This window comes from Ooceraea biroi, chromosome 13, assembly GCF_003672135.1.
Source record: "Ooceraea biroi isolate clonal line C1 chromosome 13, Obir_v5.4, whole genome shotgun sequence".
NCBI classification, from domain to species: Eukaryota; Metazoa; Arthropoda; class Insecta; order Hymenoptera; family Formicidae; genus Ooceraea; species Ooceraea biroi.
The window spans coordinates 1,018,355-1,082,932 of NC_039518.1; the positions used below are offsets into that span (position 1 = coordinate 1,018,355).

A 64,578-nucleotide genomic window follows, 5' to 3' on the forward strand; every position below is an offset into this window, starting at 1 on the left:
ACAGCCTAAGACCTAGGCGTGTGAACCAGGGATCCCGGAGAGTTCGAGCTCAAATCTAAGGCAGTCTTCTAGTTATTTTTCGCCTCTTACAATTCAGAAGTGGGATAAAATCCGCTACCCCTCGGAGAGGAGGGAGTTGAGAAGTAGCTGGCCGGTAGTGAAGCCTGAACATGGAGGTCGGGACGGACTCAGAGAAGTGAACCAACATGGAGATTGGGAAGGACTCAGAGGAGTGAACCAACATGGAGGTTGGGAGGGACTCAGAAGAGTGAACCAAAAATGGATGTTGGGAGGGACTCAGAAGAGTGAACCAAAAATGGAGGTTGGGAGGGACTCAAGTGGAGTGAACTGACGATTTGGAGACATTTGGGGACGAATGTAATATCAGGCTGGCCGAGCTGTAAGATCTGGAAAGATAGTCGAGACTGACAGGTCGTATAGAGGATCGGAATGAAAACAAGTTGATCACAACAGTAGGAGTATTGGCCGTACAGCCTAAGACCTAGGTGTGTGAACCAGGGATCCCGGAGAGTTCGAGTTCAAATCTAAGGCAGTCTTCTAGTTATTTTTCGCCTCTTACAATTCAGAAGTGGGATAAAATCCGCTACCCCTCGGAGAGGAGGGAGTTGAGAAGTAGCTGGCCGGTAGTGAAGCCTGAACATGGAGGTCGGGACGGACTCAGAGAAGTGAACCAACATGGAAATTGGGAAGGACTCAGAGGAGTGAACCAACATGGAGGTTGGGAGGGACTCAGAAGAGTGAACCAAAAATGGATGTTGGGAGGGACTCCGAAGAGTGAACCAAAAATGGAGGTTGGGAGGGACTCAAGTGGAGTGAACCGACGATTTGTAGACGTTCGGGGACGAATGTAATGTCAGGCTGGCCGAGCTGTAAGATCTGGAAAGATAGTCGAGACTGACAAGTCATATAAAGGATCAGAATGAAAACAAGTTGATCACAACAGTAAGAGTATTGGCCGTACAGCCTAAGACCTAGGTGTGTGAACCAGGGATCCCGGAGAGTTCGAGTTCAAATCTAAGGCAGTCTCCTAGTTATTTTTCGCCTCTTACAATTCAGAAGTGGGATAAAATCCGCTACCCCTCGAAGACAGTTGATATTCATCCGCTACCCCTCGGAGAGGAGGGAGTTGAGAAGCAGCTGGCCGGTAGTGAAGCCTGAACATGGAGATTGGGAAGGACTCAGAGGAGTGAACCAACATGGAGGTTGGGAGGGACTCAGAAGAGTGAACCAAAAATGGATGTTGGGAGGGACTCAGAAGAGTGAACCAAAAATGGAGATTGGGAGGGACTCAAGTGGAGTGAACCGACGATTTGGAGACATTCGGGGACGAATGTAATGTCAGGCTGGCCGAGCTGTAAGATCTAGAAAGATAGTCGAGACTGACAGGTCGTATAAAGGATCGGAATGAAAACAAGTTGATCACAACAGTAGGAGTATTGGCCGTACAGCCTAAGACCTAGGCGTGTGAACCAGGGATCCCGGAGAGTTCGAGTTCAAATCTAAGGCAGTCTTCTAGTTATTTTTCGCCTCTTACACAGTCGTCGTCGTCAAGAGGACTTCTTTCTTTTCACGCCTAACACACGCTGCTAACACACAATACAACTACCAAATGCGGCGCGCCGATTTACATGAAGTTCGAAAGTTACCCAAGCCGGCGCGGGGCTTTCACTTTCTCTTTCTCGTTCCTTCTTCCGTTCCGTGCGGCGACGATGGCGACCCTTTTCGCTTTCGTTTGACCCTTTTCCGCCCGTTTCGCAGCCGTGACAATTCTCATTCCACTTGCGTCGCTGCCGAGACTCTTACTCGTGTGAGTGCCCTGTCCGAAATAACACGTGCGTGCGTGCGTGTACGCGGTCGTTCGGACGCAGGTACTCACTTCCGATCCGCCCGAACAAAAGGCGCACCGCTGTTTAGAAGCGCGATGCACAATGAGGAACGGAAGTCGAATCGATCGTGCATATATCTTTTTTCAGCGGAACTCGAACAGTTCCGGGCCACGGTTTGCATTACGCTTTATTCGAATCAATTATTTAATTTGTTCTGATAATCGCAGACTATTTGCGGTACTTGCGTCCGCAATACCGTGAACGTTAACATTACGTTCACCCGAATCAAAATCATCACGAAGACCAAGATGACTATTAATGCTACGCGATAACTCGCGAGCGATGCAGTTGTCCGACAAAAATAAATCTCCGTTTGATCTATGTTCGCATCATGCACCATATTATTCAGATATTTCAGGTATTTCAATTAAATCTCCCATTGACGAATCAGTATTATTACGCTCACGGCGTAATTTCGCAGCGTATTCTGATGAGCGTGAGGGAAGCGGCGGAAGGGAGCAGAGCGGATGTGTATCTCGCAACGCAGCTCCGTTTCTGGAATCGAGGCGTTTTATGTTTCAATTACGCTACATGCACATCGTTTACCATGTATCCTCCCTGTCTCTCTCGCGCGCTGTTCAATTTTCCAAGCATCGTCTGTCACTAATCCACGCATGCAGCAACCATTATCCCTCGCTTTATTTTAGCTTTGCTGCGGCTGCGGCTTCGCTGTTGTGACTTTACTATGTCGGGAAACATGCATGGAACCGAAATAGATAATTTTTTTTCAAGCGCCTGCTAGTTTGCATAAAAATGGCTGTATTGTGGCATCGAGACGTTCGTTCTCTCGATGCAGCAGGGTTACGTTTATTGTGTATTCTCGGATGCAGCTGAAAGCAACGACCTCGCGTAGATGTGTTCGTTCTTTTGGCGGACACGCCGGACACGCAGAGAATTCTAGCTCGCGTATTGTAGCATAGTTGCACACCGGTTAATCTCGAAACCTGGTGCATCCGATGCGATGACAACGACGACGACAACAACGCTACATGCGACACTTTGGCGCGGCGTGCATTCATCGATGCGTGCACGCTTCGAGCGCGCGTAAATGTGTGTACGCGCTGTATTACAACAGGAACGCTCGTTCGGTCGCTTGTATGCACGGGAAAGAGTGCGAGAGTCGATGAGTGTGAATAAATGAGTCGGAGGAGGGCAGTGTAGTAGTGTAGTAGTAGTAGAAGGAGGAGGAGCGTGCGAGGAAGAGAGAAAGTGAGAGTGAGCGAGCGAGGGCGAGAGGAATGGCGGCGGGAGGACGGATCGGTGAGAAAGAGAGAAAGAGCCATCGGCGCTTTTCGCGAGGTATGTATGGGAGGGACCGGGGCGATGGAGGTTGCGGGAGGGTAAAAGAAGGAAACGAGACGGGGAGAGAGAGAAAGACGCACGCACCACCGCGAGAAAGACGGACGGAACGCTCGGAACGGAGGTAAGGACAGGGTCTGCGAAAGAGAGAGTGCGCGCGCGACGAGGATGGACGCACGGGAGGGACGAGAGAGACCAAAAGAGGTGTACGTAACGAGAGGGAGTGAGTCGCGCGGGGCTGCGTCATGTTCTCAACGAACTGGGTCAGTAGGTCTCCCCACCACGCGCCGCGTCGCACATCTACTACTCGTGTACACACAGGCGCGGGCGCTGGTGCCTGTCGGGGAGTGCCAACAGCGTTGCTGTTGACCCAGCCGCGGCCTGTTGTACGTGGCCCGCGCGACGCTTACCGCTGCCGCCGTCGCTATCTACCTGACGATATGTCTGTTTGACTGTCCCGTGGCGTCAAAGGCCAACAAGAGGAGTCGCCTCCTTGCGAGCGCGCGACGTCCACCCCTCCGAGAACGTGGACGGTCCTTCTCGCGAAAGACGAGCAAGACAAAGAAGCGCGCGCGAAGAATCGAAAAAGAATTCGGTCCTGCCGGTACGTTCGCGAATGCGTCTTACGTCATTCCTCGGGACCGGTCGCTTCCTCGTTGTTGTTGTGAGCCGTACCTATGACGGTGTTCCGCCCACCGCGGGAATTCTCCCTCGCTCGTTATCACGATACACGTTCCGTGCATTATTTACTACACCGGCCGTCAAATCGAATGATTATACTGTGCTTTAAGGCTTGAAGAGAAGTCCACTTGCGAACTTATCGAATCATATTGAACTATTCCATTATCGCTGCATTTTTACGACTTTCTTGATGAAAGATAAATAGCGTGTCTTTTTAATGTTTCGAGCGATTATGGATATCGCGATCTTTTTCACGAGACCTATATTATTATATATCATCGGGCGTGGGTCTTTCGTGGTCTTTTCGGGCTAACTCGTAATTTTATTTCGTCGCTATACCGATAACTAGGTCAAGATCGCTCCGGCAAGTCGGAGCGTGCGTGCTGGCCAATTCGAACTTTCGTTATTAGCTCGCGAGATGTGCGTGGTGTGTCTGATGAATTCGCGAGGAATGTCGCATCGCCGTAATGATAATGATCTTTGCTGATGATCGACATCGCGATCGATTCGCTCGGCAACGTCCAAGTTCGCGTACGGGGCGCTTAAAGGATCGCCGCTATGCTAATTGACCCCAGAAATAGTTTGTAATGCCGATAATGGCTGCATAATTTCAGCCTATACGGGTAAAGGACTCGCACGCGCACACTGCAGCCTTGCACCGGGACTGTTGTCGTATCGTCATGCTCGCGAGCGTTTTCCACCGTCGTGGAAACGAGTTTACGCGGAACGCAAGCGGAGCGCAAACACGAAAAAGGCGAAAAAACGCGTCGGCGGGGCGCCGTTCGGCGACGACACTCTCGCGCGATTAACGCCCTCTCTCTCTCTCTCTCTTCTCTCTCTCTCTCTCGTATTAACCCGTCTAAATTACTCTCCCTGCGCGCTATTAAATCTAGTCGTGATAACGTGTTGACGAGTTCGAAACTCGCGTTGACGTGCGATTCACGTCGGTGACGGTGACGACGGTCCAGCTTCCACGTGCGAGGCTGGCTCTCTCGTCGCCGGCGCGCTAAACGATATTATCATTAATTGGAGCGTGCAATTGGACCGCGTTACGCAACGCGTAACGTACAGGCGCGACATTTTTTTTGCGAACCGGCGAAACTTAAACTTCTCAACTTGAGTAACGAGCGCAATAAACGTTTCTTTTTTCTCTGCTCCTTCTTTTATTTCTCTTTTACTCTATCAGCATGCAATCCCGACGAACCGCGCACTTTCGGTGCCGTAACGTGTGCGCAGTATTGCGTAACGCGGTGCAATCGCACAAACCGCCGAAAACCAGGCGACACTTGCAGACGGGACGGTTTCGTCAAATCTCCGCTGCAACGTGTTTAATCATCCAAAGCGCTTCGGCATGAATGAATGCGTGCGCGATCGATTCAATGCAAATAATCGACTACCAGTCTGTAAGATCTGGAAAGATAGTCGACAGGTCGTATAGAGGATCGGAATGAAAACAAGTTGATCACAACAGTAGGAGTATTGGCCGTACAGCCTAAGACCTAGGCGTGTGAACCAGGGATCCCGGAGAGTTCGAGTTCAAATCTAAGGCAGTCTCTTAGTTATTTTTCGCCTCTTACAATTCAGAAGTGGGATAAAATCCGCTACCCTCGGAGAGGAGGGAGTTGAGAAGTAGCTGGCCGGTAGTGAAGCCTGAACATGGAGGTCGGGACGGACTCAGAGGAGTGAACCAATATGGAGATTGGGAAGGACTCGGAGGAGTGAACCAAAAATGGATGTTGGGAAGGGACTCAGAAGAGTGAACAAAAATGGAGGTTGGGAGGGACTCAAGTGAAGTGAACCGACGATTTGGAGACGTTCGGGGACGAATGTAATGTCAGGCTGGCCGAGCTGTAAGATCTGGAAGATAGTCGAGACTGACAGGTCGTATAAAGGATCGCGAATGAAAACAAGTTGATCACAACAGTAGGAGTATTGGCCGCTACAGCCTAAGACCTAGGCGTGTGAACCAGGGATCCCGGAGAGTTCGAGCTCAAATCTAAGGCAGTCTTCTAGTTATTTTTCGCCTCTTACAATTCAGAAGTGGGATAAAAATCCGCTACCCTCGGAGAGGAGGGAGTTGAGAAGGTAGCTGGCCGGTAGTGAAGCTGAACATGGAGGTCGGGGACGGACTCAGAGAAGTGAACCAACATGGAGATTGGGAAGGACTCAGAGGAGTGAACCAACATGGAGGTTGGGAGGGACTCAGAAGAGTGAACCAAAAATGATGTTGGGAGGGACTCAGAAGAGTGAACCAAAAATGGAGGTTGGGAGGGACTCAAGTGAGTGAACTGACGATTTGGAGACATTTGGGGACGAATGTAATATCAGGCTGGCCGAGCTGTAAGATCTGGAAAGATAGTCGAGACTGACAGGTCATATAAGGATCGGAATGAAAAAGTTGATAACAACAGTAGGAGTATTGGCCGTACAGCCTAAGACCTAGGTGTGTGAACCAGGGATCCGGAGAGTTCGAGTTCAATCTAAGGCAGTCTTCTAGTTTTTTTCGCCTCTTACAATTCAGAAGTGGATAAAATCCGCTACCCCTCGGAGAGGAGGGAGTTGAGAAGTAGCTGCCGGTAGTGAAGCCTGAACATGGAGGTCGGGACGGACTCAGAGAAGTGAACCAACATGAAATTGGGAAGGACTCAGAGGAGTGAACCAACATGGAGGTTGGGAGGGACTCAGAAGAGTGAACCAAAATGGATGTTGGGAGGGACTCCGAAGAGTGAACCAAAAATGGAGGTTGGGAGGGACTCAAGTGGAGTGAACCGACGATGTAGACGTTCGGGGACGAATGTAATGTCAGGCTGGCCGAGCTGTAAGATCTGGAAAGATAGTCGAGACTGACAAGTCATATAAAGGATCAGAATGAAAACAAGTTGATCACAACAGTAAGAGTATTGGCCGTACAGCCTAAGACCTAGGCGTGTGAACCAGGGATCCCGGAGAGTTCGAGTTCAAATCTAAGGCAGTCTCCTAGTTATTTTTCGCCTCTTACAATTCAGAAGTGGATAAAATCCGCACCCCTCGAAGACAGTTGATATTCATCCGCTACCCCTCGGAGAGGAGGGAGTTGAGAAGCAGCTGGCCGGTAGTGAAGCCTGAACATGGAGATTGGGAAGGACTCAGAGGAGTGAACCAACATGGAGGTTGGAGGGACTCAGAAGAGTGAACCAAAAATGGATGTTGGGAGGGACTCAGAAGAGTGAACCAAAATGGAGATTGGGAGGGACTCAAGTGGAGTGAACCGACGATTTGGAGACATTCGGGGACGAATGTAATGTCAGGCTGGCCGAGCTGTAAGATCTAGAAAGATAGTCGAGACTGACAGGTCGTATAAAGGATCGGAATGAAAAACAAGTTGATCACAAACAGTGGAGTATTGGCCGTACAGCTAAGACCTAGGCGTGTGAACCAGGGATCCCGGAGAGTTCGAGTTCAAATCTAAGGCAGTCTCTTAGTTATTTTTCGCTCTTTACAATTCAGAAGTGGGATAAAATCCGCTACCCCTCGAAGACAGTTGAGATTTCATCCGCTACCCTCGGAGAGGAGGGAGTTGAGAAGCAGCTGGCCGGTAGTGAAGCCTGAACATGGAGATTGGGAAGGACTCAGAGGAGTGAACCAACATGAGGTTGGGAGGGACTCAGAAGTGAACAAAATGGATGTTGGGAGGGACACGAAGATGAACCAAAAATGAGGGAGGACTCAAGTGGATGGAACCGACGCATTTGGAGACGTTCGGGGACGAATTAATGTCAGGCTGGCCGAGCTGTAAATTGGAAAGATAGTCGAGACTGACAGGTCGTATAAAGGATCGGAATGAAAACAAGTTGATCACAACAGTAGGAGTATTGGCCGTACAGCCTAAGACCTAGGTGTGTGAACCAAACAACGATTCGTTTCGTGGATAAAACGCTCCCGCCATATATATATATATTTCTCTCTCTTTCTCTGTCGCTCCTTGCTTCTGTTACCATCTCGCTCCCGCTATCTTTTTCGCCGCCAGCGAAACAAGGAGAGCGGCGATTTTTTGCGAAATCTTCATTGGCGAGAGACACGGACACGGCGATACTACCTGGGAAATGGGTCAGCGCGCGCCGGGCGAGCAAGCTTTTTTTCGGAAACGCGCGCGGAGACCGGTCGTCGATGCGGCGGAAGTCGATTTTACTCGTCGAACGTTCGAAGTGCGATCCCGGGACTGGGATCTGTGCCCGAATCGCCGTTTCCTCGGCGCTTCATTATTATCGCTCGAATCGGGGAGGGAAAGATCGTCCGTCTCTCGAATATCGAGGAACGCGAGAAATGTGGGTCAGGCGAATACGGGACTCCGGGCCAGTCGCTGGTCGCGAGGAAAACACGCGCGAAGCGCCACGCTAAACGACTGACCGATCGAGACAATGAAGGAAGAGCACAAAGGGACTGTGTGCGTCGTCGTTTATCACTTTTATCGTCTTCGTAATATCGGATCGGAGTGCTCTCTGAACGGTATCGTCCGCTAATCCGGATTTGCGTAAACGGTACACGACCAGAGTTTCTCCCCACTCCTCCTCTTTCCTCCCCGCCATAGCGACAGAAATATGCATTACGGTAACACCGCGTAACACAATCGGTTAGATTTTACTTTTAGTTTCGAAAATGGGATTGCGGAGTGGGGCCGGGCCTTGGCACACTTCACACACCGAGACACGCTGTTGGTGATGAGAGAGAGTGCGAGAAGGAGAGAGGGACGGAGAGAGAGAGACACACGCCGTTACGCACTCGCGTGTTCCTCGGATGAATATTACGGGCTATGATTCCGAATTTGCATGGCATTCAACAATAATCGTCTGTCAGCGTACGCATTCGGTGTCAATCCGAGAAACGAGCGAAGCTCTTACCGGGATCGCTCTTCCTGGCCTCTCGCATTGAAATCCTACGTATTATCTATGCATCTCGCGTCCGCACCGCCGCACAGTGGGCTAGAATCGAAAAAAGCTGGCCAAAAGTCGAATTTTTTCAACTCTTGCAAATCTGTGCATTTCGACCTTTCTTGATTCATCGATATCAGTATTTTCAAAAATGTGAAAGGAGTTTCGTAGGAAAACTTTCCTTCCCATTAATCAACAATTAATAGGGGGCAACGCGTTAACGTTCCGAAAAACGTATTATGAACGAGTATAGGCTATAGCTTACATTCTTGTATGCGGATGCAAGTAATTTTGCTTTTTACTCTATAAATAGAATCGAAACTCTTTTCCCAAACAGTTATAACCATTAAAAATGTTTGTTCATCAATTTGTGTTAATCTAAGTTTTTGGTTTCTTAAAATATAAGAAAGAAGTAAAGTTCAATATCATTTGTTTTAAATAGCTGTTAAAGGCTGTTTGGGATTCTTGTTTTATCATCTTGTGTAGGATTCAAACTAAGTATTTCCGTTTGAATTGTGCACACCAACGCACACCTTTGCGTTTTATATAGGATGTTTCATTTTTAATTTTCATATCGTAATAACTCGAAAATTTGGCGTTTTGGTAAAAAATGTTTGAAATGAAAGTTGTAGGTTTTTAAGTGAAGCATTACATAGCAATACCAGTATGACCTTGATAGTGTTGTCAAGATCATGTACAGATCACCGTGAAATTTTTAAATGCCGCGAAACATACGACGCGGCGCGGTAGCGACTGTAACTTTCAAGCTTCATAACTTCGAAGTATTTAACGGATAAATACTTTGTTATAGTGTTCTGAAAAGCTCTTGAGGTAAGCTACGAAAATATCTAATGAAAACTGGAGGTTCCCATTTAAAAATTCCAGGTGACCTTTGCGTGACCTTGGCAACGCTATTCAAGGTCATACTAGTATTATTATCTAATACCTGATTTAAAACCCTACAACTTTTATTTGAAACATTTTTTTCTAAAACGTCATGTTTTCGAGGTATTACTTTTGGCCAGCTTTTTTCGAGTTTAGCCCACTGTGCGTCGCGACGTGCAGCGTCGTCGCCGGGGACGGAGTGAATTACATATTTCCACGTCCCAATTCGGGCGAATAAATTCCATTGAAAAACCGAGAGAGAAGGGCGCACGTACATCTGTCAAATTGAATTACTGAGTCGCCAATATTTTCCTGCTCGCGACATTGCTGCAGAGATTGGCGGCGCGTTTTTTCCCCGCGTTTCGATAGGTACCTATCTGCGGACACATCGGAAATATATATATATTTTTTTTCCGTGACCTAAATTATTTCGATCCAGAACAAATCGAAAGTGCCTCCCGAGATTCCGAAAAAAAAAATCTGAATTGATTTCTTTCTTTTTAATCCTCTACCGCGCAGCTCACGTGGTCGGTTCAGCTGCGATTTGCATTGTCTCGTTGCAGTAAATTATTTCAGTGGCCTACTTCGAGCTGTAACTCGATACTGTGCTTAGCTGAAGAGAAGTCCACTTGCGAACTTATCGAATCATATTGAACTATTCCATTATCGCTGCATTATTTACGACCTTTTCTTGATGAAAGATAAATAGCGTGTCTTTTTAATGTTCGAGCGATTATTGGATATCGCGATCTTTTTCACGAGACCTATATTATTATATATCATCGGGCGTGGGTCTTTCGTGGTCTTTTCGGGCTAACTCGTAATTTTATTTCGTCGCTTATACCGATAACTAGGTCAAGATCGCTCCGGCAAGTCGGAGCGTGCGTGCTGGCCAATTCCGAACTTTCGTTATTAGCTCGCGAGATGTGCGTGGTGTGTCTGATGAATTCGCGAGGAATGTCGCATCGCCGTAATGATAATGATCTTTGCTGATGATCGACATCGCGATCGATTCGCTCGGCAACGTCCAAGTTCGCGTACGGGGCGCTTAAAGGATCGCCGCTATGCTAATTGACCCAGAAATAGTGTAATGCCGATAATGGCTGCATAATTTCAGCCTATACGGGTAAAGGACTCGCACGCGCACACTGCAGCCTTGCACCGGGACTGTTGTCGTTATCGTCATGCTCGCGAGCGTTTTCCACCGTCGTGGAAACGAGTTTACGCGGAACGCAAGCGGAGCGCAAACACGAAAAAAGGCGAAAAAACGCGTCGGCGGGGCGCCGTTCGGCGACGACACTCTCGCGCGATTAACGCCTCTCTCTCTCTCTCTCTCTCTCTCTCTCTCTCTCGTATTAACCCGTCTATAATTACTCTCCCTGCGCGCTATTAAATCTAGTCGTGATAACGTGTTGACGAGTTCGAAACTCGCGTTGACGTGCGATTCACGTCGGTGACGGTGACGACGGTCCAGCTTCCACGTGCGAGGCTGGCTCTCTCGTCGCCGGCGCGCTAAACGATATTATCATTAATTGGAGCGTGCAATTGGACCGCGTTACGCAACGCGGTAACGTACAGGCGCGACATTTTTTTGCGAACCGGCGAAACTTAAACTTCTCAAACTTGAGTAACGAGCGCAATAAAACGTTTCTTTTTTCTCTGCTCCTTCTTTTATTTCTCTTTTACTCTATCAGCATGCAATCCCGACGAAACCGCGCACTTTCGGTGCCGTAACGTGTGCGCAGTATTGCGTAACGCGGTGCAATCGCACAAACCGCCGAAAACCAGGCGACACTTGCAGACGGGACGGTTTCGTCAAATCTCCGCTGCAACGTGTTTAATCATCCAAAGCGCTTCGGCATGAATGAATGCGTGCGCGATCGATTCGATGCAAATAATCGACTACCAGTCTGTAAGATCTGGAAAGATAGTCGACAGGTCGTATAGAGGATCGGAATGAAAACAAGTTGATCACAACAGTAGGAGTATTGGCCGTACAGCCTAAGACCTAGGCGTGTGAACCAGGGATCCCGGAGAGTTCGAGTTCAAATCTAAGGCAGTCTCTTAGTTATTTTTCGCCTCTTACAATTCAGAAGTGGGATAAAATCCGCTACCCCTCGGAGAGGAGGGAGTTGAGAAGTAGCTGGCCGGTAGTGAAGCCTGAACATGGAGGTCGGGACGGACTCAGAGGAGTGAACCAATATGGAGATTGGGAAGGACTCGGAGGAGTGAACCAAAAATGGATGTTGGGAGGGACTCAGAAGAGTGAACCAAAAATGGAGGTTGGGAGGGACTCAAGTGAAGTGAACCGACGATTTGGAGACGTTCGGGGACGAATGTAATGTCAGGCTGGCCGAGCTGTAAGATCTGGAAAGATAGTCGAGACTGACAGGTCGTATAAAGGATCGGAATGAAAACAAGTTGATCACAACAGTAGGAGTATTGGCCGTACAGCCTAAGACCTAGGCGTGTGAACCAGGGATCCCGGAGAGTTCGAGCTCAAATCTAAGGCAGTCTTCTAGTTATTTTTCGCCTCTTACAATTCAGAAGTGGGATAAAATCCGCTACCCCTCGGAGAGGAGGGAGTTGAGAAGTAGCTGGCCGGTAGTGAAGCCTGAACATGGAGGTCGGGACGGACTCAGAGAAGTGAACCAACATGGAGATTGGGAAGGACTCAGAGGAGTGAACCAACATGGAGGTTGGGAGGGACTCAGAAGAGTGAACCAAAAATAGATGTTGGGAGGGACTCAGAAGAGTGAACCAAAAATGGAGGTTGGGAGGGACTCAAGTGAAGTGAACTGACGATTTGGAGACATTTGGGGACGAATGTAATATCAGGCTGGCCGAGCTGTAAGATCTGGAAAGATAGTCGAGACTGACAGGTCATATAAAGGATCGGAATGAAAACAAGTTGATAACAACAGTAGGAGTATTGGCCGTACAGCCTAAGACCTAGGTGTGTGAACCAGGGATCCCGGAGAGTTCGAGTTCAAATCTAAGGCAGTCTTCTAGTTATTTTTCGCCTCTTACAATTCAGAAGTGGGATAAAATCCGCTACCCCTCGGAGAGGAGGGAGTTGAGAAGTAGCTGGCCGGTAGTGAAGCCTGAACATGGAGGTCGGGACGGACTCAGAGAAGTGAACCAACATGGAAATTGGGAAGGACTCAGAGGAGTGAACCAACATGGAGGTTGGGAGGGACTCAGAAGAGTGAACCAAAAATGGATGTTGGGAGGGACTCCGAAGAGTGAACCAAAATGGAGGTTGGGAGGGACTCAAGTGGAGTGAACCGACGATGTGGAGACGTTCGGGGACGAATGTAATGTCAGGCTGGCCGAGCTGTAAGATCTGGAAAGATAGTCGAGACTGACAAGTCATATAAAGGATCAGAATGAAAACAAGTTGATCACAACAGTAAGAGTATTGGCCGTACAGCCTAAGACCTAGGTGTGTGAACCAGGGATCCCGGAGAGTTCGAGTTCAAATCTAAGGCAGTCTCCTAGTTATTTTTCGCCTCTTACAATTCAGAAGTGGGATAAAATCCGCTACCCCTCGAAGACAGTTGATATTCATCCGCTACCCCTCGGAGAGGAGGGAGTTGAGAAGCAGCTGGCCGGTAGTGAAGCCTGAACATGGAGATTGGGAAGGACTCAGAGGAGTGAACCAACATGGAGGTTGGGAGGGACTCAGAAGAGTGAACCAAAAATGGATGTTGGGAGGGACTCAGAAGAGTGAACCAAAAATGGAGATTGGGAGGGACTCAAGTGGAGTGAACCGACGATTTGGAGACATTCGGGGACGAATGTAATGTCAGGCTGGCCGAGCTGTAAGATCTAGAAAGATAGTCGAGACTGACAGGTCGTATAAAGGATCGGAATGAAAACAAGTTGATCACAACAGTAGGAGTATTGGCCGTACAGCCTAAGACCTAGGCGTGTGAACCAGGGATCCCGGAGAGTTCGAGTTCAAATCTAAGGCAGTCTCTTAGTTATTTTTCGCCTCTTACAATTCAGAAGTGGGATAAAATCCGCTACCCCTCGAAGACAGTTGAGATTCATCCGCTACCCCTCGGAGAGGAGGGAGTTGAGAAGCAGCTGGCCGGTAGTGAAGCCTGAACATGGAGATTGGGAAGGACTCAGAGGAGTGAACCAACATGGAGGTTGGGAGGGACTCAGAAGAGTGAACCAAAAATGGATGTTGGGAGGGACTCCGAAGAGTGAACCAAAAATGGAGGTTGGGAGGGACTCAAGTGGAGTGAACCGACGATTTGGAGACGTTCGGGGACGAATGTAATGTCAGGCTGGCCGAGCTGTAAGATTTGGAAAGATAGTCGAGACTGACAGGTCGTATAAAGGATCGGAATGAAAACAAGTTGATCACAACAGTAGGAGTATTGGCCGTACAGCCTAAGACCTAGGTGTGTGAACCAGGGATCCCGGAGAGTTCGAGTTCAAATCTAAGGCAGTCTTCTAGTTATTTTTCGCCTCTTACACAGTCGTCGTCGTCAAGAGGACTTCTTTCTTTTCACGCCTAACACACGCTGCTAACACACAATACAACTACCAAATGCGGCGCGCCGATTTACATGAAGTTCGAAAGTTACCCAAGCCGGCGCGGGGCTTTCACTTTCTCTTTCTCGTTCCTTCTTCCGTTCCGTGCGGCGACGATGGCGGCCCTTTTCGCTTTCGTTTGACCCTTTTCCGCCCGTTTCGCAGCCGTGACAATTCTCATTCCACTTGCGTCGCTGCCGAGACTCTTACTCGTGTGAGTGCCCTGTCCGAAATAACACGTGCGTGTGTGCGTGTACGCGGTCGTTCGGACGCAGGTACTCACTTCCGATCCGCCCGAACAAAAGGCGCACCGCTGTTTAGAAGCGCGATGCACAATGAGGAACGGAAGTCGAATCGATCGTGCATATATCTTTTTTCAGCGGAACTCGAACAGTTCCGGGCCACGGTTTGCATTACGCTTTATTCGAATCAATTATTTAATTTGTTCTGATAATCGCAGACTATTTGCGGTACTTGCGTCCGCAATACCGTGAACGTTAACATTACGTTCACCCGAATCAAAATCATCACGAAGACCAAGATGACTATTAATGCTACGCGATAACTCGCGAGCGATGCAGTTGTCCGACAAAAATAAATCTCCGTTTGATCTATGTTCGCATCATGCACCATATTATTCAGATATTTCAGGTATTTCAATTAAATCTCCCATTGACGAATCAGTATTATTACGCTCACGGCGTAATTTCGCAGCGTATTCTGATGAGCGTGAGGGAAGCGGCGGAAGGGAGCAGAGCGGATGTGTATCTCGCAACGCAGCTCCGTTTCTGGAATCGAGGCGTTTTATGTTTCAATTACGCTACATGCACATCGTTTACCATGTATCCTCCCTGTCTCTCTCGCGCGCTGTTCAATTTTCCAAGCATCGTCTGTCACTAATCCACGCATGCAGCAACCATTATCCCTCGCTTTATTTTAGCTTTGCTGCGGCTGCGGCTTCGCTGTTGTGACTTTACTATGTCGGGAAACATGCATGGAACCGAAATAGATAATTTTTTTTCAAGCGCCTGCTAGTTTGCATAAAAATGGCTGTATTGTGGCATCGAGACGTTCGTTCTCTCGATGCAGCAGGGTTACGTTTATTGTGTATTCTCGGATGCAGCTGAAAGCAACGACCTCGCGTAGATGTGTTCGTTCTTTTGGCGGACACGCCGGACACGCAGAGAATTCTAGCTCGCGTATTGTAGCATAGTTGCACACCGGTTAATCTCGAAACCTGGTGCATCCGATGCGATGACAACGACGACGACAACAACGCTACATGCGACACTTTGGCGCGGCGTGCATTCATCGATGCGTGCACGCTTCGAGCGCGCGTAAATGTGTGTACGCGCTGTATTACAACAGGAACGCTCGTTCGGTCGCTTGTATGCACGGGAAAGAGTGCGAGAGTCGATGAGTGTGAATAAATGAGTCGGAGGAGGGCAGTGTAGTAGTGTAGTAGTAGTAGAAGGAGGAGGAGCGTGCGAGGAAGAGAGAAAGTGAGAGTGAGCGAGCGAGGGCGAGAGGAATGGCGGCGGGAGGACGGATCGGTGAGAAAGAGAGAAAGAGCCATCGGCGGCTTTTCGCGAGGTATGTATGGGAGGGACCGGGGCGATGGAGGTTGCGGGAGGGTAAAAGAAGGAAACGAGACGGGGAGAGAGAGAAAGACGCACGCACCACCGCGAGAAAGACGGACGGAACGCTCGGAACGGAGGTAAGGACAGGGTCTGCGAAAGAGAGAGTGCGCGCGCGACGAGGATGGACGCACGGGAGGGACGAGAGAGACCAAAAGAGGTGTACGTAACGAGAGGGAGTGAGTCGCGCGGGGCTGCGTCATGTTCTCAACGAACTGGGTCAGTAGGTCTCCCCACCACGCGCCGCGTCGCACATCTACTACTCGTGTACACACAGGCGCGGGCGCTGGTGCCTGTCGGGGAGTGCCAACAGCGTTGCTGTTGACCCAGCCGCGGCCTGTTGTACGTGGCCCGCGCGACGCTTACCGCTGCCGCCGTCGCTATCTACCTGACGATTATGTCTGTTTGACTGTCCCGTGCGCGTCAAAGGCAACAACAAGAGGAGTCGCCTCCTTGCGAGCGCGCGACGTCCACCCCTCCGAGAACGTGGACGGTCCTTCCTCGCGAAAGACGAGCAAGACAAAGAAGCGCGCGCGAAGAATCGAAAAAAGAATTCGGTCCTGCCCGGTACGTTCGCGGAATGCGTCTTACGTCATTCCTCGGGACCGGTCGCTTCCTCGGTTGTTGTTGTGAGCCGTACCTATGACGGTGTTCCGCCCACCGCGGGAATTCTCCCTCGCTCGTTATCACGATACACGTTCCGTGCATTATTTACTACACGGCCGTCAAATCGAATGATTATCCGCGCTGGCCAATCGACCGAAATTCGTCGATCCACGAAAATCCTCCCACGAATGGAACGGAAAGGGATCGTGGACGGTGACGCGACGCGCGCGCGGAGGGAGTGACGTTGGACGGACGGACGTTCGCGCGGACAATATTTCTCCGGCCGACATAGACCTGGTTCCGTAAGTAGGTCATCCCCCCGCCACACCGGTCGCGCAACCTCCTTCTCGCCGGCCCCTCCACCGGTACCTTCGACCGCGGTAATACCGCCCGCCCGCCCGCCCCCTCGCCGCCGCGACCGCGTGTTACTCGCCCCGCCCCCCCCCTCGGCGGACCACTCAGGCGGGCACCTCCACTCCGCGTCGGGTACCTGGCCGCGCGCGGTGGCATGCGCTGCTGAATCACTTTCACTTATGCCGTGCGCTGTGTTGGTTACAATCCGCGCGCGCGTCTCTCTCTCTCTCCTCCTCTGTTTTTGTGTGTCTCTCTCTCTCGCCACTCGGCTCTCGTTGCCCGTCGGTAAAGGGACACGCGCGCCTTCTCTCTATACCCACCGAAACCGCCGAAGGAGCCTGACAGTAGTGCGCGCCTCGGCACCGTCCTCCGCGCACGGTTTCGCCCAATTTTCGTCGTGCACGCAACTTAACGTACCCACGTACGTCGTCCCTCGTCGGTCGGAAACGCGCGCGCGCGCGCGTGTGTGCCCGCACTTTGGCAAGCAACGTGTCGTCGTTCGGCGCGGCGAAACCGGGAGTGCGCGAGGCGGCGTGAACACCACAGAGCGGAGCGGAGTCGCCTCCCGTGGTCGTGGTCGGCGCAACGACAATTCGACTGTACACCCGGACGCCGTGGGCCACCATAGTCATCGTCGTCGTCGCGGCCGATACGTCACGCATGCCGTGTCTTGCAAAGGCGGTCTCCGTCCACCTACTCCATGTGCCGACAGCGGTAGGACGGCAGAGGAGAGGGGGCGGGCCCTTCGGGAAGGCAACGAGCCGAGAAGACAGCTAGTCGCACGGAGATACTCGGCCCGTTGAGTCGCGCTACGGGCCCCGGTCCCTCTGTCGGCACGCCGATCGTCCGGATTGCCTCGCGGTGTAGTACTACCAGCACTCTCGCGCGCCACACTCTCCTTCGCCGCTCATGCGATTACGTCAAGAGTTAACGCGCCGCGTTGTTGACAGTCGGCGTCCGCGTCCCATACGCACTTCTTCCTGCCGACGCCGTTTCACCGTTCGGTCGTTGCGTCTTCCGTTGTGCCCGCTCTACGCCGTTTCCTACCCGGGTATCGCGATACCGCTGCTGATACACCGCGCATATGTCGTCCATTCACTGGTGCGGACGAACGTAGCTGTCCAGTTCACGTTAACGTGTCGTCGTCGTCGTGCAACGGCGGTGAACTTCTCCTCGTCCGCGACGCATTGTGCGACAGTTGGATTGCAGTGGTTTGATTGAAGCGCAGGAGGAAAAGGGAAGAGATACTTTTGGTGTGTTGCTTCTGATTGTGGTCGGTAGTTTGACAGTGGCGTAGAGATGTCTCGGACGTAGGCCCCGTGGATGAGGCGCGTGGCAGTGGCTTGCCCACGGTAAACGGTGTGCGATCCTCGAGAGAGTGAACGAGATAGTAAGAGAGAGAGAACGAGCGTGACTGGTGATCGATATCCTACGTGTCACGAGGGGGTCGAAAGCGTGCCTTCCCTCATTCGCGGGGGAATTTTTCCCTCATTACGGTGATCGGTGCGACGTCACCGTCATCGTCACCCTCGTCGTTGTCGTCGCCGGCGACCGGGATCGCTAAAGCGAGCGATCTGGACTTTTATCCAGAGATCAGATTTGACTTGGGTGTAGCGGGAAATTAGGGACAGGAAAGGAAAGAAGGAGACTGACAAAGACGACCGAACGAACGAACAAACGGGTCGTCGTCGTCGTCGTCGTCGTCGTGTCGTAGTGGTCGATCATATATGCGTTGCTACGCGAGAACGTCCGTCCGTCGTGCGGTGCATCTCGCGGAAGGGTGATGTTATTGGAGATGGAGCAACATTCGGGCCTGATGTCGCTGAACATGTCGCCGTTCCACCTGAGTCCGCAAGGCAGCCCGCAGGCCGCTGCGGGGCAGCAACCCCCGCAGCAACAGTCGCAACAGCCGCATTATGGCTCGTCGTCTTACGGCAATTGCGCGCAGAGCTCGCCGTCCATGTGCCACCAGCCGCAGTCGCAGCAACAGCAGCAGCAGCAACAAATGTCGGCCCATGCTCAGGCACAGTCGCAGGGCGGCATGTCGGGTTTCGAGGCCACCTTCTTCGACTCCGTCGCCCCCCTGGACGATCGGTGCCCGATGTGCGGGCACAAGAACATGGCTGGTTATCATTGCGGCCTGGTCACGTGCGAGAACTGCAAGAGTTTCTTCAGGTGCAACAGCTCGCCGTGCAGTACCAAGAAGGTCTACACGTGTTTGTTCCCTCCTACGGGGGGCGGCGGTGGCGGTGGCGGCGGCGGCGGCAGCGGTGGTAACGGTGACGGCGGTGTCTGCGGCGCGTCCTCGGTGCTCGAAAGCTGCGCCAACAAGAAGGTGTACACGTGTCTGTTCCCGCCCACAGGACCCGGAAGCGGCAATGGAGCAACCTGCGGTGCCGGTGGTACATCCGCGGGCCTCGACGGTAACGGCGGCGGCGGTTACACCGGCAACGGCGTCGGCGGAACAACTGCCGCTGGTCCAGGCCCGGCGAACGCGGGAGGTGGCGGCGGCGGCGGCGGAGGAGGCGGAGGCGGGGGTGGCGGACCCGTCGCCGCGAGTGGCAGCATCGCAGCAGGTACGGTTCCGGGTGGCGGCGGTGCCCTGTGTCATCCTGGTTTGGGCCAGGTAGGCGTGGTGACCGGCTCGATACCCTGCCCGTCCGATTTCCCAGACACGAAGGACATTGTCATCGAGGAGCTGTGTCCGGTGTGCGGCGACAAGGTGTCAGGCTACCATTACGGTTTGCTCACATGTGAGTCCTGCAAGGGTTTCTTCAAACGCACCGTCCAAAACAAGAAGGTGTATACCTGCGTCGCCGAAAGATCCTGCCACATCGACAAGACGCAACGGAAGCGTTGCCCGTACTGCCGCTTTCAGAAGTGCCTCGAAGTCGGCATGAAACTTGAAGGTAAGTCTCCTCGAGTACTGCTCGATACTAATCTGATTAAGTTAGAGAGCGGAAAGTCCTAGCGGGTTTCGTTTCGCAAAATTCAAACTTTGCATTCATTCTCAATAAATTTAAATTCTGCTAAAAAATTTTGCACGGACCTTCTGGTCAACCTAATAAATTCGTCATAGTTCTGACTCGCACGGATAGACCGTTACGGAGTTATCGCGTTAAATCTCTTTTTCTATGCGTTTTGGATAAGCAAACCACGTTAACCGTAACGAACTTTGAAAACTGTGAAAAAACGCTTTGTGTCATTGTTACGATAATGTAAAAAAGGGATATATATTCATTATAGAAGTGCAAAAAAATGGGAAGCGTTCGGAGACGGATATTCTCAAAAGTTAAACCGAAAAATTAGCTTTGCGCGCTTAGCGGGACAAATGTGTTATTCACATATCGCAAAAAGACAGATATGTGTAGCGTTTCCATAATTTTGCATTTTTATGTGAGCTGCCTATGCGTCTCCGAACGTCTTCCGAAGTTAAATAAAAACGATTGCGATATATTCGATGTGTCACGTTACAATGTAATGACGAGAACAAAAGATGTGTATTTCGCATATTCCTGATTTCATAAATTACTATGATAAAATGAATTTAAATCTCCAAACTGTTTCAAAAAATGTTGAATTAGTGATAAACGTGATGAATTAGTTTAATGCCTGCCGGTAGCTTCCTTTAAAACAGTCGTAATTTTGATGGCGAAGGATAACGTAATTAATAATATTAATATCGCCAAATAACGTTGAATAATATCATTATACAATATCTACGTAAACGAAGAGATATCTAGTGCGTGTAAATGAAACATCTAATGCGATATTAATTCATTGAGTCGGAGCGCAAATGACAAATCTGTGACTGACTCCAGATATATCTCGCGAGATTTTATCGCGGACACTTATAACACGATAAAAGCAATATTTCATATGCATACGCAGTTCGAGAATTTCAATCGCGATGCACGTGAAACATGACGCAAAAAGTAGGTACTCCAAGTTGAAAAACTCCCCATTTTACATAACGCACGATAAAAGCACATGCAAGAAACGGCAATATTAGTTTCGACTGATAAGTTTTATGATAACGACTATCGTTTAAATCGCGGCATTCGATAATGGCATAATTTGATAATAGTTGTGTCTTGAAAATGCGTTTCACATATCTAAAAAGTTATGTTTGTGATAAGGAAATACAGGTCACTCGTTTGTAAAACTTCTTGCGAAGCGCGGCCAGTCTTTTTGCACCGAATGTTCATTTACATTTACGTGTTCGCCGTGCGCGAACGTGATGATTCTCGCGTGAGGCGCTCCAAATGAAATTTTCCCGCGTCGCACAGTGGGCTAACCTCGAAAAAAGCTGGCCAAAAGTAATAACTCGAAAACATGACGTTTTAGAAAAAAATGTTTCAAATAAAAGTTGTAGGGTTTTAAATCAGGTATTAGATAATAATACTAGTATGACCGTGAATAGCGTTGCCAAGGTCACGCAAAGGTCACCTGGAATTTTTTAAATGGGAACCTCCAGTTTTCATTAGATATTTTCGTAGCTTACCTCAAGAGCTTTTCAGAACACTATAACAAAGTATTTATCCGTTAAGTACTTCGAAGTTATGAAGCTTGAAAGTTACAGTCGCTACCGCGCCGCGTCGTACGTTTCGCGGCATTTAAAAATTTCACGGTGATCTGTACATGATCTTGACAACACTATCAAGGTCATACTGGTATTGCTATGTAATGCTTCACTTAAAAACCTACAACTTTCATTTCAAACATTTTGTACCAAAACGCCAAATTTTCGAGTTATTACGATATGAAAATTAAAATGAAACATCCTGTATATAACGCAAAGGTGTGCGTTGGTGTGCACAATTCAAACGGAAATACTTAGTTTGAATCCTACACAAGATGATAAAACAAGAATCCCAAACAGCCTTTAACAGCTATTTAAAACAAATGATATTGCACTTTACTTCTTTCTTATATTTTAAGAAACCAAAACTTAGATTAACACAAATTGATGAACAAACATTTTTAATGGTTATAACTGTTTGGGAAAAGAGTTTCAATTCTATTTATAGAGTAAAAAGCAAAATTACTTGCATCCGCATACAAGAATGTAAGCTATAGCCTATACTCGTTCATAATTCGTTTTTCGGAACGTTAACGCGTTGCCTCCTATTAATTGTTGATTAATGGGAAGGAAATTTTTCCTACGAAACTCCTTTCACATTTTTGAAAATACTGATATCGATGAATCAAGAAAGGTCGAAATGCACAGATTTGCAAGAGTTGAAAAAATTCGACTTTTGGCCAGCTTTTTCGATTCTAGCCCACTGTGCGTCGCTGCGAAAAGCAAGCGCGCTCTATACGAATACACCGCGATGTGTCGCTGTGCGCGTTAATCGCGCGTAAACTCATCGATTGCGGCGTGCGCATCGCGTTCGTCGTTTTAATAATTTCGCGCTTCACCTTCCCTTTCGCGTTTCCCGGCGTTTAACGGCGCGTTCACTGTCACTACGATTACTATCAAGTTTTGCGTTATCGCCCGCCGAATGTCTCCGGGGAATATCGCGCTCGTTAAACGCGCACGCGAAAAGTCGTTTACGCGCGTGTCGTCGTCGTCGTTTTCATCGTCATCGCTCGGCTCGGCTGCGGCCGTCCGATGTCGGCACCGACACTCGGGCGTTTCCGCGCCATGCTCGTACGAACTTAACCTTATTACACACCCGTGGAGGAGCGATTAACGGCGAGTCTCTCACCGCGTGCTCTCTTTCGCCGTTTTAAAGCTCGGGGACGCGCGCTCGATGGCACATATCTCTTATAGCCGCGAATCGATCGATATATTTGAGTCAGCGACGAACACGGCGCGGTTACTATTACTACACACGCCGGACAAACGAAATTACGTCATTGGTGCTGGCACTAGTAACACAATTACGTGCCATTATCCGCGAGCTTTATGTTCGACCTCGTTTAACTTTTGCGTCAACAATTTCTGTTTAATTAGCGGGTGCCTCTGTAAACTCTCGGTCATACATAATTGTTACTGCAGTAGATGTGTCTACATCTAAGGAATATCTATGGAGAATAGATATGACGAGACGAGAAATTATTTTCTTCGCGTAATAAAATTATATGCGCGAAACGGTATACAGTTCAACTTTTTTTTTTAAATCTCGATTCAAGACGAATCGCAGAAAATACTAACGCGGAGTGGACTGCATGTATTAAAGAGAAATTAGATACATGCGCATCCGATCGATGCTCCAATTTCGACGCTGTATTGCGCCGCGCGCGCACGGTTGCGTCGTGTTCCGTAAAACGTAAAGCGGAGCTTCGGTTCGTCGCTGGAAGCACAGTTTAGCCGTAGCATCTAATGCAATCCGAGTAACTGGGTCTAGGCCCTCAAGGCCCGACGATTAAGCGAATCTCGAAACACGAGGCTCTGTCGCAATTGCCGCCTTTGCACACCGTTTTCCACGGCAACGCGGGAGATTGCCCCACGCGGAAAGTTTCCAGAGTGCTTGCGAGCGTTTACGAAAGGAAGCGGTTTCCTACCTATCTGCGCTAACCGTTCAGTAACGTGGGAGAAAAATCCTCACCGAAGAAAACACTCGTCGAAAGCGCGCGCGTAAAATTCGCTCCGATGCGTTTGCGGAGACCAACCAGTGTCGCGACGGTTCCTACCTGTGAAAATTAGTTAAACACAAATTAATGAACGCGATCCGCAAGAAAGAGACAAAAAGGAGGGCATTAACAAGATCGATCGTTTGATAGTTTCGTTATGAAGTAACGCTAAGGCAATAATGCCTGTCGTCGGATGCCGCAATTTCGTTACTGCACAATGCAAGGCGAGCAGAGTAAAAATCGTCGTCTGACTTTCCCTTTTACTATATATCTTGGGTTGGCCAAAAAGTAATTGCGTTTTCTTCCAATAGATGGACATACATGTCTTGAAATGTAACTAACTTCATTCTAAACCGCAAATTCATTATGTAGGTTAACAACTCACAGTTCAAGCTTGTTTTACAAAAAGAAAGTACACGATTTCGTTAACAATTGTTTGTTTGCCGTCGATTTCAAAATGGAAAATCAAAAAGAACATTTTCCTCATATTTTGTTTTATTACTTCCGAAAAGGGAAAAACGCTGTGCAAGCTCATAAAAAGTTATGTGATGTACATGGCGAAGGTGCTTTAAAACTGCGGCAGTGTCAAAATTGGTTTACTAAATTTCGATCTGGAGATTTTAATGTGAAAGATGCACCACGCTCAGGAAGGCCAATCGAAATTGATGATGACAAAATAAAGGCACCGATCGATTCCAATCGGCGTTTAACGACACGAGAGATTGCCGAGAATCTTAACATATCGAAATCGAGTGTTGAAAACCATTCAAAACGACTTGGATACATTAGTAAGCTCGATATTTGGGTACCACATGAGCTCAAAGAAATTCATCTCACTAAGCGTATTGACATCTGCGATTCTCTTTTAAAACCTGAGGAAAATGATCCATTTTTGAAACGTATGATAACAGGCGACGAAAAATGGATCGTCTACAACAACGTCAAACGAAAAAGATCGTGATGAACCTGCTGAAAGCACTTGAAAAGCAGATATTCACCAAAGAAAGATTATGCTGACAGTCTGGTGGGACTTAAAAGGTATTGTGTATTTTGAGCTGCTTGCAAGAAATCAAACCATTAATTCAGACGTATACTGTCGTCAACTGGATAAATTAAACGATGCCATCAAACAGAAACGTCGAGAATTGGTGAATCGCAAAGGTGTTGCGTTTCACCATGATAACGCTAGACCACGTACAAGTTTGGTCACTCGTGAAAAATTGGTGCAGCTTGGATGGGATGTTACCACATCCACCATATTCGCCAGACCTGGCACCATCAGATTACCATTTGTTTCGTTCTTTGCAAAACGCCTTGAATGGTAAAACCTTGACTGCTGATGAGGATATCAAATCGTTGTTGGAATTGTTTTTTGCTGAAAAAGATAAGAACTTTTTTGAGTGCGGAATCATGAAGTTGTCTGAAAAATGGCAAAAGATAATCAAACAAAATGGACAATATATTGTTTAATAAATTTTTGTTTCCCATGAAACATTCGCCTTTTATTTATATAAAATAAAACGCAATTACTTTTTGGCCAACCCAATATATGGCGAAGATGCTTTAAAACTGCGGCAGTGTCAAAATTGGTTTACTAAATTTCGATCTGGAGATTTTAATGTGAAAGATGCACCACGCTCAGGAAGGCCAATCGAAATTGATGATGACAAAATAAAGGCACCGATCGATTCCAATCGGCGTTTAACGACACGAGAGATTGCCGAGAATCTTAACATATCGAAATCGAGTGTTGAAAACCATTCAAAACGACTTGGATACATTAGTAAGCTCGATATTTGGGTACCACATGAGCTCAAAGAAATTCATCTCACTAAGCGTATTGACATCTGCGATTCTCTTTTAAAACCTGAGGAAAATGATCCATTTTTGAAACGTATGATAACAGGCGACGAAAAATCGATCGTCTACAACAACGTCAAACGAAAAAGATCGTGATGAACCTGCTGAAAGCACTTGAAAAGCAGATATTCACCAAAGAAAGATTATGCTGTCAGTCTGGTGGGACTTTAAAGGTATTGTGTATTTTGAGCTGCTTGCAAGGAATCAAACCATTAATTCAGACGTATACTGTCGTCAACTGGATAAATTAAACGATGCCATCAAACAGAAACGTCGAGAATTGGTGAATCGCAAAGGTGTTGCGTTTCACCATGATAACGCTAGACCACGTACAAGTTTGGTCACTCGTGAAAAATTGGTGCAGCTTGGATGGGATGTTACCACATCCACCATATTCGCCAGACCTGGCACCATCAGATTACCATTTGTTTCGTTCTTTGCAAAACGCCTTGAATGGTAAAACCTTGACTGCTGATGAGGATATCAAATCGTTGTTGGAATTGTTTTTTGCTGAAAAAGATAAGAACTTTTTTGAGCGCGGAATCATGAAGTTGTCTGAAAAATGGCAAAAGATAATCAAACAAAATGGACAATATATTGTTTAATAAATTTTTGTTTCCCATGAAACATTCGCCTTTTATTTATATAAAATAAAACGCAATTACTTTTTGGCCAACCCAATATATGGCGAAGATGCTTTAAAACTGCGGCAGTGTCAAAATTGGTTTACTAAATTTCGATCTCGAAATTTTAATGTGAAAGATGCACCACGCTCAGGAAGGCCAATCGAAATTGATGATGACAAAATAAAGGCACCGATCGATTCCAATCGGCGTTTAACGACACGAGAGATTGCTGAGAATCTTAACATATCGAAATCGAGTGTTGAAAACCATTCAAAACGACTTGGATACATTAGTAAGCTCGATATTTGGGTACCACATGAGCTCGAAGAAATTCATCTCACTGAGCGTATTGACATCTGCGATTCTCTTTTAAAACCTGAGGAAAATGATCCATTTTTGAAACGTATGATAACAGGCGACGAAAAATCGATCGTCTACAACAACGTCAAACGAAAAAGATCGTGATGAACCTGCTGAAAGCACTTGAAAAGCAGATATTCACCAAAGAAAGATTATGCTGACAGTCTGGTGGGACTTAAAAGGTATTGTGTATTTTGAGCTGCTTGCAAGGAATCAAACCATTAATTCAGACGTATACTGTCGTCAACTGGATAAATTAAATGATGCCATCAAACAGAAACGTCGAGAATTGGTGAATCGCAAAGGTGTTGTGTTTCACCATGATAACGCTAGACCACGTACAAGTTTGGTCACTCGTGAAAAATTGTTGCAGCTTGGATGGGATGTTACCACATCCACCATATTCGCCAGACCTGGCACCATCAGATTACCATTCGTTTCGTTCTTTGCAAAACGCCTTGAATGGTAAAACCTTGACTGCTGATGAGGATATCAAATCGTTGTTGGAATTGTTTTTTGCTGAAAAAGATAAGAACTTTTTTGAGCGCGGAATCATGAAGTTGTCTGAAAAATGGCAAAAGATAATCAAACAAAATGGACAATATATTGTTTAATAAAGTTTTTGTTTCCCATGAAAAATTCGCCTTTTATTTATATTAAAAAAAACGCAATTACTTTTTGGCCAACCCAATATATATATTTACATTATTATTATTCAAGTAGATTCAAAATTTTCATTCACTGTTTATCTCAGCGATAATTTGACAAATATACATACGCCATTATAATCGCTTCTCGGCTAACCGTAACAATTAATTTTACCGAATCAATCCGAGTTCACTTTCTCGGCATTTCACGACGAAACTAAAGAGTCATAGTCGCCGCTGTGCAAAAGAAACGCGATGATGCGCGAAGCGCGCTGGCAAGAGAAAGAGAACACACTTGTGGTAATCGCGCGATAACACCTGTCACAGATCTGCGGCAAACTTGCCATTTTCAACGATGCGTGAATACGGGAACAAGGCTCGTTCGGTAGAGAACGAGCGTTCCGCGTTACGGCTTTATAATGATCTAAAAATCATTTCAAATCGGCAAGAGACTAGTAGGATGAGGAGAGCTCGCGTCTACGACGCGATTTCTAGGACGCGTTGAAGATTTTATATATATATATAAAAGTAACACAAATAACTAGCATTACCATCTTGCGGAAATTAATTGACTTTATGACGAAAGATTTCTTAATTTTCTTTCAAGTAATTCCATTCGAATGTGAAAAGCTATAATTTTTCTTGCCTGCAGCATACGTAAAGCATTATGTATGCCAGCGTGCGTATTAACATAAAAAGAATTAGTCAATTATTCATGAAATATATAATTAATCATCGGAAAGAGTGAATAATTAATTGGTTCTTATACTTGTTCAGTGTGTTCACTTAATTAAAGTAATTGTGTCCATCCGTCTATATTTAAACACGGCGATGGAGAGACTGAAAAATTTCTCGCTCTCGATATTGTCCAACGCGTCGCGAAACTGCGCGCATTTACGCAATTTACAAGCACGGCCGTACGTATGCGCAATAAAGTGCCAACGCTCGAGTTTCAGTTTCACAGGTGCGGACAATTCGCCCGACGAGTTAAGCAAATGAGCTTATCTATTTTCGTATCGATAGGTACTACTTCACTTTTCACTTGCAGATAATTTGCTGTCGTATATCCGCATATAAATAATCTGAAAATGCGATAAGTTTATTAAATCTAAACGTCAACTTTACAAAAAAAATTTTTTTAACTCTGTCTAAAATATATGCGTGTATATGTTACGATATAGTGCATTATACAGTATACTGCATTTCTTTATACTTAATTTTCAAATCGCGCAGTTTCCTCAACAGTTTTATATGTATATAATTATATTCATTGACCTTACGAACCACCAGATAAGGAATTAGAAGGCATTTTGAGTAATCTTCGCGGTGGAAAAAGGCTTATTTTGAGTTAAACGGTGGATTGACATATTTTATATTGCCATATTAGATCCGCCATATCAAGTTTCGAGAATTTAAGTACGGATTAATGTTTACCGGCCTTGAAAACTCCCCAATAGTGATTTCGGAGCCATTCCAGGTAGTTTTGGCATGTGGATCAAACATTTCGTACGATCAGGGACCATATCAGCAAATTGGTAGCGCCATGTTGGCACCGCCATATTGGATTTTTTGAAAAGGCCACACGGCTTTTGAAAGGCGCTGTCCTAACGAACATTTTGAGCCGTCACACGTCTCATTCCATTGCGGCAATTTTTGGACGCAGCGGTGGCCCGGTAACGTGGAACGTCCCATACATATACAGGGTGGCCCATTTAAATTTATACAGTCGATTTTTTAAAAAACTAAAAGAGATACGAAAAAATGTTTCAGACAGACATGTCACGATTTCGAGGGGGACATAAGATGATACCATTGGTTTGACCTTGAATAGTCGTTTGAAGGTCACGCGAAGATCACCTTCAATTTCTTAAATTGAAACCCCAACTTTTTATTGCAGATTCTTATTCTCCATCGAAAAGTAAGTAACTTTTGTCTGAAACATTTTTCCGAAAAATGTCATCTTATGTCCTTAAAATGATCTTCAAGATGAGTTTTGAGGACATTTTAAGGACATAAGATAACATTTTTCGGAAAAATGTTTCAGACAAAAGTTACTTACTTTTCGATGGAGAATAAGAATCTGCAATAAAAAGTTGGGGTTTCAATTTAAGAAATTGAAGGTGATCTTCGCGTGACCTTCAAACGACTATTCAAGGTCAAACCAATGGTATCATCTTATGTCCCCCTCGAAATCGTGACATGTCTGTCTGAAACATTTTTTCGTATCTCTTTTAGTTTTAAAAAAAATCGACTGTATAAATTAAAATGGGCCACCCTGTATATATAGTTGATTACGTCTTCAATTTTTAATGTAACATGCTTTTCTCAGATTTCGCCAGGATTAACGAAATTAAAAATATTCTTGCATATAAATATGAGCTCAACTAGTGTCAGTTAATGTTCGAACATTAGTCACTAAGGCAGTCAGCAACAAATACAAATGGTCACGTAAGCAGGCATTTCTTATCAAAATTACGTTCAAATAGCGGCGATAAACAAAACCGTAGTTTTGCATTCGACAGTATGAGTGCACGATAATATAGTCCACTCGTGGACGAATGCATTTCAAGCGATGGGATCTCGAATTCGCAGGATGTCGGGTTTTGGAAATGCGGGATTAATACAGAATTATTAAATTTTGCAACAGAATAGCTTCTCCGATGCTGGCATAATATAATATTACAATGCAAGAGAGACAATAGGACGATATGATGCAAGACGAAAATAATGGCGATATAAAATTAGTACGAAGTCGCCTCCGCATCTTGTCTTCGCTTGACCGCTCGTTTCAAAAGAGTAATGCTTTCTCTCTCTCTCCATCTCTCTTTCGTTTTCTCTGTCACTCTCGTTAACGGTCGTCACAGCGATATACTTTGCGTTCGGTTTATCATCACCGCTTCCATTATTTGCTTAACGGTTTTGGCTTAATGACTCGTATTTAACCGATAATAATTATCCAACAAGCATACATATCCGCGTACTTGCGCTGCCGGAGCAGCGTCATTGTATGCGTCAAGAAATTACGCCGTTTTCATCGGGGGAGGGGAGGGGGCTGCTTTTAAAGCGAGATAGTATTTCACGATCGCGGCCACGGGAATGCCTTCCGTCGCACAGTGGTCAAAACGACTGAAAACGTGGCCAAAATCCATTAAAAAAAATTTTTTTATCGTCATTACATTATTGTTTGTTAGTTCTAAGTCCGTACTAAATTTCTCTAACGTTATAATCCAAACAAATTTCATTTATGAGAGCTATAAATGTATAAAGTTCATTATCGTAAGTCTCTAATATGATTTTCGCCATAATCGGTGTCACAATTGTGATTTCATTCACGAAGTTATCACGTACCGGGTTATTAAATCTTTTCATCCTTGTTTTATTGTATCCTTTGTGCTTCTGATAACGCTGTTATTTATTCAATTTTCATTACAGTTAATAGAAAGAAAATAAGATAGTGCTGTTGCGATGTAACACTAATGAAATATTGCGATTCAAAGTCCCCGTCGTGAGTCGGCGCGATAAATCAAACAGAATTTAAAATTTAATTATATATCAAAAGAAATAAGAAAAAGTTTATCTGCGCCAAACTGCGCCGGAGTTTTTTCTCAAAATGCTTCCCTGAAGACATGTTTCAGTGCAACTTTTAAAATGGGACACCCTGTATATATAATTAATATTATATTAATTACATTGCATCAGAATTATGGGAAAATCACTAAATTGCAGTTATATATATGATTTAGAATAATTTGAGTATGTACAGAATTTCGACCAGGTTTTTGGTAATCTTGACCACTGCGCGTCGTAAGACGTGTGTACATGTTCGAGCGGGCCTCGTTAATCCTTTCGCAGCGTATACATGTACATGTGTGTGTGTGCACGGGCATACCAAATTTGTTTAAAAATCGATGAAATACGATGAAAATCGCGATATCTTTGATCAAATTCACGCGTAAAATGGAAAGCACGCTCCCCACTCCGAAACCCGGAGCACGTTTGGTCAACTCGCGGATCGCGACGTGAATGAGAACCCCTCGCGCGAATCTAGACGTTCTTTGTTTACGATTGGCCGTCGCGTGCAAAGGGGATCGGGAGGACTGGGCATCCGAGTGCACGTGCATGTCGAGACGCGACACGCGGAGACGCCGTCGGGAGCGCGTCGCGATTCCTCCGCTCGGTGGCAACACAATTTTATTCCCCAGCTCATACGGACGTGTCTATATATAGCGAGCAGCCGAACTTCCTCCCCTCTTGAGCGGAGCGCGCGCGTGCGCTAGGGACTTTTTTAACTCGCGAGCGACTCTTTCAATGTGTGTGAAACTGCGAATGCAGCATTAAAGAATCTCTCAATCGGATCGATCTCGAGATCGATTCAAATCGAGTGTTATGCACACACTTGCAAGAGATTGTCTGGATGTTTGTTGTATGAGTTTACTTGATGCGCAATACGCACGGCATATTTTCTGTAAGAATAAATATAGTGAAAGCCAACCTTGACAATTAATGTCCGAACTTCCGTCGTTCGCGAGACTGTAAGATTTCTTTCTTGATTATATATTAGTCTCAGCATAGAAAAGGAATCGTTCGTGCTTAGCGAGGTCTCCTACGCGGACAAAGGCAAATTTGTCTTGCAGATGTAACATTTGAACCCCCATACGCTCGTCTCAGCCACGTATTACGTATTGCGCAATTCAAATCTAGAAATTTGAGGTAGGACTACGCTTTCTTACGTGTTCACGTAATCCTCGTGAGTGAAAGCCTTTCGACCTGAATACGACGGTTTCTATTAGACAGCCGAAATAGATTTTCACCAACGAAACGGTATCGCTGAATGAATGTACAAAGATATTGGGTCATTAAGTATGAAACTTTACAAATGTAAAAGCGCCATCTTTAACATTTGTTATCTCAAATTTGGCGCCAGACGTCAGTATCAGGTTAGGTTAGTGTGATAGATGTATGTTCGCTCTTCAAATGTCATATTTGTTTGTTCAAATATCTTCATTAGTTTTATTGGTGGATTCTTTTTTATAGAACTATGGAAAAGTCCAAAATTCGTGTGATTTATGAACATGAGTTCCGCCGTGGAACCACAGTGTCGGAGACAGCTCGTAATATCAACGCTGTATTTGGTGAAGGTTCAACTACTAAAGCAACGGTGGGCAATTGGTTCAAAAACTTCAGAGATGGAGATTTCAGCCTCGCTAATGAGCCACGTGGAAGACCAAAGACGAAGGTGGATAATGATCACTTGAGAGCCGTAGTAGAGTCCGATCCATCTCAAAGTACACGTGAATTGGCATCGATATTCAATGTTTCCATACCCACCATATTGGTTCATTTAGCTGCAATTGGTAAGATAAAGAAGTTGGACAAATGGGTCCCGCACGAATTGACCGATGCGCAGCAGGCGCAACGTCTAGAGGCTTCCCTTTCTTTGCTTTCCCGTCACAAAAATGAATCTTTTTTTAATCGAATTGTCACCTGCGATGAAAAGTGAATACTCTACAACAATCGTAAACGCTCACATCAGTGGTTGAACGCTGATGAACCACCGAGACATCACGCGAAACCCAACATTACACAGAAGAAGCTTATGGTGACTGTTTGGTGGTCCAGGTCAGGTGTTATCTACTACAACTTTATGAAACCTGGTACATCGATAACGGCTGAAGTATATTGCAAGCAACTGGACGAAATGATGCAACAACTTGCTATTAAACAACCGAAATTGGTCAACCGGTCAATGCCAATCCTGTTGCATGATAATGCTCGACCGCACACTGCACGACTGACCGTGGGCAAAGCTACAGGAGTTGGAATTGGAAACTCTCCATCATCCACCATATTCACCAGATCTATCACCTACCGACTATCACTTCTTCCGAAATTTGGACAACTTCTTGGTGGGAAAATTCTTCAATTCTCAATAGGCAGTCGAAACAGCCTTCCGCGACTTTATCGATTCCCGTACTCCTGGCTTCTATAGTAGAGGCATAGACCAACTACCACTAAAATGGCAGAAGTGTGTAGATAACATGGGCGCATACTTCGATTGAAAATAAATCATGTCCATGTGCCAAAAAATGCAAAAGTTTATGTTCTATTTGTAAAGTTTCATACTTAATGACCCAATACATCTGCAGCTTCAAGAAAAGTTGAGCATTCGCATTTAGCAAAAGCTTACCAATTTTTTAAGTGCAATATAATCTCAATATTAGTTGTAAAGTACGTTCAAATTTTCCTCATCTAAATGTTCGCGTTAATAAATATTTCATCATCTTTGCTATTGAATTAAAACAAATATCCCAGTAAGCAAAATGTGTGCAATCTGCCAGCAGATTGGCGACAGATTACTGCAGAAGTTGATAGCAAATTGGCATCCGTTATGTCCGCATTAGGATAGTGATCTGCTAACAGACTCTGACAGCAGATTGGCGGCAGAAACCGAGCAGGATCTGCAGCTTTTGGCCATTCATATTTACGATATATTGAAGCATGTGTTTACTTTTAACACACTATAAATTGGCATTTTATATTACCATGTGTTAAAAGAACGCATTTGTTTGTTTGTTAAATTAAAGTACATTTGGCTTGATGTGTCTTTCTGACAGTTCGTTGCATAATCTCTCTCTTATTGTTAATTTATTCTAGTCTGAAGTCCGAATTTTGCTTTCGAACTTCAGATTGCTCGTGGCGTGCGTGAACTACATGGACGTCGTCCATGGGAGCCTCTGTGCCGCAAGTGCAAAAATTTCAGAAAAATTAATATTACCATGCCAAGGCGCGTATATTAACTTATATAACTGTTAGGCTAAATCTTAACATCGAGTAAGAACTCGACGTGTGCACCGCATAGCGGTGCGGAGCGAAAACACATATTCATAGCCGTGTAAATTTGAATACTGTCAAAAGCTGCAGATCCTGTTCGGTTTCTGCTGCCAATCTGCCGTTAGATTCCGCGCGCGCAGATCTTGCTCGGTTTCTGCTGCCAATCTGCCGTTAGATTCCACGTGCGCAAATCTTGCTCGGTTTCTGTCGACAATCCGACTTCAAGCCATGTTTGCAGATTCTGCTCGGTTTCTGCCGCCAATCCGTTCTTAGATGTTGTGAGCAAGCTCTGTTACATTTCTGGCACCAATTTGTCGAATTAATCGTTAATAACAACTTCTGTATCAAATTTGTTGTCTTTTGGCTGGCAATAGTTGATAGCAGATAGTTAGCATCATCTGCTTTCGGCAGACTTGGCTATCTGGGATACTTCGCGCGTAATAGTTTACTTCCTAAGATGAAGGTTCACTTGGAAGTACATAAAATAAAGAACGTGAGGACAGATAAAGACTTCGTATCCTATTTTTTCTATACTTTTCTGCCGTAGGGACGATGAAAAAATTCTTTGGTAAAATTTATGAAAACGGCCTATGCATAAAACTTTTCGTCTAGCAATAAAATTTGATCTAGAGCGCCCGGACTAAATTACGCGCGCTCCATTAATTTTTTCGCCTCGCGGAGGTACCGTGCCCCACGTAGGGCGCTTTGAAAGAGCGGCGAGCCTTAATGAATGTTAATAAGCTACGGAGGGTTAAGAAACGAGTGTGCGCGCGCGTCGCCGGCGCGGGCGCTCGCTGAGCACTTCGCAGCGAGCGGATGAAAAATCGTTTTCGTCGCCTTTTCGCCGTCGTCGTCATCGCCGCTAATTTCGCATATCAGATGGAATAGGTGCACCGGCCTTTTATTTATAACTGCGCAGGTCTCGCACCTCGCAACGAAACGAAACGATCGGCCGGTCGCTGGCGGCGCATCGAAACCAGTTTGGTGAACACAAAAACGGTTCTTTTTCATCGCCGAACTGCGAATATCTTCTACATTTCTGTGTTCAAGGCCGCGCAACCATTCACGTTCAAGGCCACTTTAACAACGGCGCGATTGTATATGCCGGTTGTGCCTCGCGATCGGTTGCTCTTCCGATTTGTCGAACATGATTCTCGCTGGAGTTCCCACCGAGAGCTCGAACTACGCTTCCTCGAAGACAGAAATGCGCAGTTGTGATTACGTGCCTTTTTGCTGGAAACTTATCGAACGTCTCCGATCATTATACGTCCACCCATAGACTCGCCACGGCCGCTTTCGCTCGAGAATTCGAGCAGTAACGAGGCCGCTCACGCCCTCGCGGTATCTCCCTTGCATCTGTTCGCCACGTGGGCGACACGACGACGGGCTTGTTAAAACGCGTGAAAATACGTGCACATCGATATAGATCTCGATCGCGATGTATTATCGGTAATCGTAATAAAGAACGGCGCAAGCTGAAAATTACTGGACAACGACGCGTTGACGCAATCCTCGCGCGCGAGCAGGACAATGGGGAAAGAACTGGGACGACGAACCGAGAGCGAGAACGCGCGCCCGACCTTTCGGTCTTGTAGCAAAAAATACTGAATGATCGGGAGAAAAATCGGGGGAAATTGTAAAAAAACACTCGCGATGCGAAAGAAGATGTCTCACGGAAAGCGTCTCTCGGAAAAAGGGGACGCGTTCGCGGACAGACGAGATATGCTCACACGACTCGAGTCATTCCGAGCATTGACATAGGAATATATTGTAAGAGGCGAAAAATAACTAGGAGACTGCCTTAGATTCGAACTCGAACTCTCCGGGATCCCTGGTTCACACACCTAGGTCTTAGGCTGTACGGCCAATACTCCTACTGTTGTGATCAACTTGTTTTCATTCCGATCCTCTATACGACCTGTCAGTCTCGACTATCTTTCCAGATCTTACAGCTCGGCCAGCCTGACATTACATTCGTCCCCGAATGTCTCCAAATCGTCGGTTCACTCCACTTGAGTCCCCCCAACCTCCATTTTTGGTTCACTCTTCTGAGTCCCTCCCAACATCCATTTTTGGTTCACTCTTCTGAGTCCCTCCCAACATCCATTTTTGGTTCACTCTTCTGAGTCCCTCCCAACCTCCATGTTGGTTCACTCCTCTGAGTCCTTCCCAATCTCCATGCTGGTTCACTCCTCTGAGTCCTTCCCAATCCTCCATGTTCAGGCTTCACTACCGGCCAGCTGCTTCTCAACTCCCTCCTCTCCGAGGGGTAGCGGATGACTACTCTCAACTGTCTTCGAGGGGTAGCGAATTTTATCCCACTTCTGAATTGTAAGAGGCGAAAAATAACTAGGAGACTGCCTTAGATTTGAACTCGAACTCTTCGGGATCCCTGGTTCACATGCCTAGGTCTTAGGCTGTACGGCCAATACTCCTACTGTTGTGATCAACTTGTTTTCATTCCGATCCTCTATACGACCTGTCAGTCTCGACTATCTTTCCAGATCTTACAGCTCGGCCAGCCTGACATTACATTCGTCCCCGAATGTCTCCAAATCGTCGGTTCACTCCACTTGAGTCCCTCCCAACCTCCATTTTTGGTTCACTCTTCTGAGTCCCTCCCAACATCCATTTTTGGTTCACTCTTCTGAGTCCCTCCCAACCTCCATGTTGGTTCACTCCTCCGAGTCCTTCCCAATCTCCATGTCGGTTCACTCCTCTGAGTCCTTCCCAATCTCCATGTTGGTTCACTCCTCTGAGTCCTTTCCAATCTCCATGTTCAGGCTTCACTACCGGCCAGCTGCTTCTCAACTCCCTCCTCTCCGAGGGGTAGCGGATGACTACTCTCAACTGTCTTCGAGGGGTAGCGAATTTTATCCCACTTCTGAATTGTAAGAGGCGAAAAATAACTAGGAGACTGCCTTAGATTTGAACTCGAAATCTCCGGGATCCCTGGTTCACACGCCTAGGTCTTAGGCTGTACGGCCAATACTCCTACTGTTGTGATCAACTTGTTTTCATTCCGATCCTCTATACGACCTGTCAGTCTCGACTATCTTTCCAGATCTTACAATATGGACGGAGCCAATGCTACGAACTTAGGCAAGGGGGGTTATGAGATTTGCGGTAAGGAGAGGCTGCTGGCAAATCGGGCGAGTTCGGCTGTTCTCGACATCGCCCGAATGATACTCGATAATGTTTTATAAAGTTGTGATACTGAAATTACATGTACGATGAGTTATTGTGTTGTGTCGGAATGTAGCAATCGCATTAATGCAAAAAGGAAAAATTGGCAACAACTTATGAAAGAAAATGATCCGAAAATTTCTTTTCATCTGTAAGTAAAATACATGCAATTGTAGGTTATACACAATGCCGGTAAAACGTTTCAGATATTGTTATGTGTTTATTATTACATTCATATGAATAATTGTTCGATAACAGTTTTTCATTTATAGTTTTTATTAATAAAAACTATAAAGGAAAAACTGTTATCGAACAATTGGTCATATGAATATAATAATAAACAAGCCAAAATTCTTTCTTAACACAATAATAATAAATTTAAATAATAATAAACACATAACAATATCTGAAACGTTTTACCGGCATTGTGTATAACCTACAATTGTATGCTTTACTTACAGATGAAAAGAAATTTTCGGACCATTATTTTCTTTCATACGTTATTGCCAATTTTTCCTTTTTGCATTAATGCGATTGCTACATTCCGACACAACACAATAACTCATCGTACATATATATCACTAGCGGAACCGAACATACCCGAACAGCCGAAGTTACACGAAGTGCCAGTGCTCTCCCCTTACCGCTAATCTCAGCTTCCCCTCGTAAAAGGCTCCGTCCGTATATTCCTATGTCAATGATTCCGAGAAACGAGCGCAGCGCGCGAGATAACCGGGCGGTATCGCGCGCGGCATTATTGCGCGCCTTCGTTTAGAAACTCACGAATTTCATAATTATTGTATTATGTCGCAAGACGACGGTGCCCTATACCTGTTGTATGCCTCCCTCCCTCCCTCCCTCCCTCCGTCCGTCCGTCCGTCCGTCCGTCCGCTTGTCCGCCTTGCCCGCTTGCTCGACTCCTACCTTCGCGCGCGGGCGCGCTCGTGCCACCACTGGTGGGAGAGAAAGGTTAGGTTGAGGCGGGGATTGTGTAATCCGCTCGTTGAGCGAAGCCCCATCGTCTTCTTTTCTCCGAAGCTTTTACTTCTTTCGCGGCTTGCGCTGGCGATCGCGTGCGTGCTCGCTCGCGTCAGCGCGAATTCGCGACCGGTCGTTATGGGTCCCTTACGCTGCATTGCATAAGCGTTATTTCGTCGCGATAACGGCCCGGCGCGTATTAGCGTATCATTAATTGAAATGCCTGGCGGGCGACGAGCGCGACAGGTGCGCGCATGCGCCATGGCGCGTGCGGCCGCAGCGCACCGCGCCACGGCGCGTCCGCCTTTTGAATTTCCACTCGACGATCCCATGGCCACTTAAATCGATTTTCGACAGCTTGCAATTAAAATTGTGTAATTAGTTTTCAAAGCGATCCCATTGCAAGTTTCGTGTCTCGATTTCTGACATTTCTCTCTCGCCACACACGCACACGAACATGCACAGAGATATATGGCGCGCGTGAGCATTCAATAAGATACATGAAAAAGTGAAACAATTTCCGACTACGAAGTAAAAGTGCATTCGTCGTGTACTCACTCGCGACCGTGCAGTCACCGGTCTCTTTGTTCGCGCGGTATATTTCCGACGGATCTTTCCCGTCGGCGACGCCGGGGAGCACATGCCTCTTTTTTCGCGCTCTTTCGCAATATATGCGCTTGGGACGGCTTCGCTGACGCCGCGTCGTGCGTGCGTGTCGCGGCTAAGTATGTATATGTACGTGTGTCACGGGGGGATCGAGGAGCCGCGCGATTGGCCCGACCGTGGGCAAGCGCGGTCACGTGGCCGTGCGTTAATTTCTATGGGGAGAATCTGACACACTCGCACACGCACGCCGGGCCCGTGGACCAGATTCGCCGCGAGTTTCCTTTTCTTTTCGACGCGTGCACGCACGAGCGTCTGTAACCTTCTCGCCGGCGCGGGCGCTCCAAAATGGCTTATCAGCCTAGGTGCGAACCGGATGTAGATCGCATTCTTCGGAAGGTTCACGCAGCGCGCACCGCGTCTATGTCCCGCTCGGAGCGCGGCCGCGCTCGAATCGAACGTTCGACGCAAACGGTCTGCGAATACCCGAATGAACGGTGTAAATAGTCCGCGATATTCCGTCGCCGATGTTATCTGTTACGTGTGCGTAATTAGAGCGAGAGATGAAGCCCAATAGAGCGGATAACTATAACGAGATATTGTTTTACCGTACATTATTGCGCTCCAGTTTAAAAACCTTCGCCTTTACGCGAGATTGCACTGAAAAAAAATCTGGTTGCATTAATTAGAAATCTGGTAGGTTCAACCAGTTTGTCTGTTGGAAAATGGACGAATCAGAATTCCTTTAGGAATTACCAGATGAGCGTGATTAATTCCTTCCTGTTAAATTTACCAGATTTTCTTGATAATAATACTAAATGTATTTGGTTCAATTAACATGACTGTTTAGTGAAAAGAAACGTTTTTCTGTTTCTTTACCGTGAGTTTTCTTGGATTACTGTAAATGAAATATCATGTTGATATTTATACAGGATGTCCCGTAATAATCGCCTAACCTCTCGCATGCCAATAGAGCAGATCGAGATGAGCAGAAAAGTCCCATATCATTTTGCGATATTCGCAATAATAATCGAAATATTGCATATTAAAGTCAAGCGAATCCAGAGCGCGCGAGGCAAGTGCCGAGCCGCTCGAGGTATAGGATTATTATTGCAAATATCGCAAAATGGTATGGGACTTTTCTCTTCATCTCGATCTGCTCTATTGGCATACGAGAGGTTAGGCGATTATTACGGGACACCCTGTATAAAAAAATATAAGAAGAGAACACGTTTTTTCATCCGCCATCACTTCACTAGCCATTGCACTGACTAATTTCATTTCACTACAGGAGGAAAACGTGCCGTCCGTGCCGATACGTTTCCCGAACACGCATCAACACGCACGACACGAAACAATAGAATGCTGCTGGAGCGCCCTGCGATTAACCAGAATTCTGATTGCATCTTCGTTTGTTCTTATGTCTAGTGTAATATAACTAGACGTTTTATAGATCCAACTGGAAAATACTAACCAAATTCTTATAGTACAGTCTATCAAACGTTCTAGTTATAAAATATCCAGTCCTATCGTGATAACTAGAAATTCTTGGTGAGTTTAACCAAAATGCATTCTATCAGATACGTCTTGTTGATACATTCAAATCATTTTTCTCAATGTGGTTTTAGTACACGGATACGTATCGCGCGCGACGTTTAGTGTAAATATAAAAAAATCAAGAGTATTTTTTATGCAAAAGTAATTATGCTCACCCGACGATTACACTTGGAAAATTGTTTGCATTTCGAAGAACTTTGCTCCGCATTTTTGTTAACGCAATTTTTAGTGTAAATATAAAAAAATCAAGAGTATTTTTTATGCAAAAGTCATTATGCTCACACGACGATTACACTTGGAAAATTGTTTGCATTTCGAAGAACTTTGCTCCGCATTTTTGTTAACGCAATTTTTAGTGTAATATAAAAAAATCAAGAGTATTTTTTATGCAAAAGTAATTATGCTCACACGACGATTACACTTGGAAAATTGTTTGCATTTCGAAGAACTTTGCTCCGCAGTTTTGTTAACGCAATTTTTAGTGTAAATATAAAAAAATCAAGAGTATTTTTTATGCAAAAGTCATTATGCTCACACGACGATTACACTTGGAAAATTGTTTGCATTTCGAAGAACTTTGCTCCGCATTTTTGTTAACGCAATTTTTAGTGTAATATAAAAAAATCAAGAGTATTTTTTATGCAAAAGTAATTATGCTCACACGACGATTACACTTGGAAAATTGTTTGCATTTCGAAGAACTTTGCTCCGCAGTTTTGTTAACGCAATTTTTAGTGTAAATATAAAAAAATCAAGAGTATTTTTTATGCAAAAGTAATTATGCTCACACGACGATTACACTTGGAAAATTGTTTGCATTTCGAAGAACTTTGCTCCGCATTTTTGTTAACGCAATTTTTAGTGTAAATATAAAAAAATCAAGAGTATTTTTTATGCAAAAGTAATTATGCTCACTCGACGATTACACTTGGAAAATTGTTTGCATTTCGAAGAACTTTGCTCCGCAGTTTTGTCAACGCAATTTTTAGTATAAATATAAAAAAATCAAGAGTATTTTTTATGCAAAAGTAATTATGCTCACACGACGATTACACTTGGAAAATTGTTTGCATTTCGAAGAACTTTGCTCCGCATTTTTGTTAACGCAATTTTTAGTGTAAATATAAAAAAATCAAGAGTATTTTTTATGCAAAAGTAATTATGCTCACTCGACGATTACACTTGGAAAATTGTTTGCATTTCGAAGAACTTTGCTCCGCAGTTTTGTTAACGCAATTTTTAGTATAAATATAAAAAAATCAAGAGTATTTTTTATGCAAAAGTAATTATGCTCACCCGACGATTACACTTGGAAAATTGTTTGCATTTCGAAGAACTTTGCTCCGCATTTTTGTTAACGCAATTTTTAGTGTAAATATAAAAAAATCAAGAGTATTTTTTATGCAAAAGTCATTATGCTCACACGACGATTACACTTGGAAAATTGTTTGCATTTCGAAGAACTTTGCTCCGCATTTTTGTTAACGCAATTTTTAGTGTAATATAAAAAAATCAAGAGTATTTTTTATGCAAAAGTAATTATGCTCACACGACGATTACACTTGGAAAATTGTTTGCATTTCGAAGAACTTTGCTCCGCAGTTTTGTTAACGCAATTTTTAGTGTAAATATAAAAAAATCAAGAGTATTTTTTATGCAAAAGTAATTATGCTCACACGACGATTACACTTGGAAAATTGTTTGCATTTCGAAGAACTTTGCTCCGCATTTTGTTAACGCAATTTTTAGTGTAAATATAAAAAATCAAGAGTATTTTTTATGCAAAAGTAATTATGCTCACTCGACGATTACACTTGGAAAATTGTTTGCATTTCGAAGAACTTTGCTCCGCAGTTTTGTTAACGCAATTTTTAGTATAAATATAAAAAAATCAAGAGTATTTTTTATGCAAAAGTAATTATGCTCACACGACGATTACACTTGGAAAATTGTTTGCATTTCGAAGAACTTTGCTCCGCATTTTTGTTAACGCAAATTTTTACTTTGTACGGAAGGAAGGTCCGGCTAGCCAGCCGGTAATTTTGCGAAAATGAAACTTTTCCGGTAGGCGTGCGCTGCGAAGTTGCATAATAAACGAGACTACGAGAATCGCGTGCGTCGTATTTCTCTAATAATGGTTGAGGATCAATGGGAGTGCGACTGCTTTGAATCTGTCTCGCATATCTTTGCGTGACCAACAATTTAACATTTTGTTCGTCGTATCTGCCGTGCGCGGCAATAAGGTTGATCTCCAAGTTGGTTTTGCTTTTCGTCGTCGCAACTGACCGAGATTTGATCGAATTATTCGGTAGTTACAATTATTGTGTTGGGGGGAAGAAGGGGAGGGGTAAAATAAATTAGTACGCATGATCGCACGCTGTTTCCCGCGCTTGTCAAGACTTCCGGATGCAAAAGAGGGGAGGAGTAACCGCGCGACACGGTCGTGGCGATCGTCGCTCGCCGAATGGACCGGCAGTGCCGACGTAAATTCCATCAGTGTCGCGGCCCGGCGTACGTTATTCGACGATCGGCCGATCGAATCGTACCGCGTATCGATACGTTAGGACCCGCCGCCCACGCAAATCCGTTGCCACCCACTCAGTGGCCACCGAGCGGCGAACGCGAATGGGAATCGTCGTCGAATCCCAAGCGCTGTATCGTCGCTTCTAACCCTTAACCAGTGGCGTAGTTCCGGGGCGGAAGGGAAAAATCGAATCGAGTCAGACACGGTCGGGGAGTAAAGCGACGAGACGATAGACGCAAATAGAGTAATCGATATTCGCTCGTTCAAAGTGGCAAAATTTATTCATTCCGATCACGTGAGAAAACGCGTGAAATGCTGTTGTAAATTAAGGATAAGAGTTTAAGGGGGGAGCCTGCTTTAGAACGCTGAAAATAAGGTATATTTTACGAATTGGTTTTGGAGAAACTATACAGCGGATCATTATAAAACTTTGATGCATTTATTAGTACATGTTTAAAGATAAACAAAATTATTTTTTGATTGGAATATATCGCTCGTAGAGGTCGTCCTGGAGAAATCTTAGTGCAGCCGCGTCGCCGGCATTGCAAATTGCTGAGCATTCTCCTGCCTCCAAATTTCGTCTAAACTGAAAAATTGAAATATGTTCTCGTTATTTATGAATGCCCATCGTCGATGAACCAAAGAGAGAAGAAAAAAGTTGAAAAGTGCCAAAATGGTGGAGCTTAGAACACAAAAGTACGATTTTTAGGCAAAGTTGTTGAACTTTTTCATGCAAAAGTAATTGTTTAACTTAATGTTTTTATGAATATTAAAGGTTCATCGACGATGGGAATTCATAAATAACAAGAAAATATTTCAATTTTTCAATTTGGATGAAATTTGGAGGCAGGAGAATGCTCACCAATTTACAATAAGATGCCTCCAGGACGACCTCTACAGGCGATATATTCAAATCAAAAAATAATTTTTTTATCTTTAAACATGTACTAATAAATGCATCAAAGTTTTATAATGATCCGCTGTATAGTTTCTCCAAAAACAATTCGTAAAATTATACCTTATTTTCAACGTTCTAAGCAGGCTCCCCCCTTAAAGCTTGCTGTCCGGCGCCCCTGTCGGAATTCCTCGGTTCTTCTTTCGCAGTCCCTCTTTCGCGCCCGCATAACACCCGCCAGTTTGCATATCTCTATTGTGGACGAAGAGTATTTGTCCAATTCGATGCAGTAGTTTTGATATTTTTACTCAAAATCTAACTAAGCTCGCGCTGCATGCGGGAGCTCCCGGCAACCGGCTGCTCAAAGTGCTATTATTATTAGCCCTCAAACACGCTATTTTGTCGAGAAACATTAAATTACAAATTTGAGAAAGGACAAATTTTCAAAAGATCCCATTGGTATTTTATGTCGTTAGGAATTGTTTGAGTTTTCGTCAAAATGAATCATTGCGATCAGTTGCTCCGGCAAAATCGGTCTTTACGAATTCAAAATGGTGGACGCGCCAGAACGGAATTTTTTCGTACGAAACTTTCGAGCTCGCGTTTCGCAATTGATCTCCTTGTCGTTTTTGCGACGTGCGCGCCCCATTTACGTTCGAATTGGAGTATAAAGAGGCAATTTGTCACTTTTAGGGCACGCGGTGGCTGACGCGTATGATTGCCACGCTCGAAAGCAAGAGCGTTGCAGAAGGTTGAAAGGGAAGCAAGAACGTTGCACGCACGTGCGCAGGCGTGATCCGCGTGCTAAGCTGCGCGCGTGTGCGAGGTGTACTGCCTCGCAAATACGGCTCGCGAATTGGGTTATTTCGAAAGCGCGTGTAAACATTGGAACAGCACGAGGAGGCATTGCAGTATCAATAAGAACCATTGACATTAGAATACATAGACGGAGCCTTCTCAGAGGGGAAGCTGATAAATGCGGTAAGGGGGGTAGTGCATGAACTTCGGGTAATTCCGTGGTTAGCGGTTCGGTTATGTTCGGCGTTGCATGACAATTCCATCGACGTCAGCAATTCGCAATGAGATTTTTATGGAAATGTTTGAAGAACATTTATTTTTGACAAATCGCGAACGCTATTTTAATAATTTTATATATATGTATTAAATAATAAATGGAAATAAAAGTGTTTTTTTGCTTTATGAAGCTAAACCGTATGTAGAATGTGTACAAATTTGCAAAAAGAGAAACACTTTGAAAGGTAAATAGAGTTGAGAACTCTTGATCTAAATACGCATATACAGGGTGGCCCATTTTAATTTATACAGTCGATTTTTTAAAAAACTAAAAGAGATACGAAAAAATGTTTCAGACAGACATGTCACGATGTCGAGGGATACATAAGATGATACCATTGGTTTGACCTTGAATAGTCGTTTGAAGGTCACGCGAAGATCACCTTCAATTTCTTAAATTGAAACCCCAACTTTTTATTGCAGATTCTTATTCTTCATCGAAAAGTAAGTAACTTTTGTCTGAAACGTTTTTCCGAAAAATGTCATCTTATGTCCTTAAAATGATCTTCAAGATGAGTTTTGAGGACATTTTAAGGACATAAGATGACATTTTTCGGAAAAATGTTTCAGACAAAAGTTACTTACTTTTCGATGGAGAATAAGAATCTGCAATAAAAAGTTGGGGTTTCAATTTAAGAAATTGAAGGTGATCTTCGCGTGACCTTCAAACGACTATTCAAGATCAAACCAATGGTATCATCTTATGTCCCCCTCGAAATCGTGACATGTCTGTCTGAAATATTTTTTCGTATCTCTTTTAGTTTTTTAAAAAATCGACTGTATAAATTAAAATGGGCCACCCTGTATATATAAAGAAATTCAATAGAATATAAAATACAATATAGAACACACATACTTGTAAATTTATTTATTTATTATTTTTATTATTTTACAACTGTAAATATAACTATATAATAAAATAATTGGCGTCATACCTGTTTCATTATTATTTGATAATAATGTAAATCAAGTCAACAAACCATTTAGTTCGCTTTACTTACTCAATAAAATTACATATAATTTCTTATTAACATAACTATAACCTAATCTAGGTTTCAAATAATTTACTTACAAGTGGAATGAAAACTTTCTGTTTGCAGCTTTTTCTTTTTCTAATTGTTCAGAATTTTTATTATTTATACGATTATTGCAGCCAAATACACAAAACTCAAGTCACTGATAGAAATCCAAAAGGTCATAATCACTTCAGATATCAATACAATAAGCACAAGCACAACATGTGAGCAGGAGCTCCGTCAACTGAACCATTAGCCGAACGTTAGCCGAACGTAACCGAATTCGACCGAAGTTCATGCAGTTCCCCCAGTTCCCCCTTACCGCGAATATCAGGCTCCCCCTCACCTTCTACGATAGCTAAGGCTCCGTCTATGTATTCTAATGTCAATGATAAGAACACATTAATGGATCGACAACGTTAATACTCCGGAAGAACGGAGTTCGTGAACGAAGTTTCGTAAATGCAAGTCGTTCGATCTTGCACAATGGGAGGGCAACTTGAACTTAAGCTCGTGCTACGCCCAGTCTTGCAAAATTAGCGGCGGAATAATTAAATAAGAGAGATCGCGTGACTATTTTTTCCTCTCATATCCATATTGAGATTATGGAAAGACCTGGGCAGGAGAAGCAACAATTTTACTACTTCTATCTGTTTTAAATTATTTTTAATTTTATTATTTATAATTTTAAATTTATCAGTTTGCAAATAAATAAATCTATATGAAACAAGTCGATATTTGGAATTGCGACACGGAGTTGCGGCATAACGTAAACGTTATAAATATAAATTCCTAGTTTCGTTGCATCTCTCGCCTCTACTCTCTAGACGAGAGAAGGATAAATCCCGGATCTGAACCGTCGCTGCGGGTCCGGTCCGTCGTGGGTCGTCGCGAAGGTCCGGGCCCGCGTCGCGAAATCGTCAACCGCGGGGTGGACGGAAACGGGCGAGCGCGGAGCCCGCGAGAAGGAGCAGCAGGTCGTAACATATGTACGTGCTACGTGATATATGCGCGAGTGGCGGGCGCGCCTTTGCTCGGCTCGATCGACACGAAATCGTGGAGTCGCAGGATGATGGTGCGCGCACTCTCGACTCCACGCAGTATCGATAGTTCTGATGACAGGGGCACGAGGTAGCCGAGAAAAAGAAAGAGAGAGAGAGAGAAGGAGCTCACGGGGTGACGGGGGCGGCAATGTGGAGCGGGTAGAGGGGTTACGCGCGGCGACGGTGAGGTCGAGGGGGCGCGAGGACGGGGAACGGAGGAGGACTGTGTCGGAGCGGAGCGCGCGCGCGGGGCCGCGCAGGCAGAAGTGGACGGGCAAGAGCGATTCAACCTCCTTTCACTTTCAACGAGCGCGCGCGCGCGCTCGCTCGCTCGCTCGCTTATTCGCTCGTTTCGTACGAGCGACGGCGAGCGCTCCGCGTACGAAAATAGGCAACGCCGCCTTTTTTTCGCCGTCCCGCGAGAGAGTTCAGAGGCGACGACGGCGCTCCCCGAGCCCCACCGTAACCCCCAGGGCTAGGAGGTAGCTAAAGGGGGTGACGCGACGCTACGTGTCATGCCTCTTGAACCTGCGCCGGCAGATGGGGGTGGAGTACGTGCGAACGTTGGCACTTGTGTCCGGGAGGGTACTTTTAAGTAGCGCGATGTGACTATAGCTTTATTCAACGTGTTGTTGGCAGCAATGAGAGCTTTAAGGGGGGAGCCTGCTTTAGAACGTTGAAAATAAGGTATAATTTTACGAATTTTTTTTGGAGAAACTATACAGGGGATCATTATAAAACTTTGATGCATTTATTAGTACATGTTTAAAGATAAACAAAATTATTTTTTTATTTGAATATATCGCCTGTAGAGGTCGTCCTGGAGGCATCTTAGTGCAGCCGGCATTGTAAATTGGTGAGCATTCTCCTGCCTCCAAATTTCATCCAAACTGAAAAATTGAAATATTTTCTTGTTATTTATGAATTCCCATCGTCGATGAACCTTTAACATTCATAAAAACATTAAGTTAAACAATTACTTTTGCATGAAAAAGTTCAACAACTTTGCCTAAAAATCGTACTTTTGTGTTCTAAGCTCCACCATTTTGGCACTTTTCAACTTTTTTCTTCTCTCTTTGGTTCATCGACGATGGGAATTCATAAATAACGAGAACATATTTCAATTTTTTAGTTTAGACGAAATTTGGAGGCAGGAGAACGCTCACCAATTTGCAATGCCGGCGACGCGGCTGCACTAAGATTTCTCCAGGACGACCTCTACAAGCGATATATTCAAACCAAAAAATAATTTTTTTATCTTTAAACATGTACTAATAAATGCATTGTAAATTGGTGAGCACTCTCCTGCCTCCAAATTTCATCCAAACTGAAAAATTGAAATATTTTCTCGTTATTTATGAATTCCCATCGTCGATGAACTTTTAATATTCATAAAAACATAAGTTAAACAATTATTTTTGCATGAAAAAGTTCAACAACTTTGCCTAAAAATCGTACTTTTGTGTTCTAAGCTCCACCATTTTGGCACTTTTCAACTTTTTTCTTCTCTCTTTGGTTCATCGACGATGGGAATTCATAAATAACGAGAACATATTTCAATTTTTCAGTTTAGACGAAATTTGGAGGCAGGAGAACGCTCACCAATTTGCAATGCCGGCGACGCGGCTGCACTAAGATTTCTCCAGGACGACCTCTACAAGCGATATATTCAAACCAAAAAATAATTTTTTTATCTTTAAACATGTACTAATAAATGCATTGTAAATTGGTGAGCATTCTCCCGCCTCTAAATTTCATCCAAACTGAAAAATTGAAATATTTTCTCGTTATTTATGAATTCCCATCGTCGATGAACCTTTAATATTCATAAAAACATTAAGTTAAACAATTATTTTTGCATGAAAAAGTTCAAAAACTTTGCCTAAAAATCGTACTTTTGTGTTCTAAGCTCCACCATTTTGGCACTTTTCAACTTTTTTCTTCTCTCTTTGGTTCATCGACGATGGGAATTCATAAATAACGAGAACATATTTCAATTTTTTAGTTTAGACGAAATTTGGAGGCAGGAGAATGCTCACCAATTTGCAATGCCGGCGACGCGGCTGCACTAAGATTTCTCCAGGACGACCTCTACAAGCGATATATTCAAACCAAAAAATAATTTTTTATCTTTAAACATGTACTAATAAATGCATTGTAAATTGGTGAGCATTCTCCTGCCTCCAAATTTCATCCAAACTGAAAAATTGAAATATTTTCTCGTTATTTATGAAATCCCATCGTCGATGAACCTTTAATATTCATAAAAACATAAGTTAAACAATTATTTTTGCATGAAAAAGTTCAACAACTTTGCCTAAAAATCGTACTTTTGTGTTCTAAGCTCCACCATTTTGGCACTTTTCAACTTTTTTCTTCTCTCTTTGGTTCATCGACGATGGGAATTCATAACTAACGAGAATATATTTCAATTTTTCAGTTTAGACGAAATTTGGAGGCAGGAGAATGCTCAGCAATTTGCAATGCCGGCGACGCGGCTGCACTAAGATTTCTCCAGGACGACCTCTACGAGCGATATATTCAAATCTAAAAATAATTTTTTTCATCTTTAAACATGTACTAATAAATGCATCAAAGTTTTATAATGATCCGCTGTATAGTTTCTCCAAAAACAATTCGTAAAATATACCTCATTTTCAGCGTTCTAAAGCAGGCTCCCCCCTTAACTTGGACTAAGCTTTAATATCGAGAGGCTATACTTACAGAACGACGGCGTGTCTACCTCAAATATTCATCCTGCTTCCATAAGTTATAAATTGTTTTCCATAAAAACTCGAAACACAGTTGCTCCTGATCATAAATATTCAGGTTTCCTTGCGTCGTAACAGGAAGTACCGCCTGCACGATAAAACATTCGGCGCGCGAATAAAAAGTCTGCGTGTATGAAGCAGCGGGTGAGCTCCTCCCGCTGTTAATCCGCGATTACGGATTACGAGAGTGACCATTATTACGACGCCTGTACTTCGAGTCGCCGCAACCGAGCCAGCGAGCGCCATCGGCAATTACCGGCCGGCTGGTACTTCTCGCCGGTCGTTCTCTGAAATCGCACGCGCTCGAAACTGCGTATTTTCCATCGTGCTTCATGATATTTAAGAATTCAATTAAATCACCTAGCAATTTTTGCCTCTTAAGGAGAAGACTCGCAAGGTTATATCGAATTATGTCGAGGGAGACGTATAATCGCATAATTGAAATTATTTTATGTTTATTTAAAATCTTTCTTTAATATGGAAAAAATTATTCGCACTTGAACTGCGACGATATTTGCAAGAAACTCTGATTTTCTCGACTGATGAAATTATTTAGGGTAAGAAAATAAAAAATCACGTTTTGAAGATGTGTTAAGTGGGAGTAATATGTTACTAGTAGCCCTGTTTCATAAAAAAAGTAAAGTTACGGATATTTCGAAATATTGAAATTAGCAGCTGCTAGTTACCGTAAGAGCCATCTAGGGAAAAAACGGCCGAACTTTTTGATCAATTCAATAGATCCTAGACAATGCGGACTACTTGGACTCAATTAATGTACAACTCTTTGCTGTGCGATTTTAAACACGGAATAGAATCTATAGAATCGATAGAATTAATTCTCGCATTAAAATTCCCTTAAAATAGAGCGTAAACAATACACGATCACATTTATTTGTCGGAATTCTCAAATCTAAATCATGACTCAAGAATCATTGATACTTTCATAGAAGCGTCAACAATTAATTATAAATTTCGACCTAAACTAAATTTCTAATCCGAAACAACCCTGCACTATACAGGGTGGTCCACTTAAATCGATCATCTTAGATATTTCACTTGTTTTTGATGATACGAAAAAATGTCTAAGGAAAAAGCTGCACCGTTCGAAGGGGCTATCATGATGACAGAACAAAAATTTTTTCAAGGCTATTTTTTTCGGAGATTCAAAGGTCAAGATAATTTTTTTAAATGGAACTACATATTTTTGTTTGCGCAATTTTATAGCCAACATCGAGAGGAGTTCAGCGACCTATGACAACATGACCTTTAAATGATCTTGAACGCGGGAAACAGAAAAATCAAACTTTATGCTCTTCAACACAAAAATTTATTTAAGGAGGTGTTCGAAATGATGTCCTCCGACTTCAATACATTTTCTAATACGATGCACAAATGATACTCTTACCCTTTCTATCATTTCTGAATTTATACTAGCACATGCATTCAAAATGCGCTCTCTCATGTTCTCTTGTGTAGTTGGTACATCATTGTAAACAGTGTTCTTTAACATTCCCCACAAAAAAGTCTGAAGGATTCAAATCAGGAGAACGTGCTGGCCAACTGATATGTCCTCCTCTTCCTATCCAGTGTTCCGGAAACGTTTCGTGTAAAACTGTAGGTGCAACACGTGCGTTATGAGCCGGACAACCACCATGCTGATGCCACATTTGTAAACGAGTTTCTAACGGCACCTCTTCCAATAAGTTTGGTAATTGTTGGGACACAAAATCAGCATATTTTTGACCATTCAATGTACCATCAATAAAGAAAGGGCCAATGATTCGATCGTGTAAAACACCACACCATACTGTATATAACTTCTCTTATCCGCGCGCGAATAAGTTTGTCAGAGCCGAACGTCGAGCGTCGGGTCGATCGATCTCGCGAGGAGACAGATGGCTCGTTATCAGCGACCGGCTCGAGGAAGCCGGTGTACGTGCACGCGACTTTGGATGCGCCCGCGGCGGCGACGTAGGTGTGCAGAACGCCACGCGTGCCCATGTCGAGCGTGGCAATTTTGCGTGGCGCGAGCGCACGCACTTTCATCGCTGCGAGCGCGAGCGCTCGCATGGCCGTCTATATAACAGAAATAGCGACGGCGAGCGCTCACGCTCTCTCACGCTTTTGTCCCACTTACCTGGCGATTAGCCGTGACTTCCGCTTTCGTCGACGTCCGACTCAGAAGACCGCTTCCCCAAGGTTGCTTCGTTCGATCGCGCCGCAGTCACGCCCGCGAGATTTCCCTTGATTCTCGAGCGACGAACATGCGAGCGTTTTCTCAGCGGCGAACGGTCTCGCGCATCGCTAATATTCACCGCGACTGTTGCTTCTTTGAATGCTGCTGCGAGCTCGAAACAAGGATTCGGCCCACCTCGCGCCACGGAACCTTGAATTGTTTTGTTTTCCAAGGTAGCTCCGTTCGACGAATTTCGAAATAGGCGCCCCGGTACCTATTTGAGTGTACAGACGCTCTTGCGCGTTCTAGAAATGTTTGCAGTGCCTGCAGGCAATTTGAAAAAACTCGCGAGACCGTGTTTCTGCATTTCAGGATCATTCTGGTGGCGCAGAAAATTTTTCTGGATGTTAGTCAAGTTAGTTTGAAAGTAAAACTTACTCCCTACCTCTGGCTAGGATGATGGCATCCAAATAAATTCCAAGAAGAATGAGAAAATTCTGTCAAGCTGAAAATAAATGCGAACAAAATGCTAGTTAACTCCCGTGAGATATTGGGTTGTTCGGAAAGTAATTTCGTTTTTCACAAAGCGATGTCGTTAGTCGCGTTCCTCGATACTTAACCTTACTCTAAGCGGCAAATTCGTTTTATATTTTGACAACTGACATTTCAGACGTCATTTAGTATCTTATTGTGTTGCGATCTGTCAAGTAATTGTTTTTTGGCATCACATCAAACATGGAAAATCAAAGTGAGCATTTTCGTAATATTTTGCTTTTTTACTACCGAAAGGGTAAAAATGCAGTGCAAGCGAGAAAAAAATTGGTGCCGTGTACGGAGAAGATGTACTGAGTGAACGTCAGTATCAGAATTGGTTTTCGAAATTTCGATTTGAAAGATGCACCACGTTCAGGTCGGCCAATTAAAGCTAATGACGAGAAAATAAAGGCTCTGGTGGATGCAAACCGTCGCATAACAACACGCGAAATTGCTGAAAAGTTAAATTTATCGAATTCGACCGTTTACGATTATTTGAAACGCCTTGGATTCGTTTCAAAGCTCGATATTTGGGTTCCACACAATTTAAAGGAAATTGACTTGATTCGACGCATTACCATCTTGCGATTCATTGTTGAAACGTGAAGAAAATGAACCATTTTTGAAGCGAATCATAACTGGAGATGAAAAATTGATTGTTTACAACAGTGTTAAGCGAAAACGATCATGGTCCAGGCAAGATGAACCTGCTCAATCGACATCCAAGGCAGATATTCATCAAAAGAAGATCATGCTTTCTGTATGGTGGGATTGGAAGGAATCGTATTTTTCGAGTTACTACCAAGCAACCAGACGATTGATTCGAAAGTGTATTGTCGTCAGCTGGATGAATTGGATGCTGCCATCAAGCAGAAGCGACCAGAATTGGCGAATAGGAAAGGTGTCGTATTCCATCACGACAATGCCAGACCACACACAAGTTTGGTCACTCGCCAGAAGCTTTTACAGCTTGGATGGGATGTGCTACCACACCCACCATACTCTCCTGATCTGGCACCATCCGATTACCATTTGTTCCGGTCTCTACAAAATTCTTTGAACAATGTAAACTTCGATTCAAATGAAGGCGTCAAAAATCACTTGCTTCAATTTTTGTCAATAAGGAGAAGGACTTCTATGAGCGTGGAATCTTAAAGTTGCCAGAAAGATGGCGAAAGGTAGTGGAACAAAATGGCCAATACATCACTGAATAAAATTTTTTCTAAATATGAAAAAACCGCCTTTCATTTTTCCTTGAAAAAACGAAATAACTTTCCGAACAACCCAATATAAACGCTAACTGATGAGAATCTATCTCACTCTCATGATACAGAATATACAGGGTCCGCCACTTAAACCCGGACATGAAAATGTTTTCTCGAAAAAGTCGTGTATTACAGAAAATATATAGAGATACAAATAAATTCTTTTATAGTTGAGGTGAGGGATCTTTTCTGAGTTTTTTCACTCAATGTAGCCGCCCTGCGCCTCGATCCTGATTCAAAAGCGCGAGCCGCCGTCTGTAATTGCGTCCAGTCCATTTTCGCGAATGCCGCTTCAATAGCGGCCCGGAGGGAGGCCACGTTGGGGTGTCTGGCTTTGTTAGTAACCCTCTCGACTACGCCCCACACGTAGTAGTCGAGAGGATTCAGGTCGGGACTATTGGGAGGCCAGAAATCCGTCGACCAAAACATATCGACATTGTCGGAGAGCCAGTTTTGCACTAAATGACTCGTGTGAGCGGGTGCGCCGTCTTGTTGAAATATGTACGGCCTCCCAGAGGCCACAGTTTCCATCCACCCCCAAGACGGCCGCCAATTTTGTGAGCGAGGTCCCTGGATCTTTCGAAATGAGGTCTTGTGCTTTTCGAATGAGTTCCGGAGTCCGTGTCGCCTTCTCCCTTACGTGTATCTTTCTCGCCGGAGTGCCGGAACCCACCCCGGACTCCTCCGAGGCCGCATACCTCTGGACAATGTCATACACCGTCGATCTGGGATATCCGGAAAACTTGATGATTTCACTTGGCGTCCTTCCGGCGCGAACACCTTCAGTAACCGCTGCTCTCCGGTTATATTCCGACATCGACCTGAACGACTCGGCCATTTCGAGGTTATTAACGTCTCACCCACATCTCTGACTTACTTTTACGCCATCTGACGCCCACTGCTGCACTCTTATGTAGCGGGAATTTCAAATTTAAAGTTGTCCGGATTTAAGTGGCGGACCCTGTACAATTCAATAATAATTCTTTACGTGCTTCCGTTTCAGCTGTTCGCGCCGACAGGATGCGTGGCGGCAGGAACAAGTTCGGACCCATGTACAAGAGGGACCGGGCGCGAAAGTTGCAGATGATGCGGCAGCGACAGCTCGCGTTGCAGACAATACGTGGCAGTCTTGGTGACCCATGCTATTCATCCACGGTCGCGCCACTGCTGCACATCAAGCAGGAAATCCAGATACCTCAAGTGTCCAGTCTGACGTCGTCGCCAGATTCGAGCCCGTCCCCGGCGACAGTGGCCGCCGGCTTGGTGACGACGCAGGCTGGCGGCGGCGCCGCCGCCGGTCAGCACCAGCTGATCGCACCGTCCAACCAGCCGGGTATCGGCACCAGCGGCGGTGGCGGCGGCGGCGGTACCAGCAACCACAACCTGCACAACCTCAACCCCAGCCTGGAGAGCAAGCTGTGGGCCGCCAACTCCACTACCACTACCCCGGGTGCAAAAGCCTTCGGCTTTGGCGAGCAGTCGGCGCAGCCCCATGGCGGCGGTGGCAACGCGGCGGGCTACGCGCCCACCCCTGCCGCCGTTCTCAAGAGCAGTCCGATGATCAGGGACTTCCTGGCGTCGATCGACGACCGCGAGTGGCAATCGTCGCTGTTCGGCCTGCTGCAGAGCCAAACGTACAATCAGTGCGAAGTGGACTTGTTCGAGTTAATGTGCAAAGTGCTCGATCAGAATCTATTCTCGCAGGTGGACTGGGCTAGGAATTCCTCCTTCTTCAAGGATCTCAAGGTGAGTCGTCCGGAACGAGGCAGGCCGACGTAGGTAGCACAGCACATCCTCTTATCCCTTCCTCGTGTTCAAAGTGATATCCCCATGCTTCCCTCGCGTTGGTCTTGATCCAGTTCGGGGGGACGCAATGCCGCGCGCGATTCCTTCTTTCCCATTCCAAATCACGTTTAGAGGGGAGCCGACACGGTCGCGCGCGCGCAAGAAACCGTAATTGTGTCTCGAGGATCCACCTCATCCACCGGCGGGAGAAGTTTGTTCTTACCGATAAATAACTCCGTCGCCCAGCCTGTTCGCGTGGCACGAGCGGGGGGGGGGGGGGACGTGAGGTAACCACCGGCGTTGCGCAACCGCTGAATGATTTCAAGCATCGCCTCATATCTAGGTCATAACAAGATACGTTTCTGGGTTACGGCGGTTGCCCCAAAGCGGGGCCCGCGTTAATTATAAATTGCACACGCTTCGACCGCGCGGGTTTTGTAATAACTTTTTATTTTTGTTCCAACGCCGCGAATTCGTTAGCGGCGACACAAAGCGGAACGAGGCCGCGCGTTTGTACCTCTCGTCGACAATATGGCACGTTGTCGCCGTCGCTGGACTCTTTTCGCCCGTGCTCCCGTTAAGACCCCGCGTCGTACCTTCTCCCCCGTGAGAAGATTACCGAGTTTGCGGGAGGGGCACTTCTGACACAACTAATATTTAATGCTAATTAATTTGTAGCATTTTTCAATGGGGTATAATTATTATATCAATTTCAACATGTTTACCATGATTGACAATGTCTGATGTTTACTGGTGATCTATTCAGGTTGACGATCAAATGAAGTTGTTGCAACACTCTTGGTCAGATATGCTAGTACTGGATCACCTTCATCAAAGGATACACAATAATTTACCCGACGAGACGACACTTCATAATGGCCAAAAGTTTGATCTCCTCTGTCTCGGCCTACTCGGAGTCCCCGCCTTGGCGGACCTCTTCAAAGATTTATCCAAGAGACTTCAAGAACTCAAGTTCGACCCCTCCGACTATATTTGCATGAAATTCTTGATGCTGCTGAATCACGGTGAGTAAACTCAGATTTCGCCCGTACATTTGTTTTTTCTCGTAAGCAACAAATTTCGGGGGGCGGTCGAAGGGCTCAATTATAGGCTGGCGATGACGTGTCGTAATTATAGTCGCTCCTATCAAAATGAGGTCGTATAAACCCTTTGTGTCAGACCTGAAAAATATCCATCGCAAGATGCAACGTGATTAGGTCTTTCATATTTCATAATATTCTAATATTTAATACCCAAGTCTGACTTCCACGAGACGCACACATGATAGAGATACGTGGAAAAGACATGTACGCTTGTTTACAGAAACACGTGTATTTGATATGCTTCAGATGTCCGTGGACTGGTGAACAAAAAGCATGTGCAAGAGGGTCATGAGACGGTTCAACAGTCGCTCATGGATTACACGCTAGCTTGTTACCCATCTGTACCGGTACGTCTCTCTCTTGCGAAACGCTCCCTCATACGTATACGTGCCACATCCATCGGAAGTGGGTCACCGGACGGCAGGCAGGCATTTAATTGTGTCCTTTATTCGATTTGTGCAGGACAAATTTAATAAACTGTTGGCAGTATTACCGGACATTCACGAGGTGGCGACGAGGGGGGAGGAGCACCTTTATCAGAAACACTGTAACGGCAGCGCACCGACGCAGACACTTCTCATGGAGATGCTGCATGCCAAGAGAAAATGAGACGACCGGTTCTTCTTGGTAATCTTTGCCATCGAATAGTCCGTTGACGTATGTATATCGAGAGAGTCGTTAGCGCCCCTGATCGTGAGACAAAATGAACCTCAAAGTACCTATATAAAAGCTAAACACTGCTAAGGTATCGGACCAAGTAAAGGGCGGGCGGGGGAGGGGGAAGGGGGCTCTGGTTCAAGGAATACCTGTGCATACAAATCAAGTTTGAACATCAAGTACATACTTTACGTATATATAAATAAATATATATATGTATTATAAAGTGTATCTAAATATATAAACACAATGACATATATTTTCTATATTTGATGTTGAAGTTTTAGAGATGTATCCGTGATGAATTGCCCAATTACTCGCGGGCGCAAGCGCAGGGAAAACAGTAAGCAAGATGCCTTGAAAACAGTACAAAGGGTGGTTAGAGACAAAAAAAAAGAAAAAAATATCGGTCAATGGTCAGGCAATTTCGTCTAAATAAGAAAGCTATTTTTCTAATACTTAGAGGCGAATTTATTTTTAAGCATACCACTGAAGCCTTGCTCTCACTCGAACCGAAATATATACCGTACCGCTAAAGAGAATCGTAGATTCTGTCTATTTCTCTCTCTCTCTCTCTCTTTCTTTTTCTCTCTCCAGATCAATCGTGCTTCTGCAAGGGATTCAATGGGCATATTTGAATGACAGTGAACTTGCATGTGATATACATTATGTCTGTCGCACGGGCCACCTGGGCATCCTTAGAATTTCCTGTTATTAAATTAAAAAATGGAATCTGCATTTTGTCACACTTGCACACAGCAGGGCTACTATATTGTAAATACTAGTTAACACATTCCAGTTACGTTGTAAAGTATGTTGAATATGTAATTATACTATTTTTGTGTATAGTCGAATAATGAAGTGAAAATAAATATATATATTTCTGTTGCTTACTTGAGGAAGAAATCATTAGCTACTTAATGTCTTCACTAATTTTAGGGGTCTTACTCATGTATTTCTCTTTATTACTTTTCAAATAGGTGGCGGAAAAAAAGGAATAACTACAAATTGCGATATTTTATTATTGTATGTTGTATCATAATAAAGATTCTGTTTAAGAAGCAAAAGAATCATTGGAGCAAGGTTTATGTGGTCCTACATTGTCTAGCGGTTAATTCTAAACTTATGAAATAATATTACTCGTATTACAGTTGTTAAATAGGACGATATTTACTAAGTGTTAAGATAGCGGACGAAAGTAGTAATTTTTCACTAATAGATTATTATTGCATATTATTATTAATTACTATTATTATTATTATTATTATTATTTAGCCGATAGTCAGAAATTCTTCAGTGCTGTGAAGGTTGTCTCTTTCGACGCCTGTGGTATCAAAGCCATTGGAAATTACATGTGTCAGACACGCGAAGTTCAAGCATGACAATAGGGACAAAAATCTTTCGCTTGCATTGGCAGATTAATAACGTTTGTCCGTCGCTCCCCTTGTTTTTATTCACGTATCAAACATGTACCTGTTGCTGAAAAAAACAAATATGCTATTTTACTACTTTCACTTTTTCCACCGAGTTTTCGTAATTACATTTAGCTAGGTGTAAATGACACGTCGATGTTGGTGGGACCCGGAGGAGAACGATGTTAGATTAAGGACCGAGTGTTAAATCAAATCAGGGGGAGTGTGGAGCAACGGAAACGTTGGTACGCTGAAGTGAACGTTTTGTCTGATGAGCATCGTATGTACTTATCGCGCGAGCAAAGATTTCTTGTCCGCCGTCAGATTTGACCTGTTACGCCGAAATAGAATATATATAATAATAATAATATATATGCCGATGTTCCCAAATTTTCAAATCGTCCGGTTTCCCACGATGATGACAAAAGGATCGGAAACGAGAAACTTAGACTCATCATTATTCTCACACAACAACAGCGCGCTGCTTCGGATACAAAAAAAAACAAAAACATAACGAAAAGATTGTCTCTTTATTTAAACTCAGACACGAATGACTACCTCTTCATATCTGTATTAAGTTTTTATACTTTTACATTTTTAGTAACCACATACCTCAGAATAGACGCCCAGATAGCAATTTGAATGGAACGAATGAATGTAAATAAACATATAAAATAAGGCAGATATTTTTAATCAGGTGTAGTGCGTACAGTTACACGTTAAGAATCTACAATGTAATACAACTTACCGAAATATCGTATTCACCTGTATGTCCACGTTATTAGGTCTTAGTTATTATTATTGTACTTTCTGCAAATTAGTTCGTAACTGTGGTCATTTACCATGTATTTAGTTTATCACTGTCGGAGCTGAGAAAAGCCGTTGCTTTAAAATCATATAAGTTGCTGTTTGGGTAAGACAAGAGTTTCACGCTACTGTTTTATTTATTATAACTATCTCCGTTCATCTCTGAGACCTGCTAAACGTGTCGGTCTGACAATTTCGGAACAAGTCGCGTATCAGCTCGCAGCAATTACTATTCTGTGCTAATGAAAGGAAGCTCGAAATTAATCGTTTTTGTAAATATTAGTATACAGGGTGGAGCATGAGAAACATGGCATAATTTTCTTTGAAAACGATTCTTTATCAAGTCCGTGAAGAATCTTTTAGATCCTTTAAAAATCCTTAAAAGGTTCTAAAACTCTATCGAGAATTTTCTCACCTTTGGTATGTCATGTGCTTTAAATGTGTCATTCTGTATACGCGTCTATCCCCCCGATATTAACGACCTGATCTGCTGCAAAAGGTTTATTAACAACTGTAACTAGTAAATACGACAATTACAGCGTTATGTATATTTTTTTATGTTAAATATGTACAGTTACCAATTATGATTGGCAATTACAAACGATTTAATTTAATGTCGATGTGATTCTTCAATCTAATAAGTCGTTGGAATAAAGTTTGAAAGGAAAAAAAAAGAAGAAAAAACTATTATGCGTTGTTGACACTGCCATTAGCAGTTGGCAATTGTAAATTATGTAGAAAAATTGACTCACTGTAAATATATCTTTATTATTAACAGATAACTGTTCCTTTCTAGAGCTAACAGTGCTATTTTTTATATATTGTACTGATTGAACCCCAGAGGGTATCTGTCCCCCCCCCCCCCGCTCGGTGTCAGTCTCCGTCTCCGGATCGCGAGACAAGTTACTTGGAAACAGGATTCTACTTGACGTTACGCGTTCAATCAGTATGCCATTTTGTGAGATTTGAAAATAGTATTCTATCCCAGTCACTTGTTAGGACGTACAGTTAAAATAGAAAATTCCAACGCCCTCGCGCCAATTACCGCACGCGAGAAGAGCGGAGAAGGGATGAAAGAACTATCATAATTCGTAACTCGAATGCCTGTTATTCGTGTATCAAACGACATGTATATCACGACACTTGTTTGCTTTGTATAAATACGAAACGAAGAACATTGCACAGTGACTAATAAAGATATTGCAACTATCGCAATCAATATTAATCTCCGACTCGTTGACGCGTTTCAACACGCGCGTGTCAAAAATTGTGTAACTGCGCTTCGTGTGACATCTTAACATCACATCGGCACTCCAGCTTTCCGCCGACTAATCAGCGATATATCGTGTCCATCCTAAAACGAGTGATATTAATATCGTAACGTCGTTAAGGAGATGCTGGAGTTGTAGTGAACTATTTTTTCACTATAGCGATGGTAATTGCAGTTTCAAAAATTCTCTTTATTGCTTGTGCAGAATAAAAACTCCTTTTCCACAAATGAAGTATAGATAGAAAGAAAATCCGCTCTACAGGACTTTATATTCAAAATGGAAAAAAGTTAGAAAAGACAAATGCAAGTTTTTAACTTTTTTTCACTATAGCGATGGTAATTGCAGTTTCGAAAATTCTCTTTATTGCTTGTGCAGAATAAAAACTTCTTTTCCACAAATGAAGTATAAATAGAAAGAAAGTCCGCTCTACAGGACTTTATATTCAAAATGGAAGAAAGTTAGAAAAGACAAATGCAAGTTTTTAACTTTTTTTCACTATAGCGATGGTAATTGCAGTTTCGCAAATTCTCGTTATTGCTTGTGCAGAATAAAAAATCCTTTTCCACAAATGCAGCATAGATAGAAAGAAAGTCCGCTCTACAGGACTTTATATTTAAAATGGAAGAAAGTTAGAAAAGACAAATGCAAGTTTTTAACTTTTTTTCACTATAGCGATGGTAATTGCAGTTTCGAAAATTCTCGTTATTGCTTGTGCAGAATAAAAAATCCTTTTCCACAAATGCAGCATAGATAGAAAGAAAGTCCGCTCTACAGGACTTTATATTCAAAATGGAAGAAAGTTAGAAAAGACAAATGCAAGTTTTTAACTTTTTTTTCACTATAGCGATGGTAACTGCAGTTTCGAAAATTCTCTTTATTGCTTGTGAAGAATAAAAACTCCTTTTCCACAAATGAAGTATAGATAGAAAGAAAGTCCGCTCTACAGGACTTTATATTCAAAATGGAAGAAAGTTAGAAAAGACAAATGCAAGTTTTTAACTTTTTTTCACTATAGCGATGGTAATTGCAGTTTCGAAAATTCTCGTTATTACTTGTGCAGAATAAAAAATCCTTTTCCACAAATGCAGCATAGATAGAAAGAAAGTCCGCTCTACAGGACTTTATATTCAAAATGGAAGAAAGTTAGAAAAGACAAATGCAAGTTTTTAACTTTTTTTCACTATAGCGATGGTAATTGCAGTTTCGAAAATTCTCTTCATTGCTTGTGCAGAATAAAAAATCCTTTTCCACAAATGAAGTATAGATAGAAAGAAAGTCCGCTCTACAGGACTTTATATTCAAAATGGAAGAAAGTTAGAAAAGACAAATGCAAGTTTTTAACTTTTTTTCACTATAGCGATGGTAATTGCAGTTTCGAAAATTCTCTTCATTGCTTGTGCAGAATAAAAAATCCTTTTCCACAAATGAAGTATAGATAGAAAGAAAGTCCGCTCTACAGGACTTTATATTCAAAATGGAAGAAAGTTAGAAAAGACAAATGCAAGTTTTTAACTTTTTTTCACTATAGCGATGGTAATTGCAGTTTCGAAAATTCTCGTTATTGCTTGTGCAGAATAAAAAATCCTTTTCCACAAATGCAGCATAGATAGAATGAAAGTCCGCTCTACAGGACTTTATATTCAAAATGGAAAAACGTTAGAACAGACAAATGCAAGTTTTTAACTTTTTTTCACTATAGCGATGGTAATTGCAGTTTCGAAAATTCTCTTCATTGCTTGTGCAGAATAAAAAATCCTTTTCCACAAATGCAGCATAGATAGAAAGAAAGTCCGCTCTACAGGACTTTATATTCAAAATGGAAAAAGTTAGAACAGACAAATGCAAGTTTTTAACTTTTTTTTCACTATAGCGATGGTAATTGCAGTTTCGAAAATTCTCTTCATTGCTTGTGCAGAATAAAAAATCCTTTTCCACAAATGAAGTATAGATAGAAAGAAAGTCCGCTCTACAGGACTTTATATTCAAAATGGAAAAAAGTTAGAAAAGACAAATGCAAGTTTTTAACTTTTTTTTCACTATAGCGATGGTAATTGCAGTTTCGAAAATTCTCTTTATTGCTTTTGCAGAATAAAAAATCCTTTTCCACAAATGAAGTATAGATAGAAAGATAGTCCACTCTACAGGACTTTATATCCGAAATGGAAAAGTTAAAACTTGCATTTGTCTTTTCTAACTTTTTTCCATTTTGAATATAAAGTTCTGTAGAGCGGACTTTCTTTCTATCTATACTTCATTTGTGGAAAAGGATTTTTTATTCTGCACAAGCAATAACGAGAATTTTCGAAACTGCAATTACCATCGCTATAGTGAAAAAATAGTTCACTACAACTCCAGCATCCCCTTAACATCGTGCGTCTACGTTGTACTAGGAAAACATCAAACGCCACTGCTTGATGCGCTTCTTTCATAAATTACTTCACGTCACTTATTTACATTATTATTACCGAAATCCATGTAAACCAAAGCGTGACTACTCAGCGCCCAAATTTCATGCAATTTGAAGCACAATGCGGGAAGGAACGTTGTATCCATGGTGGAAGTAAAAAGGTGTGCTACTGCGCAGACATTTCTACTGACCAATAAGAGAGCGTGACAAGAGTCCGCCATCTTGAATAATTTAAATGAATTAAAAAAAGATTCGGATAAGAAAAGGATTAAATAAAAGATCTTTTGTGTGTACTTATGGTAAATATATTTTTTTAAATAAAATACAGGGTGTCCCAGACCTACCGTATCACCAGTTAATGGTAGATTCCTGAGGTGATTCCGAGACGAATGTTCCTCTTACAAAATGTCGAGGGTGGCGTAGTTTCGGCGCTACGAAGGGTTGTAGTTATCCTATCCTTGTGTAGAATTTTCCCGCGTTCAGTGACGGTGGGTCGAAGGGGTCCCGCGCATCTCTCATGCTTCAATTTGAACAGCCGCGAAAAATTAAGATTAAATTGAAGTGTGCGCGATGCGCGGGACTCCTTCGACCCACCGTCACTGAACGCGGGAAAATTCTACACAAGGATAGGATAACTACAACCCCTCGTAGCGCCGAAACTACGTCACCCTCGACATTTTGCAAGGGGAATATTCGTCTCAGAATCACCTCAGGAATCTACCATTAACCGGTGATACGGTAGGTCTGGGACACCCTGTATAGGTAGGATCTCACGTAAAATGACCGATCTTTATATTGCGAGGTCTTAAAATGTTGAGAACAAACCCGAGCTAGATAAAGAAATTTTAAATAATGTATTTTATTATATTCTATTATATTTAATTTGTTAAATTCCATTTACCACCTTTCAATATTGCATATATACATACCGTTCTTTGCATTGACATTTTCTTTGCAAAGTCTTTTCTACTGCGCAATCATTTCTTCATTTTTTGGAAATGAAAAATACCTAACATGTTTATTATTTCGTGGCGTGTTTTTACACTGTTTAAACGAACACGACGGCATTGTGCGATGTGCGAGACTCTGAAACAGTGCATAACCTGTGTCGTGACACTTTCGTTTACATTTATTATCGCGTTGCTATTGGTTGCTATTTGCAAAATGGCGACAACTTGGTGCTGTGCAGAACGTGACGAAATTCGTCCGAGATAATAGCACACCTTGTTACTTCCACCATGGTTGTATCTTTCTAACGAGTATTCTCCATTTATTTTACGTGAATCATTGTCATTGCATAAATTGTAAAACGGTGAATGTGACGTCACATCCTCACAGTCTCGATCGAATTATGCATAATAATTCGTGTTCTGTCCAATTTCCATTAAACTATAGTCTTATTATTATTGCTATTATATACAATTATTACGCGTCTTTGGTGATGTATAAAGTGCAAGTTACTGATTTCCTCAACAGTAAAGAATTGTCTCAAACAATGCAATTCCTTCGAGAAGGAAATGCAGTCCCCGGTAAACGACGGAGTGGCAATTGCGCTGCGACGCGCCGCGCGCGCGCAGGGAACACCTTCCTAGCACACATACACGCGCACGCTTAGTGCGCGCTCGATTTTAAAAACTTGTTGTACGACTCCTCGTTCATTAGCTCTTTGATCTCGTCCACGTCGCTCAGCTTCACCTTGAACAGCCAGCCCTCCTCGTAGCACGACGTGTTGATCAAACTAGGTTTACCCTCGACCGCCTCGTTCTTCTCTACGATTTCCCCGCTGC

General features: G+C 44.0%; 2 protein-coding genes across 2 annotated transcripts in view; one reads left to right on the forward strand and one right to left on the reverse strand.

Annotated features, from left to right (window-relative positions):
- The first annotated feature begins 18,607 nt into the window (after nt 1-18,607).
- On the forward strand, nt 18,608-60,322 carry LOC105287071 (nuclear hormone receptor FTZ-F1). Its single transcript, XM_026974645.1, has 5 exons — nt 18,608-19,733; nt 54,353-55,095; nt 55,901-56,159; nt 56,484-56,584; nt 56,700-60,322. Exons 1-5 carry the CDS (start codon nt 18,608-18,610, stop codon nt 56,844-56,846), a joined length of 2,376 nt encoding a protein of 791 aa, XP_026830446.1. The 3' UTR covers nt 56,847-60,322.
- Nucleotides 60,323-64,402: 4,080 nt separating this feature from the next.
- Nucleotides 64,403-64,578, reverse strand: part of LOC105287386 — a 130,715-nt gene continuing 130,539 nt past the window's right edge. The window contains exon 3 of the mRNA XM_026974684.1: nt 64,403-64,574. Coding sequence (XP_026830485.1) covers nt 64,403-64,574 — 172 coding nt within the window. The remainder of the gene's footprint in view (nt 64,575-64,578) is intronic.

What these genes read in the sequence shown, in the direction of transcription:
- LOC105287071 (XM_026974645.1), top strand. Translation starts at nt 18,608, where the DNA reads ATGTTATTGGAGATGGAGCAACATTCGGGCCTGATGTCGCTGAACATG. An exon ending in AGTCGGCATGAAACTTGAAG is followed by an intron (nt 19,734 to 54,352) that starts GTAAGTCTCCTC and finishes CTTCCGTTTCAG; the next exon opens with CTGTTCGCGCCGACAGGATG. An exon ending in CTTGATGCTGCTGAATCACG is followed by an intron (nt 56,160 to 56,483) that starts GTGAGTAAACTC and finishes GATATGCTTCAG; the next exon opens with ATGTCCGTGGACTGGTGAAC.